The 71,061-nt window shown below is 46.1% G+C and overlaps 3 protein-coding genes across 3 annotated transcripts; 1 reads left to right on the top strand and 2 right to left on the bottom strand.

Moving 5' to 3' along the window:
- Positions 1–913: 913 nt before the first annotated feature.
- CCDC184 (coiled-coil domain containing 184) lies at positions 914–1,477 on the bottom strand. Its single transcript, XM_056117757.1, has one exon. The coding sequence runs from the start codon at positions 1,475–1,477 to the stop codon at positions 914–916; it is 564 nt and encodes a 187-aa protein (XP_055973732.1).
- A 30,962-nt stretch (positions 1,478–32,439) lies between these two features.
- On the top strand, positions 32,440–41,803 carry ASB8 (ankyrin repeat and SOCS box containing 8). Its single transcript, XM_056117800.1, has 4 exons — positions 32,440–32,556; positions 35,118–35,280; positions 37,221–37,325; positions 39,987–41,803. Exons 2-4 carry the CDS (start codon positions 35,152–35,154, stop codon positions 40,617–40,619), a joined length of 867 nt encoding a protein of 288 aa, XP_055973775.1. The 5' UTR covers positions 32,440–32,556; positions 35,118–35,151; the 3' UTR covers positions 40,620–41,803.
- A 1,914-nt stretch (positions 41,804–43,717) lies between these two features.
- Positions 43,718–70,042, bottom strand: LOC130027166 (ATP-dependent 6-phosphofructokinase, muscle type). Its single transcript, XM_056117803.1, has 22 exons — positions 69,916–70,042; positions 62,534–62,607; positions 61,632–61,709; positions 59,777–59,966; positions 58,322–58,487; positions 56,153–56,197; positions 55,658–55,766; positions 55,441–55,536; positions 55,092–55,184; positions 54,379–54,504; positions 52,876–52,940; positions 52,329–52,392; positions 51,241–51,390; positions 50,556–50,626; positions 50,098–50,185; positions 49,863–50,015; positions 49,109–49,273; positions 47,283–47,344; positions 46,760–46,871; positions 44,670–44,769; positions 44,482–44,587; positions 43,718–44,247 (listed from the first exon to the last, which is right to left on the bottom strand). Exons 1-22 carry the CDS (start codon positions 69,998–70,000, stop codon positions 44,103–44,105), a joined length of 2,343 nt encoding a protein of 780 aa, XP_055973778.1. The 5' UTR covers positions 70,001–70,042; the 3' UTR covers positions 43,718–44,102.
- Between the last annotated feature and the right edge of the window lie 1,019 nt (positions 70,043–71,061).

The raw sequence follows: 71,061 nt of genomic DNA, 5'->3' as shown, positions 1-71,061 counted from the left end.
ACACCAGAGCCATAAGCCCTGCCCCTCAGGGCTCACACGCTACTGCACAAGTTGACACACGTAACAAGACATTATGGAGGCAACATGGAGAAGCAGCCGGGCAGAGACTATTAACAGGAAAAGGAACTGAAGTTAAACAGGTTAAGCCAGAAGAGAGGTGTGGGGGCTGTAGTCCCCCAGGAGTCCCTAAAATGGGGCTGATGCTGAGTATCCCCAAGTCTCTGCCTGTGAACTGGGCTCTTTGTTCTCTAAGCCCCAGTGAGTGGATAAAGCAATCCCAGATGAAGTCAGCGGCAAGGCAGGCTTTGCTCTGCATGCAAAAATCCTAGAGGTTGAGCTATTACGTCTTCATGCACATTCATAGCCAGCTCCTCCCAGCCCAGGGGCCCTGGAAACCCCCATTCACCCCGATTCCTAGGGCTGCAGTTCCCTCCTCGGGCTTCCTTTACCAATATCAGCAGCAGAGCTCTGTGAGGGGAGGGTCTTCTGCAGAGCGCCGAGTGGCTCGGGTTTCGGTGGGTTTCCGGTTTCTGTTGCCAGAACAGAATAACCCCGATTGCTGAATGTCTAGGTAAATCGTCAGAGATTATTTGATTATTTGCCACCGTCCTAGAGACGTCCTTTTTTTTTCAGAATACAAAAAGCAGAATTTTATTTACACAATTCAGGGGTTCTCCTGTTGGCGGGGAAGGGGGCACGCGCAGAGGACGGGGGAGGTGGAAGTCCTGGGTGGGCGCTTCCTCTCCCGGAACCTCACCTTTCCGCGGCCGGCTAAGTTCCCTCGCCCGGGCAGAAGGACTTCGGGGCGCCCCGCAGCCCCCGCGGGAGGGGAGGGCGCCTTCCTCTCTGCCCGCCCCCGGCTGCGGTCCGAACCCCCGGCCGGCGCGGGGAGGGCGCGCCCCGCGGGGACCCCTCACGGGGCCGCCTCGCCCCCCAGCTGCAGCAGCGTGACGTCGGGCAGCTCGGGGGGCTCCACAAGTGGCCCGGCCCCCGCGAGGAGGCCGGCGCGGGGGCTCTCGGGGCGCTCCCGGCGCCCGGGGGGTGTGGTGCAGCCGAGCGTCTCCTCCTCGTCCTCGGCGTCCCCGGCGCCCGGGTCGCGCCCGGAGCCCGGCGGCGCGGCCGCGGGCCGGGCGGGGGCGCCCGGGGAGCCCCCCGGGCCGCCGGCCACGCCCAGGCCGCCCTGGCGGGGCGCGGTGGTCATGATCTGGCACATGGAGACGATGGCGCGCTGGTTGGCGCACACGTCGTCCGACAGCACCTGGATGTGCGAGGCCTGCTCGTCCAGCGCCCCGCGCATGGCCCGCACGTCCTCAAAGAGCGCCTGCAGCTGGGCCTTGAGGTGCTCCATGAGCTCCTTCATGCCGCCGTTGTACTCCCCGGAGATCACGTCCCCCACCGCGGGCACGGCGGGCACGTCCAGGGGCGCCGGCAGGTCGCCGCCGTCCTTGGTCATGATCTCCAGCGGCCCGTCCTCCATCGGGCGCGGCGGCGAGCGGCGGGGCGGGAGGCGCCGCGGGCACGGCGCGGCGGGGCGGGTCGCGGGCGACAGGCGCCGCGCTCGGCGGCTCCCGGGGGCCCGGGGGTCTCGCGGCGGCTCGGGCTCGGGGCTGCCCCGGCCGGGAACCGGGCAGGGCCCGCCAGCGCGGTCCGAGCGGCAGGGGCGGGTCTCCCCGGCGCGCCGAGGATGCTCCTCTGTTTCCAAGGCGACGCACGGCACGTCAGTGACGTCGGTCTCCATGGCAACGGGCGGGGAGCCGGTCCTGAGGCTGCGGCGCGGCGCTGGAGGCCAGCCCGGGGCGGGGCGCGCGGGGCGCCGCTGCGGCGGGAGCGGGACCCGCTGCGGGGCGCCCCGTGGGGAGGGGCGCGGCGACCCTCCCGCGCGGGTCTGCGGGTCCGTCCGCGGCCGGCCGCGGGAGCGGAGGGCGGGGAGGCCGACGCGGAGAGCGCGGGCTTCGGGCCGGAGCGCCCGGCGCCCTGGCCGCCGGGGAGGCTCCCACCTGCCCCTCGGCTGCTGCGGGAAGCAGCCCCCACTCGCGGGAGAAGGCGCCGAGCTGACGCGGGTGGGCGTGGGAGGCGGTTCCTCCCGGTTCGCGGCCAGCGCACCTCGTTCCTAGCACCGGGATGTCCCGGGAGGAGGCGGAGCGCTTGGCTTTTGAGGACGGGCCCTCGCCCGAGGCCCCAAGCCCCCCGTCGGAATCCCCGTGCTTAAAATAGTGTCTGACGCGTCGTGAGCGCCGCTCCATCCGTCGGCTGAGTGAGTCCTTGAGCAAGAACCACTTGGTCTCACGCCCGAATCCAGAATCTCTAGCACACGCCTGACGGCTGTTAGGAGACCTGAATTCAGTTTTGTTTCTGCCACTCCTTAATCCAGAGCCCTCGATTACATCCGTTTCCTGATTTGGTATCGGGTCGGACCCCAGTCATCTATAATATCTGAAAGTAGTTCTCCCTCTGCATTGACACTCAGAGAAAGGGACGCGTGAATGGGAGTGCGTGAAGGGAATTTCACCCCCTCACATCCTTAAACCATTGCCCGTGTGCAAGATGACTAACAGCTTCCCAACATTTGCGACAACCCTATTCCCTGTGTGAAGGGTGGAGTGAGGAGGGAAAGGAATGAAAATTGATTTAGCATGCTTACGGATTGAAAAGCCAGCTGCACCGGGGCAGCAGCATACCGATTAATAATGAATGGCATAGGGGCTGGAGCGTTAGCACAGCAGGTAGGGCTTGCACGCGGCTGACCTGGGTTCAATTCCCAGCATCCTGTATGGTCCCCCGAGCACCGCCAGGAGTAATTCCTGAGCAACACCAGGTGTGACCCGAAAAGCAAAAATAAATAAATAAATAATGATGAATGGTATAAATTGAAGCTGCCAAGTGGTCAGAAACCAAAAATGATGTTCACAAGAAGAAATAAATTTAGGAAGCAAAATCAAACGCGATTACTTCAAGAAGGGAAAGAGCTAGTATGGGTATTTTCATTCAAGTGGTTTAATAATAGCAAATGGGAGAGCATGTGGTTTCGCTTAGGTATATCTGATGAAGAGTGGTGCTTGCCCCCAAGAAACTGTGGTAGCACCACAGAACAGTTGGCCACGGTCAGTTGGACTACTATTAAAATGGGGACACATCCCAAATCTCAACCAAATTTTAACATAAGGCTTACAGGAGCCATTAGACATTGATTTCCTTAAACAAATAGACAAATTTGAAACCACAGTATCATTTTCTAAAACAAATTACTTTATTCTACTTTGCTTGCTCATTCCTTCATTCTACACCGCTCTTACCTTGGTTATTTCTATCTCTGCCAAGAGCCCCATAGATTATTCCTACAAAGAACAAATACTTTTCCTTGACTTCCCTAAGCGTGCTAAGTGAGCCTAAAGTACTTATAAGATCATTTTTACAAAACTCTAGGAAAACTAGAAACAGTGCACTCACACTTGCATGCATTCATGCTTGCAAGCAAGCTTACACAGCTTAACTTTCTTTTTTTTCTTTTTGGGTCACACCAGGCGATGCACAGGAGTTAGTCCTGGCTCTGAACTCAGGAATTACTCCTGGAGGTGCTCAGGGGACCATATGGGATGCTGGGAATCGAACCCGGGTCGGCCAAGTGCCAGGCAAATGTCCTGTTCGCTGTACTATCGCTCCAGCCCCACAGCTTAACTTTCTACAACTAAAATATTCCCAGGATTTTGTGATTCGGCCCTACTAATCAACCTGTTGATCCAAATACAGTTCAACTATAACCAGAAAAATTAATATAGTTTTTAGGCTTTTGCATAAGTCTGTTACATCTTTTTTAAATATAATTTTTATTAGTGAAACACCATGAGGTACAGTTGTAGACTTACAAGGTTTTGTGCTTGGGTTTCGACTATACAATGATCAAATACCCATCCCTCCACCAGTGCCCATATCCCACCACCACGGATCCCAGTATCCCTCCCACCCCTATTTCCCCCATCCCACCCTGCCTCTGTGGCAGGGCATTCCCTTTTGTTCTCTCTCTCCTTTTGGGTCCTATGGTTTGCAAGAGAGGCATTGAGTGGCAATCATGTTCGGTCTATAGTCTACTTTCAGCATGCTTCTCCCATCCCGGGAGGATCCTCCCAACACCCTTTATTTGGTGCTCCCTTCTCTATCTGAGCTGCCTTTTCCTTTATTCATTATTTCACATGAAAATTTCATCTTGTCAACTCCCTCACCCTTGCGATGGGGCCCTACTTCCTACCAGTTAGAAGGGACTCTATCTCCAGTATATAGAGCCTACTGTCTGAATTTAATCTTACATTAACAAAACTGCTTTCCAGTAGGAGCTGATTTAAGCCATTGTGCAAAGCCCTTTACCACTGTTATTGAGGACACCACCCATGTTAAAGCTTCATCATGCTGCCCAGAGACACTGGCCATGAAGCCTGCTGAAAGTTCACAGATATTAGCACCATGTGGTGGGGGGATGGACTTGGAGAAACTTAAACAGACATAGGAGAAACATTTACAGAGATCAAGAGATGTGACTGATCCAGGCGAGTACATAACTGTCATTTGAGAGCCAACGGTTGGGAGGAACTAGGGAAGTGGACCAGTAGCAGGATTTGAATATAATGAAACAATTCTTGCATTCAACAGGTCACTCATTTCAGGAAGTTTGTGCGAAATAAGACAAGAAAAAATAGGAAGTAGGTCTAGTCTTAGAATAAAAAAAGGAAAAGCAGGTGTAAAACAGCAAAGTAGAGGCTTAAGTCAGCTGGCTAATTTACAGGACTGGGCCCAGTGGATATCTAGAGGGTTCCAAGGTTTATGGAGTGGGTACATTGCCAAGAAAATGGGAATGAGCTCTACACAAGGGGCTGGAGCAGGTAGGGCATTTGCCTTGCGCATGGCCGACCTGGGTTCAATCCCCGGCATCCCATATGGTCCCTGAATATTCCCCGAACACCACCAGGAGTAATCTCTGAATGCAAATCCAGGAGTAACCCCTGAGCATCACCAGGTGTGACATATATAGATATAGGTGTATAGATATGTGTGTATTATATATATATATATATATATATATATATATACATATATATAAATCATAGACTTGGCCATGAGTGAGACCCGCTCACCCTTCAAATAAGGTCTAAATGGACTTCCAGTTACTACTCTGTGCCATCAAATTATTTAGACGTCTTAAAGACCATTCTTATCAAATTTCTTTCTCATCTGCTCTAACTTTACTCAGCGCAAACATTCCAAGAAACCTTCCAACTTCTCATCAAGTCTGGGTTTTCACTGAAAACATTCTAAGTAAACGTGTTTTGCTGGTATTCACTGTGCTTCCCTTTTCTTCATTACCCTTTTTTCTTGTACAATAGGTGCGGAAGCGTTTCCTCTTTTTCTGTGCACATTCAGTTATTCACCCTGTGCCATTGTGATATGAGCCATACTTTTCCTAGTGTAGCTGGGTAATTAACCACAGACACAAAGAATTTATGTGAAGTCTGAAGTCAGTTGTAACCCTCATATGGGCCCTCATGCAGTCTCCACCCTTCAAATTTATTTTCTGCCCCCTGAAAGTTGTAAATAGGTCAAGGCTAAATTTGTACAACCACTTAGAAGTTACACTTTAATTCTATTCCACACACAATTGGGGATTGTATTTGTGATAGGGTTATGAACAAGGTCTCTAAATATAATCCACATCTTCAAAGTATTGCAATAGTGCTGGGCCTTAGGGAGAAGTAAGGAGAAGGTCCCTTTCTCCAACTTTTTTACCCAGACCCTGAAGCCCTGGTTTATGGGAGTCCTGCACATAAAAAACTTTGTCTTCTAAGGTCCACCACGTGTTTCCATTTATAGGCATGTGTCTTCTTTGTTTGTTTTTTTAATGAATCACAGTGAGATAGTTACAGACTTACAAATTTTCATAATTATGTTTCAGTCATACAGTCACACAGTCCAGTACCCATCCCTCCGCTTGTGCCCATTCTCTACTACTGATGTTCCCAGTATTCTTCCTGCCACCCCCCATCCCTTCCCACCCCCTGCTTCTGTGACAGGCACATTCCCTCTTACTCTATCTCTCCTTTTGGGTATATGCTGCTTTGTTTGTTTAAAGCACAAGATCCCCTTCAATCAAGAATACATGAACCTTGGGGCTGCAGCGATAGCACAGCGGGGAGGGTGTTTGCCTTGCACGCAGCCAACCTGGGTTCGATTCCCAGCATCCCATATGGTCCCCCGAGCACCGCCAGGAGTGATTCCTAAGTGCATGACCAGTAGTAACCCCTTTGTATCACCGAGTGTGACCCAAAAAAAAAAGAATACATGAGTCTTCACAGAAGTTATCAACATTTTTTTATTTTTTTCATTCTTTATTATCTTCAACTTCCAGCTACAGTATAATATCCATTAGTTCAGGGGTTCTGTTCACTCCCGTATCTCTAGCACCTAGTATAAGAGTGTCTGGCACATAAATATATATGTATAGAATAGCACTAAATATATTAAGATGCTAAATAAATATTTATTGAATAGATGAGAGAATTAACTCTGATTCTCTGATTTCATACCTAGAAAAAGAAGCTTCATCCTTAAGGATCTGTAAGCTACAGAGTTCCAGCTCTGCCTTTTCTTGGAGTATAGCTTCTGTTGTTTCAACCAAGTACTTTAAAGACCTAAGGCTGATGCTTACACAATTAAATGGCCCTTTAGGTGACTTTTCTTGAACATAGGAATTCTTTAAAACAGCGGGTAGGAAAGTAAAGGGTGTTGGGAGGACCCTCCCAGGATGAGAGATGCATGCTGAAAATAGACTATAGACCGAACATGATAGCCACTCAAGGCCTCTTTTGCAAACCACAGCACCCAAAAGGAGAGAGGGAACAAAAGGGAATGCCCTGCCACAGGGGTGGGGTGGAATGAGGGAGTGGGAGGAATGCTGGGAGCATTAGAGGTGCGGAATGGGCACTGTGGAGGGATGGGTACTCAATCATTGTATAACTGAAACCCAAGCACAAAAATTTGTAAGTCTACAACTGTACCTCATGGTGTTTCACTAATAAAATTTTTTTAAAAATCCTGCACACTCCAAAATACAAGATGCATTTCAAAATAAAATAATAATAAAACAGCAGGTAGGGCGTTTGACCTGCATGCAGCCGACCTGGTCGACCCAAGTTCAATTCCTCTGCCCCTCTTGGAGAGCCCGGTAAGCTACCGAGAGGATCTAGCCCCAACAGCAAAGCCTGGCAAGCTACCTGTGACATATTTGATATACCAAACACAGTAACAACAAGTTTCGCAATGTTACCTGGGCCCACTCCAGCAAACTGATGAACAACAGGAGGACAGTGACAGTGACATAGAAATCTACACACACACACACACACACACACACACACACACACACACACACTTTTTTTACCTGCCAACACATTGGAACCCTCAGCAACAAAGTCCCATTTTTCCTACCCAAGTCTCAGTGATGTAAGGACCACAGTTGGAAGTCAAGGCCAGGAAACTTCATGCTCTCCCTCCCCCTCATTATTACTTGTCAGTGGGATGATCCCAAGCCTGTATCCTCATGTTTGTCTCAAAGGGAACTCCTGAGTTATAGTCTTATTCTGATGGAGACAGCCTTAAAAAAAGTACCTTGTACTAGTTGCAAAGTTGTTAGTTAATAGAAAAGAGACATTATGAATTGAAAGGTTATTGTGCTTTAAAACCAGCACTGGGGCCAGAGCGATAGCACAGCATGTAGGGTGTTTGCCTTGCACGCGGCCGACTACGGTTCGATTCCCAGCATCCCATATGGTCCCCCAAGCACCGCCAGGAGTAATTCCTGAGTGAAGAGCCAGGAGTAACCCCTGTGCATCGCCTGGTGTGACCCAAAAAGCCTAAATAAATAAATAAATAAATAAAACCAACACTTATTTTTCCTCTGAATGAGTAGACTAGTGATTTGGGACATTGTTATCACAGGGCACTTTTTTTGGCTTTTGGATCACACCTGGCAGTACTCAGGACTCACACCTGATTCTGAGTCAGCGACCACTCTTGGTGGGGTTCAGGAACTATATGTGTGCTGGATATCAAACTCAGGTCTGGTGCGTACAAGGCAAGTGCCTGATCCCTGTGCTATCTATGACGTTTTTCTGTCATAAAATTGAAGTCTGTTTTATCCCTTGCTTGTACCTTCCCTCCTTCTATTCTTAAAACAAACCAAACCAAAAACGCCACAGTGCTCAGTATATAACAAAGGAATATCTAAAGATTAATATTTTCCAAGATATTAAAGCCAAATATCAAACAAGAATGAGAAAAAAAACAGCATTACAGAAATTGTGATTTAGAGCGCCTAAGTAGGTAGGACACTTTCAATAAGGCTTTGCTGATCTCAACAGTATTTTTCTAGGTCTCTTAGAAACAGGGCAAATTTATGCAAGCACTAGTCACTGCCCTAGTTGAATGTATCATATTAAGTTGGGACTTGGTTCCTCTCAGAGGCTGATCTTAGTCATATATCCAGTCTCCTACTCACCCAAGCTTCTCTATTACCATCCCACATACTGGCTTCCAGTTGCTTCTTGTCTTATTAAAAATCAATTCCTTCTTTCCAATGGTATGAGTGACTTTTGTCATTCAACAGAATGAGTGATATCCCAGATGCCTCCAGGTTTGAGAGACAATATAGTGACCACAACTTCACATTATTAGACCATTGAAACAGCTTATGAAAATTATAACAAGGTCTGTTGGACATACAACCTTTCTATTTCATATCTATGACCTTTATTAGTATATCAGGGAGCAGTCTCTACATTGAAAAGTAATGATAGAGAAAGATTCTGAGATGGAGCATTGGAAATGATGCCAGGGCTGTAATTTGAGTAAGGGTTGTAATGAAAGAAAGTTAAAGATGTGAAAGAGGAGGAAAAGCTAGAAGGAATTTCTCGATTTATTTTGAACAAATTAGCACAGAAAACAAAGAGCAGTGCATTCTCTGATTGCACTGCGTGGACCTGAGAAAGGATGAGGCACTTAAGGTTTCTTAAAAGACCTCTTGAGAAATATAATATATGAGAGAAAAAGTCCGAATTCCCTGTACAAGAGGCCTTGGAAAACAGGAGAGTTTTGCTTCTCAGAGTTTTACTTGGAAAGCAACTCTGATATTTTTGCCCCCAACTGTTCACACTTGAACCACAAAACCAAAGGTAAAAAGAATGCTGACGTGATTTTTCACGTTCACGATCACGATCATCCTGTTGTTCGTCGATTGCCTCGAGCAGGCCCCAGTAACGTCTCCTTTGTCCTAGCCCTGAGATTTTAAAAAGTGCCACATTCAAGGCTCTTTCAGGGTTAGGAGAATGAGACCCATCATTGCTACTGGTATTTGGCATATTGGGTATGCCACAGGGAGTTTGCCAGACTCTGCCGTGTGGGCAGGTTACATTCAGTAGCCTGCCAGCTTGTCCCAAGTAAGAATGAGATAATGAGATGTTGCACGGCCACAAATGCGGCCACGCACTTCTGGGAGCTGGGTTTTATAGTCTCTGGGCCTTGGCCATTGATGGGATTACAAGGCACCAGGAGGCCAGTTGGTGGATGTGACCCCTGCCTACTGGAAGGTGGAGGATCTGGGTGGAGGATGCTCAGCCCCAATCCGAGCAGGCTTGGAGATCTCAGCCCCAGGACCCACATGCCTTTGTTCCTCTGCCGGTACGTTCTGCATGTGGAAAGTGATCTCAGCATGGTTGTGGCTGGTTCTGGAGGTCTTCGGCTGTCGGAGCTCTGCTCAGGCAGGGAGGGAAACTCAACCCGCCTCCCTCCCAAGGGGCCCCGGGGAGGACAGCCCGGCGCGGGGGCAGGAGATGTGATTTTTAGCTTTTCAAAATAGTAAATTTCCCATAATCTCCAATGGAAACAGATTTTGAATCCGTTTCCTCCTTCTGATTTCTGAGGAACTCCACACTTCAGGCCCTTGTTATATGAGAAGGATTATTCCGGCCTTTTGGCATCATTTTCTTTTCCCCTTCTCATTTCTCTCCTGTTGCATCATTTCCTCACATCAGATAGAAGAATCCACCTAAAATTCAGGATTTTTAGTTTAAAAGGTTCCAGAGGTTTCCTGTAGCCTCCAGCCTCATCTTTTTCACACTTACCGCCTTAGTATTTAACTTCTGTATAATACAAATCTATCAGCGCTTCTTTCTCAACCAACAAGCTGATACTTTCCTTTCTATTTTATTCATGTGCTTCTTTTTTAAAATACCTAATAGACTAGAGATATAGTACAAGTTAGTAAGGCGCTTTCCTTGCACACAGTCAACCCAGATTTGATCCCTGGCACTGCATATGCCAAGCACCACCAGGAGCACAAAACCAGGTATAGCACCAAAACATCATCATCATCTTCTTTATCATCATCATCATCATCATCGTCATCATCATCATCCCTCTTGCCTTTATCTTTTGAAATAAAACACTAATATACCCAAGTAAATAAACATATATATGTACAATTTAATAAATATAGAAAATTCTCTTATACTTACCATCAGGGTTAAGAAACAGTTTTGTAATCATTTCACCATTCCTCCCAAGCACTCCCACTTGGGAATCAAAACCTTCTCCTTCTAGTTACCCTAACTACTATCTTGGTTTGCTTTTCCCTGTAGTTTAGCACATACTTTTAAAAAAAACTTTAAAAATAAAGCGTGATTTCTGCCTGTTTTTAGACATTTATGTATGGCATAACAATAAACTCATTCCCTTAAACTTTCAATGAATGGAATCACTATTATTTATTGTCTTGCTTATTTCTTGCAGCATTGTCACTGTCACTGTCCTCCCATTGTTCATCGATTTGCTCCAGCAGTCCCAGTAACGTCTCCATTGTGAGACTTGTTGTTACTGTGTTTGGCATATGAATACGTCACGGGGAGCTTGCCAGGCTTTGCCTTGCAGGTGAGATACTCTCAGTAGCTTGCCGGGCTCTCCGAGAGGGGCAGGAGAATCGAACCTGGGTCGGCCACGTGCAAGGCAAATGCCCTAGTGCTTGTAAAAGTTATGTTTGCTACACCTGAGCCTCATTCACTTTTACTGTTTTCCATACATAAATATAATGTGACATGTTTGCGTGTACTGTACTGTTGGTGGACATTTTAGTTCTTTTGAAATTTAGCACAGTGGGTAGGACGTTTGCCTTGCACGCCGCCGACCCGGGTTCGATTCCTCCACCCTTCTTGGAGAACCCGGCAAGCTATGGAGAGTATCTCGCCCTCTTGGCAAAGCCTGGCAAGCTCTTCGTGGCATATTTGATATGTCAAAAACAGTAACCAGTCTCACGATTTGCTGTGAGACGTTACTGGTACCCGCTCGAGCAAATCGATGAACAACAGGAAGACAGTGCTCCAGTGCTACTAGCAAAGCTGCTCTGGGAGCTCTTCTACATGCTTGTCTAATAGTGTAAATAGCAGTTTTTTTCTAATTTTTTTTTTAACAACCAAAGGGACTTATTGAATTGGGTCTAAACCACATTCTCTTTCAACCATGGTGTTATCAAACTTTAAATTATTATTTTGCTCTCTGATATGATCCCAAGATATGCCATGTATTAAATATGTATTAAATAGATATGTATGTATTAAATAGATATGTATTAAATAGATATTTGCAATTCACTGCACTGTAGCACTGTTCTCCCATTGTTCATCGATTTGCTCGAGCGGGCACCAGTAATGTCTCACAACAAATTGTGAGGCTTGTTGCTACTGTTTTTGGTATATTAAATATGTCAGGGGTAGCATGCCAGGCTTTGCCATGTGGGCGAGACACTCTTGGTAGTTTGCCAGGCTCTCTGAGAGGGGCGGAGGAATCGAACCCGGGTCGGACATGTGTAAGGCAAACACTCTACCCACTGTGCTATTGCTCCAGTTCATTTGCATGCACTAGGGTGAATAAATATTTCTGTATTTCCAAAGATGGAAATTTTCTAGTTATCTTTTGTTCTTGGTTAGTTGTTAAAATTCAGAATTGAAAACATTTCCTGTGTGACTTCAATCTTTTGAAATTTATTAAAAATCGACTAATAGACAAGATTTTGTTTGCATATGCCTGGCGGAAGAATGTTTTTGGAGAAACAGATAACACAGGAAGACACTTGCATTGAACACAGGTGTGGCTACAACCTCCGGGTTTGGCCTCAAAAACAAAAGAACAAAAAGAAAGCTTTGGTGTGCTTTTCCCCCCCTGATTTTATTTTAGGCACCTTGGCTTAAAATACTGTTAATAATAGGGTTTTATTGCGTAGTACAATCCCACATCACACAGTCCCCCAGACTGCCCACTTCCCTTCACCTTTGTCACCAGGGCCCCCTTCCTGCTATCCCCCCAATGCCACACTTGAGATAAACTTCTGTTTCTGTTGCCTTTGGGTGTTTGTTATACCCTACACAGTCTTTTTTGTGTCCCACACGAGGAAAGTCATTCTGTGTCCATGCCTCGTGTTCTAACTTCACTCAATATAATACTCTGCAGATCCATCATGGAATAGCAAATTGCATTACTTCATCTTTTCTTATAGATGAATGGTATTCCAGTATATCTGTGCCATAGTGTTTTTTTTTTAAATCTAATCATCTTTACTTGGACATTTGGGTTGTTTCCAACTTTTGGCTATTGTGAACAGAATTGCAATGAGCGCAATTGTAAAACAAAAGTGTCTTATTTGTTTGGTGCAAGGCTTAGATATAACCACTGTCCACTGTCCTCCTGTTGTTCATCGATTTGCTCAAGCGGGCCCAGTAATGTCTCCATCATAAGACTTGTTGTTACTGTGTTTGGCATATCGAATACATCACAGGTAGCTTGCTAGGCTTTGCCGTGCGGCGAGATACTCTTGGTAGCTTGCCATGCTCTCTGAGAGGGTCAGAGGAGTCGAACCCGGCTCTGCCCGGCTGGCTGCACGCAAGGCAAATGCCCTACTGCTGTGCTATTGCTCCAGCCCTTGACATAACCATTAGTACAAGTTTATAAATTAGAGCTATTTTCTACATTCTAAGTGATTTTTTTCTATACCTGTATTATAAATTACTAGGAATTTTATAGACTCCACTGAGATTGTGAATTTATCCTGTGACACAGATACAGTTTGCTTTTAGCAAGTGCATTTAAATTTAGCTGGTGCTACAGAGTAACTTGAATTGTCATATTTTCCTGATGAATTAAACTTTTTAAAAAACTAAATGTTTTCTTATTCACCAGTAATGCCTTTTGCCTTATGCCCATTTGATTGGTATTAATTTAGTCTCTCAGCTTCTTCTGGATGGTGCGAGATTTATCCTTTGCGGATTCTCTACTTTCAACTAACCTCTGTTTCTTTACATTTTACGTATATTTCTAATAGCATATAGTCAGATTTCATTTTCTCATTTATTTAGGTTTCTTTTGTGTTTTTCTAAAACACTTAGCCCATTGATAGTCAATGTTTAAAATGACACTTGAATTTAAACTAGATTTGTTCATTTATTTTTCATTTCTATTAAGTTGTGCTTTCTATGTTTTGAAGTTTTATTATATTTTGGACAATTGGCAATTGTTGTGGTCTTTTGTTGAGTTGACTATCATTATACCCAGACTTCAGTAAATGATAATTAAGCACGTAAATAGTTACATTTTTCTAAAGTCAAACTGCATAAAAAGACTTATTGAATAGCCCTTTTATTCCTTTCTTCATCCCAGTTTCCCCTCTGGACCTGGTAAATCACCCTTTCTATTTTTTTCCTGAGTTATATCCTTTTAGTGTTTTATTTTAGTGTTCCTTTTTGTGTAAAATAAAACATCAAAATGAAAACTACCCATCGTTCTGCACCTTGGCTCACATAATATGTTATGATCATTCTCCAGCAAACATAGGAAAATATTTCCCATTATTTATAGTCTCAGAGTACTCTATGATCAACCATAGTTTATCTATTCAATTCCTCCCTCTTGGCGATAATAGGGTACTTCTAATATTTTACTATTAAAAATAATGCTGCAAATGAATAAAGTTGTGAATATATCATTTAAAATTTGCACGTACACATATTACCGGTGTCCGAGTAAAATGGCGAATGAGGAAGGAACACTCGAGAAAAGAGTGCTCCCACCTCTTTGTTCAACTCATCTCAGCCACAAGTGCTCGGAAAAATGCCTGGTCTAGCTCAGGTCAATCCCAGCCTCAGCATAGGCATTTTGGTTCCATCATCTTTCCCTCACAAAAAATGAATTTCAGGAGGCAAAATAGTGAGGCAAGAAAGCCTTCTGTGAAGCTTATTTAGACAGATGTGAGAGGAGAGGATCTCACATGGGGAAAATCCATGTTCAAGAGAGAACACAGGCTTCTCCAGAGTGGAAACAGGCAAGCAAAGAAACAGAGACATGCAAGGGAGATATACATGTGTTCAAAGAGCCTGACTTTAAAGAGCAAGCAAGCCCTGAATGATTTTTCAAACAGTTCTTCCAAATGGGCTTTTCTGGAGTTTTGCATGCCTTAAAGTTAATAAATTAATCTGGGCGTTCTCACAGGAAAGCCTTGCACTGCTGAAGGTTTTCTCGTGCCCCATGAATTCCTCAGCAGCTTCTTTTCTGAGGGGCCCACACTTCTGTGGGTGGGTGCTTAGATTTCTGCATCTGGGTGGTGCCTCATTTCCTCCTATTCAAAGAGCTCAGGATTTGCATGTTAAGAGTTAAGAGCTATGGTCTTCAGGACTGGAGCAATAGCACAGCTGGTAGGGGGTTTGCCTTGCATGCTGCCGACCCGAGTTCGATTCCCAGCATCCCAAATGATCCCCTGAGCACTGCCAGGATTAATTCCTGAGTGCATGAGCCAGGAGTAACCCCTATGCATCGCTGGGAGTCACCCAAAAGCAAAAAATAGTAATAATAATTTAAAATTAAAAAGGGATATGGTCTTCAGTAGAAACAAGGGACAGAAGGATTGGTCCATGGTTGAAGCCTGCCTCAAGTGTTGGGGAGAAGGCAATTGGGATAGAGAAGGGACGACTATGACAACGCTAGTTGGAAATGATCTCTCTGAATAGGAATTCCGGGCTGAAAATAGGTAAATGAATAAATATGATAGGATCTTGGTACCTGTATTGCAAACCATAATGCCCAAAAGGAAAGAGAAAGAGAAAGAACAGTGCCTGCTGTAGAGGCAGGCTGGTTGGGGGGTGGGGAGGACCATGATGGAGGGGAAATGGGGACATTGATGATGGGAAATAAACACTGGTGGAGGGATGGGTGCTGGAACTTTGTATGATTAAAACCAAGCCATAAACAGCTTTCTAATGTGTATTTTACAGTGATTCAAAATTAAAAACATTAAAAATTTAAAAAAGAGAGAGATGTGGCGTTCGTGCCTTCAGGCTACTTGATGCCTTTGGGCTAGGGAATCTCTGCTTAAGTTTTCATTATTATATTTCCCAAAAGTATATTACTGCCCCCCCCCAGCTGCCCAAAACAAATATTTTTGTTTTGGAGGCCACACCTCGTGGTGCTCAGGGCTTACTCTTGGCTCGATGCTCAAGGATCACTCCTGCAGGGTTCAGGGAAGCCTATGTAGTGTTGGGGATTGAACCCAAGTCAGTGTCATGAGAAGTAAGCATCTTACCTGCTATACTATTGCTCTAGCTTCAAGTGCAGCTACATTTTAATATAAATTTAGAGAAAATATGATTTCTAGGTCAATATTGAATGACTCTTTAAGTTTAGTAGATAATAGCAAATTCCCTTCTTTAAAGGCTGTAAAGGCTGTATCATTCTAAGCGTATCATTCTAAGCGTTTACTAACTGCTTCTCAGTGTGTCTTTACTCCAGAACTTTGACAAGTGTTTTCAAACTTTTGAATTTTTGCCCAAATCAGTAGGAAATGCCCTTCGTGTAATGCAACTTGCTCTTCTTGAGTGAATGAACTGATTAATTTTAACTCTTAGCCACTTGCCTGGATATTTTTGTCTTGTGCTTGTATTTAGTTGCTGTTTTCTTTGTGTGTGTCTCTGTGCATGTTTCTGTGTGTTAGTTTTTAGGCCACACCCAACCATCCTCAGGGTTTACTCCTGGCTCTGTGTTCAGGATGGCTCCTGGCACAGCTTGGGAGACCATAAGAGGTGCCAGGAATCGAACCCTGCAAGGAAAGTGTCTTATTTCCTGTTTTATCTCTTCAGACCCTTGTGCCCATTTTTCTACGTTGTCTTTTTATTTCTAAGAATACTTTATATATTGAGAAGACCTATTTTTTCTATGATAATAGTTGAAAACTTTTTTCCAGGAGGCCATTTTTCTCTGGGCCCTGAAATTTTTAAAAATTACACGAGAGAATTTATGTCTGTTGTTGGTTCTAGATTTTTAATCATAGACATGCTTTACCCATTATTTCTATGAATATATACAGCAGTCGACCCATACTTTCGTCTCTAGCTTTTAGGGCCTCCATTTTTGCTATATTTAGTTAACTAAACTGAGTCACCATCCCTCAGTGACGGGGTCCCCTAGTGCGTTTGGAGCCAATGACCATCCCCCGGTCAATGGACAAAGGAATGGGTCCACAGGCTGGTAACCAGTGACACTATTCAAATCAATCAGGACTATTATAGAGAAATCGTGAAGGGCTGAGATGAGCAATTACACGTGGGTGTGGTTGAACATTAATATAAACAATGAACAGAGGTGAAGTTCCTCCTTCGGGGGAAATTCTTCTAGGAGATTCACCCAAGGATGGTATTCCAGCTAGGGTCTCCAGCACGCTAGTTTCCTTCTAAGAGATCCACACAGGTGCAGAATTCCATCTAGGTGCATATTGCTTTCTCCTTTTCTTTACTGGTAACCCTTTTAAATAATCATATTAAATTTACTTCTTAATAATATTTCTAAACAAGCTTCTGCACCTCCAAAGAAACAGTGACCAAAATACAAAGACAGTCTACAGAATGGGAAAGGATATTCGCCGAATACACATCTGACAAGGGGTTGATATCCAGGATATACGAAATACTGGTTAAACTACACGAGAAGAAAACATCCAACCCCATCCAAAAATGGGGCAATGAAATGAACAGAAACTTTCTCAAAGAAGAAATCCGAATGCCAAAAAAGCACATGAGAAAATGCTCTACATCATTAATTATCAGGGAGATGCAGATCAAAACCACAATGAGATACCATCTCACACCTCAGAGACTGGCCCACATCCAAAAGAACAAAAGCAACAGATGCTGGTGCAGATGTTGCAAGAAAGGGACCCTCCTTCACTGTTGGTGGGAATGCCGACTGGTTCGGCCCTTTGGAAAACAGTATGGACCATTCTCAAGAAATTAGAAATTGACCTCCCATTTGACCCAGCAATACCACTCTTGGGAATGAATCCCAGAGAGGCAAAGATGTATGGTCAAAGTGACATCTGCACTTGTTTGTTCATTGCAGCACTCTTTACAATAGCCAGAACCTGGAAGAAACCTGAATGCCCAAGAACAGATGACCGTTTAAAGAAACTTTGGTACATCTACACAATGGAGTACTATGTAGCTGTTAGAAAAGATGAAGTCGTGAAATTTACATACAAGTGGTACAATATGGAAAGTATCATGCTAAGCGAAATGAGTCAGAAAGAGAGGGATAGACAAAAAGATCGCATTATCTGGGGGACATAAAGTAACAAAATAGGAGATTAATACCCAAATAAAACAAAATAGGAGATTAATACCAAATATCGCTGGAGCGATAGCACAGCGGGTAGGGTGTTCGCCTTACAAGCGGCCAACATGGCCGACCCGAGTTCGATTCCTCCGCCCCTCTCGGAGAGCCCGGCAAGCTACCGAGAGTATTCGATATGCCAGACACAGTAACAACAAAGTCTCCAATGGAGACGTTACTGGGCCCGCTCGAGCAAAATCGACGATCAACGGGAGGGCCTCGAGAAAAATACCCAAAAATAGCCACGATCAGTACCAGGAGGATTACTCCATGGCTTAGAAGCCAGCTGGGCACTCTAGGGGAAAGGGCATCTCAGATAGAGAAGGGAGCTCCAAATAAAGGGTGTTTGGAGGATCCTCCCAGGAGGGGAGATACATGTTGAAAGTAGACTATGGACTGAACATGATTGCCACTCAATGCTTCTTTTGCAGACCACAACACCCAAAAGGAGAGAGAGAACAAAAGGGAATGCCCTGCCACAGAGGCAGGGTGGGATGGGGGGATGGGTGTGGGAGGGATACTGGGATTCATGGTGGTGGAAAATGGGCACTGGTGGAGGGATGGGTACTTGATCATTGTATAATCGAAACCCAAACTCAAAAATTTGTAAATCTACAAGTGTACCTCATGGTGTTCCACTAACAAAAATAAAAAAAATAATATTTCTAATCATCTTGCACAAATACAGTAAGAGATATAGGCTTTTATCTATGCCCTAGATTAAGCAAAAAATGGTTTCTCTGGATTCATGGTAAAGAGTGTCTTTTCCTGGGACATTTTGTTGTATTTCCCAGACTACAGTCCTCAGGTCTGGTTAGTATTTCCTCACCCCAAAAGGGTTCTTACTCAATTGCTTCTGTTTTTGGATCATGTCAGAGTTTGTTTCATGACTGTGCTCTTATTATAGGCTCCCCCACGTTGAAGCCAGGGTAGCTTCTGGCTTGCCCCAGGTCCATCAAAGTCCCTTGGCGGGACCCACCTTTTGGGATGTCAATCTAAGGGTAACTGAGATTTAGGGCTAGTATGATGGATGCCCAGGATTATAAAGCCCATAGTATTTTAATAAAACCTATAGTAATTTATTTATTTGTATATTTACCTCTCGGCCACACACAGCTATAATCAAGGATTACTCCTCACTCTGCACTCAAAAATCAGTCCTGATTCAGGGAACCCCATGGGGATGCTAGGGATCAAACCAAGATCAGCAAGGCAAACACCCCACCTGTTGTACATCACTCTAGTCCCATATGGCTTATAGTATTTTAAATGTGTGGTAAAATCAGATCCTCTTCTTGCTTTTTTAATTTTTAAATTATTTTTCTTTTAAAAAATCTTTATTGATGTAATGTCATTTACATGACTTCATTCAAACATCATTCTAGTATCATTCACCCACTGCCAGATACCCACCTCCCTCCACCAAGATCCCATAGTTCCGTGCCATTCAAACCCTCTTCCCTGCTTCCTAACTCAGCTCTGTGGACCAACTCTCCATTTCTGTAGCTTTGGCCATCTGTTGTTCCCTACTGTGTATCTTTTTTTTAAAATAATTTATTTATTTATTGAATCACTGTGGGAAAAGTTACAAAGCTTTCAGGTTTAGGTCTCAATCATGCAAATATCAAATGCATTTCCCTTTACCAATACTTATTTTTTACCCCGAAGAACCGCAATAAAACCCCACCCCCCACCCCTCCCAATGCCTTCGAGGCAGATGAATTCTAGTTAACACTCTATCTGCTTTGATTAGATTCATTGTTTCAATAAAAGATGCACCACTATTATTTAGAGTTTACCTCCCCCCCAAAATCAGACATGCTGAAAAAGCATTGTGAAATGATTTGCTTTCTACAGCTGGGTTCGAGAATTAAATGTTGGTTTTAGATTTCCACTATTTTACTTATTGACCCTGGAAGTATTTCTACTGAAAGTCAGATAGTTAAGAAATTGGTTTCTGTGCTCTGGAGTTGTGGCCGTGCCAGAGAGCCGCTCATGGGGGGCAACTGGTGGCCTCGGTAGGGTGTGAAGGGCGGACCGAAACGCCCCCCTTCCCATGAGGTTTTAGTCGCCCCCACAGCCCTGGCTCATACCTGCTGTCCACAAGGCTCCCATGCGGCCGCCATCTTTCTTTCCAGGGAGGAAAGGGCGAATGGGGCAACACCCTTTCCCCTCTGGACAGACATGATGGCCTGGATTAACGCATAGTCCGTTCACTTTTCTGCTCCAAGCTTAACTCTAATTTTCAGGGAGAAACGTTGGGTGATTTAGTTCCTATTGATCACTTTGTATATACGGAGATGTCACACAGCCGCGTGGTTTGGAGGAAAAGTCCTAGTTCCCGCATACTCGAGCTGTGCTTGTAGAGGCTTCTGGTCACCGGGGTTCCATCTGGGGGAGGCAGGATGCGGCACCTACCCCATCTGGGACTTCCCGGTGATCTTGGCTCTTTTTGGAACCTGGTGTCTTCTCCGGGAGCTGTGGAGCCAGCCCTCCATGTGGCCCTTCTTCTCTGCGGCCAATTTTTAAATTTTTTTCCATATAAACTTAAGAACCAATTTGTCTAACTTAAATAAATGACATATTGGGGTTTTTATTGGAATTATATTAAATTTGTATGTTCACTTAGGGTTCATTTTTTATTTCCTCAGTTTTCATTCGCTCACTTCTTTTTTTTTTCTTTTTGGGTCACACCGGGGTGCTCGGGGGACACCATATGGGATGCTGGGAATCAAACCCGGGTTGGCTGCGTGCAAGGCAAACCCCCTACCCACTGTGCTATCACTCCAGCCCCTCATTTGCTCACTTCTGTCTTTGGGAGGGATATTTATGAATTAAAAATTTTTTTTATCCCTAGGAACTTTGTAACTATAGTTCTTATTTGAAATTAGATATTAATCCGAGCTAGAGTAATAGTACAGCAAATAGGTTGTTTTCCTTGCACATAGCCAACCTGGGCTTAATCCCCAGCACCACATATGGACTCCCTGAGCAACACCAGGAGTGATACCTGAGTGCAGAGCCAGGGAGACCCCTGAGCACTGCCAGATGAGGCCCCAAAACAAAATGAAAGGAAAAAAATGGATCTTGATGTTCTATTTTGTGTTAACATCTGTCTCCTTATATTTATGAAGTTTTGTGTTTATCAGTTGCTTTCGTATATTGCTACCTTAACTAATTATCTTTTCAGTTTACAATTTATTTTCACTCATTTGTTTCCATTTTATAAACTTTTGTTTCATTTTATTTTCTAGACATTCTAGATATGCTTTTTTCATTACTAGTATTATGAAACCTACAATTTTCATATATCCAATTGATTTTTCTATAGTAATGCTGTTGAGAGAGAGATAGAAGACAGAGACAGACAGACAGAGGGAGAGAGAAGAAAATACCTGCCATAGAGGAAATCTAGGGGCCGGGGAGGTTGGAGGCAGGGAAACTGGGGACATCGGTGGTGGGAAATGTACACTAGTGAAGGGGTGGGAGTTGGAACATTTTATGACTGAAACCCAGTCATATGTGTTTCTGGGTTCAGGGATGTAGCTCAGCAGTTGCGTACTTGTCCTAATTAGATAAGGCTCTGGGGTCAATCCCCAGAACCACAAAAGTAAACAAATATATTTGAAATCAACTTGAAAACTTTGGACATTTTTAAAAAATATTCCAAGCCAGGAGCCAGAGAAATAGCTGCATGTGCAGGACAGCACATGCTTTGCTGGGTTCTATTGGATTCTATTGGTTCTATTCCTAGAACTATCCAGTCCCCTGAAGCATGACCAAGAACAACACCAAGTCCCTGAGCACCACCAGTTTGACTCAGTACAGGGGTTAAGGCACTTGCCTTGAGCACATGTTCTCAGTTTGATCCCTGACATTACGTATGATCCCTGAAGTGAATTCAGAGCCAGGAGTAAGCCCTGAGCACATCAAATGTGACCCCCCCAAACTTCTCTTTAAAAATTCAGATGTATATCCAAAACATTTAAGAAACTGGTAAAATTTTACAAGAAAAGCAAAAATATGCAAACCCATCAAAAAATGGGGAGAAGAGCTGAACAGAAGTTTCCTCGAAGAAATACAAATGGCCAAAAGGCACATGAAAAAGTGCTCTACATCACTAATTATTAGGGAGATGCAAATCAAAACAACAATTAGATATGATCTTATACCACAGAGACTGGCACACACCAAAAAGAACTGCCACTTACTGGCATGGATGCAGAGAAAAGGGACTTTCATTCACTGCTGGTGGGAATGACAATTGGTCCAATTTTTTTTTTTTGGAAAACCTTATGGTCGTTCCTCAAAAAACTAGAAATTGAACTTCATACAACCCAGCAATACTGCTTCTGGGATTGTATTCTAGTGGGTCAAAATCACAATGCAGAAAAGCCATCTGCACTCCTATATTCATTGCAGCACTGTTCACAATAGCCACAATCTGGGAACAACCTGAGTGCCCAGTAGCAGAGGAATGGATAAAGAAACTACGGGACATCTACATAATAAAACACTATGCAGCTGTGAGGAAAAAGGAAGTCACGAAATTTCTGACAAGTGAATGGACATGGAGAATATCTGCTGAGCGAAATGAGTCAGAGGAAGAGGGACAGACATAGAATGATGGCAATTGTGGGCTACAAAACAAACAAACAAACAAAGCATCTTATGTGAATAATACAGAAGGACAGTAGAAACAAGAGCCAGGGGGTCTGGTCCATAGCGCGAGGTGGGCAGGCGAAGGAGTGCAGTTAGGAGAAGGGACCACGGTGACAATGATAGTTGGAAATGATCACTCTGGACAAGAACTGAGTGCTAGGAAGAGGTAAAGTGATATGCATTATGCCTTTTAAGTAACTATTGCAAACCACAATGCCTAAAAGGGAAAGAGAGAGAGAGAGAGACAGAGACGACAGAGAGACAGAGACAGAGAGACAGAGACAGAGACAGAGAGACAGAGAGCGGGGAGAGAGAAGTGTCTGCCATAAAGGCAGACTGTGGGGGTAAGGCCAGCTGGAGAGAAACTGGGAACTTTGGTGGTGGGGAATGTGCGCTGGTAAATGGATGGGTGTTAGGACATTGCGTGACTGGAACTCAGTCACAAACAACTTTGCAATGGTGTATCTCATGATGATTCAATTAAGTTTTTTAATTAAAATAATAAAAGAACATATGAATTTCTCATGTCCAGGTGTTTTTAACAAAAGTTTTTTTTTCATTTCCCAGACCGAATTATTATACTCTCAACACTTCCTTTCTAGACCTTATCACTACTGTAGTTCAATGTTTGGTTCAAAGTTTACTTCTGACGCTAAGTTATTATTTCCCTGAAAGGAGAAGATTGTATTTCTTCCCCACCTTAGCTGTTAGCATCTATCATAACAATAAGTACAATAATAGGATTTTTAAAGTCTTGAAAGAATAAATGAAAAAAATCAAACGACTATTAAATTCTTGGCAAGAAGCAAATACTATATTTTCCCTCCAGGTGGAGACATAGTCTTATAAAGAGAGCTAGGATATCAAGAAAGCAGAAAATTCTGAGATCTACCATAATTTGTTTCTCAATACCCTGAAATTTATTCAAAGAATCCAATCATTTCTTTGCAAGTAGAACTCTCTACATCTGTTTAGACAACCTACTGGTACCACCAAATGGGCTTTACCACTGTTGGTTTTCTTCCAATGGGCAGCCTTAAAATCCCTGGTAAAGTTAGTCCAGGTCAATCTTGGTTTACTAGGTAATTGAGTTGTTATTGCCAGCGTGCTTGGAAAAACAGTCTCATGAATATGTAACAAATAGTATTGCCTTACTTGTGTTTTTACTGTAACTTTTTCAAAATTCTTCAAGTAACCTTTATGAAGTCTCAGAATCTTCTAAAAATATTCTAATAGTGTAGCATGATAGCCTGTGAGCCCCAAAGCAAACTATTAATGAAAAGCTAATTTAAAAAATAAAGTGATTTATACATTTCCCTGAGTCGCATGAAAAATAAAAAGAAAAAAAAAGAGTGAAGCTTAAGCATGGAAGGCACGTCAGTCCCTGAGCAGTTTCTGAAAGAAGCCCTTGTTCAACCCTAGGGACACATCTTGGGAGACGCCTGCTGCAAGTTAAAACTGTTCTTCTCTCCACTGACTTACTTTCTCCAGGACAAGGTTTAAGTGCATGAAAAGTTTAGAGAGGGAGGCCTACACTATTTCTTTGAAAAGAGGGGAGCCCTTTCTCTTTGCTTGATTCTAAAAGCTCCCTTTACAGTTTTCCTTTTAAATGTGCCTTTGACTTTTCTCTCAGGATCAAGTACATTGAGGCATTCTACTATTCCTGTATTTGAGAGGTCAGTTCATTTTAGTTCCATTCAGCCTATATTTATCCAAACCTACAGTGTTTTTTGGGATGATGCTAGGGAAGGATGAGTTATGTATAAAAACCCAAAGTCTCTGCCTTGAAGGTGTTTACAATGTAACTGGGAAGGTTAGACATTTGTTAGCATCCTTAAATATAAAATAATACAAACATCACATAGGTAAGAACATTTAACTACCTTACAAAACCACTTTCCACAAATGTGATTTAAAATTTGTGAAATTATCCCTTGGGACAATTGGTGTCACTCTCATTCCTTGTACAGGTTAGTAAAATAGGATTTAGATAAAGATCCTTGCTTAGACAAGTAGAGTAACTTGGGCTAGCATCCAAAAATGGAAATTGGGTTCCTATGGTATTTTCATGAAATTACAGCCTATCTAAAACAAGAAATGTACTATTAAGCAAGAATCTTAAAAAGAAGAACTTTGGGGCCAGAAAGACAATGAGTGGTTAAAGCACTTGCCTTGCATGTACAAGTTGACAATGGTTTGAATCCTGGCATCACAAAGTGTACCCTGCATGCCACCTAGTATGGCTTCTAAGCACAGAGCCAGGTGAAGGCACCCAGGAATACCACAAAGTGTGGCCCTCACCTCAAGTGAAAAACTTCAAAGAGAAAACACACTATTACATGAACACAGGAAAGTCGTTTTTACAATAATCTAATATTTGTTACAATTTTTCCCGCCTACTTAGCTGATTTTGTCAATTGCTCTCTTTTGCTCATAAGTGATCTTATACTTCTTTTTTATTTTCTTTTTCTTTAGTGATGGTAGCAGCACTGTAGCACTGTTCTCCTGTGTCTGGAACGGGTGCTGTGCGCTTCTTTACCAACGAAATGGCATGTCGGATTTCAGAAGGGAGAACGTTGGGAACGACATATTCATCCTGCGGAATTTGGTATGTGGGCAGGTGGACGTGGCTATCAAAGAGATCCGAATAGAAGTCATGGATAATCTTCTCCATGGTGCTTCTGGAAGATGTGACAGATCCATAAGGATGTCGGAGGGCAGTCATCTTGGCCTTGTAGTTGGTGAAAGACAGGGGAGCGTTGCAAAAACTTTTCTCAGTTTCTGCCGCATCAGCCAACACTGCTGCTCTTCTCTCTTTCCTTTACCGCTTCTCTGCAGAACTTTGTGAGCCTGGATGTTAACTTGTGATTGCCAGAGGCTTGCGCCAAACCACGTTGGTGAATGAGCTTGAGAGTTTCTAAAGACAGGCATCTGTTTGTGGCTTTCCCACTCTCAGCCTTCCACTGTATTCCTCGTCAATGTTGTCAACAATGGCATCTTCCCACATTGCCGCAATAGTGCCAAAGAGCTCCCAGTTGGTGGTCATTCTGGGAGTTCTCTTCTTAAACTTTGCAGCCTTTTCTCCCTACTCCATGAAGTAGAATTTTGCATGAAGGAGACGGTGGTCTGATCCCATTTGGAATTTGGGGACAACAGCGATATCGGTCAGGCAAAACTGTTAATTGAATTTGATGTGGTCAATTTTGTTGTGGAACTGTCCATCGGGAGACTCCCATGTCCAACGTTTGATTCGACCTTCTGGAACTATGAGCTATCATGGATGGTCTTGGTCGACATGATGAACTCAGACAGTCTCTCACCCTGTTCGTTCCATTCTAGGCCATCGGCCCCAATGTGGAATTCTTCGGGCAACCTTCTCGGTCCTATTTTGGCATTAAAATAATTGAAAATGATCTTGAAGAAGGTATGGTCTTCTTTACAGAACTTCTCCAGCTCCATGTAGAACTTCTCAACTTCATTATAGTTGGATATTGGTGTGTAGAAGATGAAGATAGAAACTGCCGGCAGTGAGCCACATCTATTCAAGCATAATCATCTGATTTGGGTTGTTAGGCATTCAAATGGATCAATGCTCATGGCCAAGTTCGTGTTGACAAGGACACCAACACTACAGATGCCTCTACTGTTGCACGTTCCAAGGAACAGTTCTTCTCCAGTGCTGAAAATGGCATGATGTAATTGATGCCTTCTCATCTCGGTCAGACCAATGATGTTGTACTTGATCTTCTGTGCTAGCACCATCAGGTCCTTGATGCATGCTTCTGATGCCAGTGTACCTGCGTTGAGAGTACAGACAGTTATTTTAGTCCTTCTTCGTTTTGGCAGCCTCAGTTCGGCCCTGAGATTTCATCAGCCTCTCCTTGCTCATTCTTTTTTTTTTTTTTTTTTTTTTTTTTTTGCTTTTTGAGTCACACCCGGCAATGCACAGGGGTAACTCCTGGACTCCTGGCTCTGCACTCAGGAATCACCCCTGGCGGTGCTCAGGGGACCATATGGGATGCTGGGAATCGAACCCGGGTTGGCCGCGTGCAAGGCAGACGCCCTACCCACTGTGCTATTGCTCCAGCCCCGCTCATTCTTCTTAATGCTGCTGTATTAGGGGTTCTTTCAGGGTCAGGGGAATGAGGCCCATTGTTTTTACTATTTTTGGTGTATCAAATATGCCACAGGTTTTTTTCCAGGCTCTGCCACGTGGGCAGGATATCCTTGGTAGCTTGCCAGTCTCTCCGAGAGGGATGGAGGCTTTTAGGATGGCCTCTAATCGCCCTTACAGGTGTTCCCATGGTCCACACCATATTTGAACCCCATCAAATATGGTGTGGTAATTTTGGAAGATGGGTATTAAGTGTCTTATGATGTGTCGTGTGGCCGCAAAGCAGCCTAGAGCATGGTGGTGACTGGGTAGTGGAGGTAGTGGAGTTCGGCCAATGAGGTATTTATCTGGCACCGGTGGGGTGGGGCTTCTGGGTGCAATCCCTGGGTCACCAGAGACTGGTGGAATCAGGCAGAGGATCTCTGTTTCTGGGTCCCGTTGAGGCTGGAATCCAAGGTCACAAAGTTCTGCTTACCTGGTTCTGTGGGGCTTCACTCATGCGTGAGGCTTGGCTTGAGCATCCAGAAAGTGGCCAGGAGGGTGGCGGCATCTGGGTAGTATATTAGTATATTATTATCATTATATAATATTATTCTTAAACTTCTAGTTGCCTTTGTTTGAGGTAAGGTATTGATCCACATTTGACATTGTTTAGGTTCTACTTCTGGCTCTATGCTTGTGTTACTTTCTCAGCAATGTTTGGGGACCATATGGTGCTGGGTATTGAACCAGGGTCTACCAGATGCAAGACAGTGCCTTAATCTATGTACTCTTTTCATTTTTTAGGGCCACACCCAGCAGTAGTCAGGAATTACTCCTGGCTCTGTGTTTAGGGATCACTAAACACATATATGCATATGGGGTGCTAAAGATTGAATCCAGGTTCACTATATGCAGGGCAAGCTCTTTATCCCCTGTGTTTTCTCTCTCTCTCTCTCTCTCTCTCTCTCTCTCACACACACACACACACACACACACACACATTCTCTCTCCCTCCCTCCCTTCCTCCCTCCCACTCTTTCCCCCCCCAATCCCTCTGCCCTCTCTTTGTCTCTCTCACACATTCTCTCTCTTTCTCTCTCTCCCTATCTCTCTCTCCAACCCATGTACTCTTAATCCATCTCTCTGGCCCACACTTGTCTTTTTCTTTAAAATAAAAAGATCTTGACATTCAGGGAGATCGCTCAAGGCATAGAGAAAACGCATAATGTGTACAGAACAGTGAGTTTGATTCCCAGTGCCACATGGTACCCAATAGCACCAGGTATAACACTAGTAGCACCCAAACACTGTCAGTCTCAGCCAGAAGTTGTCCATTTAAAAAAAAGAATGGTTTTGAAAAATGAAAAGACAGCACAGGAAAAATGTTTCTACAAGGAAGAAATAGATAAATATGAGATAGTTCAGGTGTTTCACTGATGGTAGTGTTGTTGATTTTTTTAAGGTAGGGCATGCCAAGTCAAACCTTCTCAGAAAAAAAAAAATCCCCCCAAATCTGCAGGAAATAAGATATCATTTCAATAATTTATTTCAAAACTTCAGATCTAAACAAATCAGCAAAACCTACGAAATTGAGATTAAAATATTTGATAAAATGTTAACATGTTAAATACATTTCGTGAATAAAAAAAGTTCATTATACTATTTTTTCTAACTTTCTTGAACATTTTATAATAACAGTAACAAAAATTGAAATTGAAAACAACAGACTTTAGTCTGTTTTAAAAGGAAAGCAACAGAAGAAGCAACAGTGGAACAGAAGCTGTTAATATCCTCCCATCATAAAACTAAGCCTTCACAGTTCTATATACATAGTAGTAGTAGTACTAGTATAATAACCAGAAAACTGTTCTTTTTTGCATTGAGCAAAGATTTTTGGAAAGAAATTTGCTTAGAAATTAGGAACAGTCATAATTCACCTAAATAAAATATTTAGAGATCATTTCAATTAATCTCTCACTTTACAGATGAGAAAACTGAAGACTGAAAAATGGAATAAAATAGCTATCGATCTGAGACCCAGGGCAAAAACCTAGGTTTTATGTACTCAGGTCTGTCTACTACCCTTGGTTGGCATATAACACTGAACAACACTGCCAAGTCCTGGAACCTCATATTCTATTATTTCTACTGTGCCCAAATTAGGACATTCTTTTCCACAGTGGATTCAGAGAGGGTGTGGTGGACCCTCTAGAACTAGACTTATTAAGATGAAGGTCAAAGAGGTTACAGTCAACCACCTTCAATAGTTCAGCTGTAGAAGCACCGTAAAGCACCTCTCTGGTGGAGCCAAGCAAAGGATCTCCCTCCTTTCTAGAGGATCTAGAGGGAGCAAGAAAGATGGTCGGGCCCGTGATTTTATGAAATGGAATTTATTAGAGCTCTGCCTCTCCCTTTATAATTCCCAAACTACACTGAGCCCAAGAGGGCTCAGAAGAGATTACACCACTTTGCCATCAATGTGAGTCACACATTACCAGATACAGAAATGGGCGAATGAGAAGAACTGAAATTAGACTCAGACTAAACAAGAATGGAGATGACTGATTTTCCTATAATCTTCCCTTCTGTGTAAACAGGAAGGATTACGGTTCACAGAACCAACTCCCCAGTTTGGAACCAACACCAACATGGGTATCTATTGCCTCCTCTGTGTGAGGAGAATAAATATTATTTATAGTCCTAATATCAGTTCGTTGTTTAAAAGCAGTGCATACAAACGGTGTTCCACTGAGTGGGTGGAGCGTTTGCCTTGCATGCAGCCAATCTGGGTTCGATTCCTTTGCCCCTCTCAGAGAGCCTGGCAAGTTACTGAGAGTATTTTGCCCAGTTCCGAAAAGGATTCAGCACCATCGACCATATCCACACGATAACCAAGCTCATTGAGGTTTCTCAGGAGTTCAAGATGCCGCTCTGTCTAATGTTCATTGATTTTAAAGAAGGTCTTTGATTCTGTTGAGATGGAAGCGGTCATCGAAGCCCTAGCCAATCAGGGCATTCAAACTCAATACATCAGGATCCTCCATGAGCTGTATTAGGGATTCACTACCAGGATCTCACCATTCTACAAAGAAGTGATCGTTGATGTCAAGAGAGGGGTGCGGCAGGGTGATACCATTTCACTGAAACTCTTCAGTGCCACCCTCGAGCACATCGTGCAACGACTGGAATGGGAAGAAATGGGAGTGAAGATAGATGGTCGGCAACTACACCACCTCCGTTTTGCTGATGACATTGTTCTAATAACACCAAACATTAGCCAAGCGGCACAAATGCTGGCCGACTTTGACCGTGAGTATGGAAAGGTAGGACTACAGCTGAATCTTATGAAGACAATGTTTATGAGAAACAGCCTCGTTCCTGACACCCCATTCGCTCTCAATGGAACGACCATCTCCAAATAGAACAGTTATGTGTACCTAGGTCGAGAAGTCAACATGATGAATGACCTGGCACCTGAGTTGCGCAGGAGGAAGAGAGCGGCTTGGAATGCCTTCAAGAGCATTGAAGATATAATTACGAGGATGAAGAACCTCCAGCTCCGGGCACATCTCTTTGATTCCACTGTTCTTCCTGCATTAACATACGCCTCAGAGACCTGGGCCCTAAGAAAACAGGATGAGAACGCTAGCTATTTGGGTCTCCCAAAGAGGAATCAACAGAGCTATGCTTAGAGTATCACGCTTCACTCAAGTGAGAGAAAGAATCTGGAGCTCCGACCTCCATCGACGATCAAGAATCAGGGACGCTGTCTCGTTTGCCAAGGCGTCAAAAATCAGATGGGCTGGACACGTAATGAGATTTGGAGACGACCGCTGGACTAGAGCCATTACTGACTAGATTCCATGGGACTTCAAAAGACCGCGGGGCCGCCCACCTACCAGATAGTCAGACTTCTTCATCAAGATCCTGAACAATCGGTTTGAGGCTCTTCATGTTCCTAGAATGAACACACACCATTGGGCAACACTAGCACGCTACAGGGACAAATGGAGACGTTACTGGCGCCCACTGGAGCAAATCGATGATTAACGGGAAGTCAAGTGATCAAGTGATTTTGCCTGCATGGCAAAGCCTGGCAAGCTCCCTGTGAGGTATTCAATATGCCAAAAAAAACAGTAACAAGTCTCACAATTTGTTGTGAGATGTTACTGGAGCCTGCTCGAGCAAATCGATGAATAATGGGAGGACAGTGAAAGTGACAGTGATCCATGCCCTCAGAATGAGCCCAGGAGTGAAAGTAGTGAATTTAATTTTACATAATACTCAGGTTCCTAAGTAAATCTATTAATTATTATGTGGTGACCTGACCGATAATACAGTAGGCAGGGCCTTAGCAATGCACGCAGGCAACGGGAGTTCGATCCTTGGCATCCCCTGGGATCCCCTGAGCACAGAGCCAGAGGTTAGACCTGAGCACCACGGGGTGTGCTCCCTCTCCAAAAAGCCTCGCAAATGTCTTCATTACATAAGGACAGTTTCAGGTGCACCCTGCAGACTCCCCTCCACTGAACCCCTATTCCACGGAGCCACCTACCAGTAACCAGAGCATGCGTTAACCCAAAATCGGAGATGGATGCCTCACAGATCTATGTATGGCTTGCTTTTTTTTTTTTAATTTTCTACAATGGTAAATATTCTTTCAATAAATGGTGATAAATATTTGGGCATCAGTAACTAAAAAATGAAACCTTATACCTTATGCAAAAGTTACATTAAAATGTATCAAAGATATAGAAGTAGCATTGCTTTTTAAATTAGGAGAGGACACAGAAAAATATTTATACCTTACATTAGTTGAATTCTTTAAACTTGACAGTAAAAGCATTATCCATGGAATTGAAAAATTGTCAAACTGGACTTTGTATATATGAACATTTGGATCTTTTTCGCCTTTTGTCTACATTTATCTATCAGGGCTGGAAAGATTGTACAGTACCTTTATACACACATAGATATATCCAGGTTAGAGAGAATACAGTGGGGACAGCGCATGCCTTGCATGTGGTCAACCTGGGTTTAATCCCTTTTACCACATAGTCAAATAATGCCACACACGGTCTTTTGCGATAGACTTCTTTTGCTTAGGATAAGACTTTTAAGGCTCATCAACTCTTTAGCACACAGGACCATTTTCTTTCTTTCGATTGATAACCAATTGTGTGGCTGTCCTACCTTCAGACAGTGTCGTATGGCTTGCTTTTTTTTTTAAAAAGATCCTTCGGAAACCCTTGCCAACACCTGGGCTCATTCGCTCAAAACGTGGTCATGAGCGGGGACACAGCGGGGACGGCATTTGACCCGGGTTCGGTTCCCAGCATCCCACGGGGTCCCCCAGCACTGCCAGGGGGTGATTCCTGAGTGCGGAGCCAGGAGCAACCCTCGTGCACGGTTTGGCTGTCTGGGCGGCTCCGCCCACTCACGAGGGGGGCACGGGCGTGGGGGGCGCCGCGGGCTGCATCCCAGGGGCGCGGCCTTCCGGGCTCTCCGCCTGGCTTCTTCACTCGGGCCAGACCCTGCGGCTGGGCGAGTCCGGGGTGGGCGCTAGGCCCTTTGCGGGCCGGGGCGCTCGCGGGCCGCCGTGCACGGACCCCGCGGGCGCAGCGTCGGGCTCCCGCGCCCCTCGGGGCGCTCATCTCCAGCCCCCGGAGAGCACCCGGGGAGGAGGGGCCCGAGCGCGGCTGCACTTCAGGGTCACGAGCCACGCGACGGCCCCGCGGCCCGTGCGCGTCCCGGGGGCGGCCCGCGCAGACGAGCAGCGCGACTCCGGGGGCCCGTGCGGGCGCGGCGGGGCGGGGCGCGGCGGGGCGGGGCGGGGCGGGGCGGGGCGCGGCGCGGCGGGGCGGGGCGGCCCCCAGGGCGCCTGCGCGGAGCCTCGGCCGCGCCGACGCCCGAGCCCGCTAGGCGGCGGGGCGGGCGCCGAGGACGCCGGCGCGCATGCGCCGTCCACGTCGCGGCCCGTAAACAGCGGGCCCCGCGGGGGGCGACTTCTGCTTCCGGGTCGCGCTTGACAGCGGCGCCGCAGCCCCCGCCGAGCGCCGCGCCGGGTGAGTGCGGCCCCCGCGCCGGTAACGCCCGCCCGGGCCCGCGCCTGGGCCGCGCGCGCCCCCGAGGCCCCGGCGCCGTCCCCGGCCGGGGCGAGGCCGGGGCGGGGGTCGCGGGGGGCGGGCACGGTCGCCGGCCCGGGCGGGCGGGCCCCGCGGCTCCCCCCACGCCGCCTCCTGCTCCGGGGGCGGCGGGGCGGGGCGGGGCGGGGGCGTCGGACCCCCGCCCGGGCCGGATTGTGACCGCTCGGGGCATCGCCGCGGGAGAGCCCGGGCCCCGCGAGCCGGGGAGGCCGGCTCGAGCCACCGGCGCGCAGGAACCCATCTGCCTGAGCCTGCGTCCTCTCAGTTGGCAGAGGCGGGTGGTCGGCAGAGCAGAAGCCGTTGTTTATCGTGCAACGCAGAGCGCGGACGGGGCGCCACGCCACGGAGCAGAAGCAAAATGCTGTAGCGCTTGGGGCTGGAGAGAGCGCGCGGGGCGGGCGCTTGCCGTGCACGCAGCCGACCTGGGTTCGATTCGGCACCCCAGAGGGTCCCCGGGCACCGCCAGCAGTGACCCGGTGTATCGCCGGGTGTGACCGAAAAAGAAAAAAAGACGTGGTGCTCTAGTGGCACTGTCCTCCTGCTGCTCACCCATGTTCCCAAGCGGGCACCAGTGCCATCCCCATTGTGAGACTTGTTCTTGCTGCGTTTGGCAAATCTGACAGGCCAGGGCAGCTGGCCGGGCCCTCCGGGAGGGGCGGGGGAACCGGGCCTGGGTCGGCCAGGGCAGCGCTGCGAGGCAAACGCCTCCCCGCTGTGCTGTCGCTCCAGCCCCAGTTCCGAGCTACATCGCTTCAGTTACCATAAAAGCAAAACACTCCCCCGTTGCTCACCGATCCGCTCGAGCGGCCCAGTAACGTCGTGAGACTTGTCGAGACTGTGTCTGGCACACCGAACACGAACACGTCGCGGGAGCCCGCCAGGCTCTGCCCTAGGGGAGGGAGGAGGAATGAACTCGGGCGGCGCCGCATGCAAGGCAAACGCCTGCCGCTGTGCTATGCCAGAATAAATAGCATTGTTCCCTTAGTGATCATTGCCTAGATCGTGTTTAAGTGCCACAGTCTTGATACTTTTAGGCGTCCACGCAATTAGCTTTGACGTTGGTGTAACAGTATTCGAGAATCTTCCCTGTCCCGAGCGCTATCGAAAGTGACGCTGTGTTTACTCCCCAGGAGCTGTAGATGAATGGAACCATAGATTCCTGAGTAGCCACGTTGGTAGAGCATACTGTATTTTCAGATTCTGATATTTTTAACAGAGATGCTACATCTTGTTTTCTGTAACCTTAATCATCTAGCATGTCGTTCCTAATCAGCCAAAAACATTAGGATCGTTCATTATAATCTTCATCCTAAACTCTGCCATTTTGTCGTTTCAGCATGTAGTTGCCTAAAACTGTTTTTCAGTTATCACGATGAACAGCCAGTTTTTTGCTTTCATTTTATCCTCGTAGCTCTGCTTGTTTACTTGCAACTTAAATGTGACTGATGTGATCCTTGAAATTTTTTCGAATTTTAGTAGGCGACTACAGTATAATTATACTTTTACAATCCCTCCTTGTTGTAGACTGTTACCTTGAATTGGTCCTTTTTTCCTCTTACAGAAACATCTTAGACTGTTTCACAGACACTTTGCTTTCACTAACATTTGCTAGTTTCATAGCCTTTTCCCTCTCCTTAGAGGCAGGATTGGCCTCCGTACCCGTTAGTCAGATAACCAATATTTATTAAATATCCACTTTTGTGAAACTGGCTGTTGCGCTGTTACTTGTGTAAAACAAATACAAGTCATGGACCTTGATTAAAATTTAGATGAAGAGCTAATGTGCACAAAAACATACTGCACAGTCAAATGTAACATATCACCTAAAGGCAGTGTTGATAATAAAGATCACAAAATTCAGAGGAGGAGAAGAATGTTTTGGCATCCTCAGCTTTTAAAAACCCTTTCTGAAGGCTAAGGAGAGAGTCGAGTGCCTAATATGTGCAAGGCCCCAACGTCAGTCCCCAGCTCCGAATGTTGGATCCTCCCTCAGCACTCAGAGCACCTGATGTGGCTCCTTTAAAAAGTGGTTTTAAACGCCCTTATTTTAACCAGTCTTGTCTGTAGACGAAACAGACCTTTTTAGGAATCTGTTTGTTCTGGTTGTGTTTGTTTTGGGGCTACACCTGGTGGTGTACTCCTGGCATTGCTCTCAAGAATTCCTCTCGGTGGTGCTTGGGAGACCACAGGGGACACCTGTGATCAAACGTGGTTCTGCCTCACGCGAGGCGAGTTGCCCTCCCACTGGCGATCGGTCCCTTCTCCGGAGTCTTGGGGAAGTCTGCCAAACAAGGCCAGAGAGGGTCAAAGCTTTGGCATCGCGCTTTCCCCAAACTACTACAACTCATTTTCTTATGACTAAGACTATATATGATTTCCGTGAAATCTTTTGTTAGTGTTAGGAAGTCCACAAAGTACTTCTCCCTGTGGGGCAGGAATGATCAGTGACACTATGTTTGCCTAAACCTTCCTTATTCCAGGCTTTTGGAGCATGTGAACATACTCTGAGCCTTGATGAGTTCCAGTATGTGGTATATTATGCAGAGTATTCAGAGCAAATACTCTCTCTCAGAACGCTTGATCCGAACAATCGCTGCCATCCGTTCCTTCCCACATGATAATGTGGAGGACCTCATCAGAGGGGTGAGTATGCGTCCAGTGGTGTGCATTCTTTTGGGAGGGGAATCTCAGTAAGAGTACAGATGTGCAACTCGGCTCAGCACAGAAATGCACTTACCAGACCATTGAGATCTATTTTGGCCGGTGTTTTACTCCTCTCTTTCCCTTTGTGTATCTGATATTTTTCTTCAGGAAATACAGTCTAGATAATTCACTGCTTATTTTTTTTAAAAAAACCGACTTAGAATATATGGGATCCAGGAAACTCAGAAGTATTCTACGTGTGTTTACTAAGGGAGGAAGAGAGTGAACAAAGCGGAAGTGGTTTCAAAATGCTGGTGGCTTGTTATAGTCAATTAGTTCCCTTCTGTCTTAGTAGCTACTACTTTTATTCCTTTATTTTGCTTTTTGTGTCACACCCGGCAATGCACAGGGGTTACTCCTGGCTCATGCACTCAGGAATTACTCCTGGCGGTGCTCAGGGGACCATATGGGATGCTGGGAATCGAACCCGGGTTGGCTGCATAAAAGGCAAACGCCCTACCCGCTGTGCTACCTCTCCAGCCTCCAAGACTGACTACTTCTTGTTCTGAAGAGAAAGTTAACTCCTAAACAAATTTTAGTTTTTGACAGAAGGGTGGGCTGGAGCGATAGCACAGTGGTAGGGCGTTTGCCTTGCACGCAGCCAACATGGCCGACCCGAGTTCGATTCCTCCGCCCCTCTCGGAGAGCCCGGCAAGCTCCCCGTGACGTATTCGATATGCCAGACACAGTAACAACAAAGTCTCCAATGGAGACGTTACTGGGCCCGCTAAGCAAATCGATGAACAACGGGAGGACAGTGACGGACAGAAGGATATACATACCTTTCCTCTTTTTTTTTTTCTCCTTTCTTGCACCACATCCCGCAGTGCTCAGATGTTATTCCTGACTCTGCACTCAGGAATCACTCCTGGTGTTGCATGGGGACCACATGGGATGCTGGGGATCGAACTTGAGAGGGCCACAAGCAAGGCAAGCCCCCTACCCACTGTACTGTCACTCTGCCCCGTTAAGAAAAATTTGTTAACTGACTTGACACTTGCCATTGCAATTCAGTAATTCTATGTAAGAATAATATCTTATAAGTTCTTTGAGTCTCTGTATGTTATTTTTTGTATGTTTTTGTATATTCTGTATATTATTGCTATTGAAGTTACTAGGTAATTTTTTTGTCACTACAAATACATCCAGATGTTATTTCTTTACATTCTTTATAGCAACTTTGGAATTCTCATTAACACTCTCTATGTCTGAGCTACTTTAGTGCACTATGGTAAGCTGTGAGAAGTCTTATGGTATCAGAAGGCTCATCAGTAGAAACTTTGTCACGTTCTAATTCTAGCTCTGCTGCTGAGTCATTCAGTGACTTTGGTCCTGACTGGTAACTGTCTCCGTTATCAGATTTGAAATAGAAGCACTAACAGGGGCCAAGTGGCAGCAAATGCTGAAGCCGTGAGGCTACTTGAGGATGTTTACAAACCGACTGATGTTAGGATGCGCTTCCTGTTCACAATGCTCATCTCTTCGATGGCAAAAAGAATACACCGGTCCTCCTGTTTCCGCCTGAGAGGCTTGTTTTCCTTGCTTGGTGACCACTTTCCATCTTTCCTGCTTGGGCATCAGGGTCCTGTTGCTTTTTCACACAAGCTTATGTCCTCATCTGTATCCACATGGCCATCTGGCAGGTTGCCTGGTAGGAGGTTAAGAACTTGTTCGAAGTCATTGATTATTCCTCTCATTCATCTTCAGTGTATTCTCGTGGTGGATATAATCGCATGATATATTTAGAAAGAGACATTGGGGCCAGGATGGTGTTTAGAGTGCCGTCAGTCAGAACCCTCCTCTCTCAGACTCACCCTTCTGACTCTCATCCTTCATGAGCCAGGGCTGCGCACACTGATCGCATTTCCTTGTGCCCCCAGGGAGCCGACGTCAACTGCACCCACGGCACTCTGAAGCCCCTGCATTGTGCCTGCATGGTGTCAGACGCGGACTGTGTGGAGCTACTCCTGGAGAAAGGAGCGGAGGTGATGTTGGGGTCCTTTTTCACATTTTTCACATGATAGCCTAAAACGTGCTTCACGCTTTCTTAATTTATTGTCTCTTTTCTTATCTCTTCACACATGATACAACACTGGCATAGCCCATTCTAAAGCAAAATATGGTGGTAAATATATAAATGATCCTGAGGATTACATCGTTTGCTTTCTTCCAAGCTGTTCATGGTTCCAGAAGAGGGAAATCTATTCCATCCTTTCTCTTCAGCCTTTCTCCTGGAACTGCTTACTTTTTTCTAGTCAATTCTTACGACCCCGTGTACTGTGATTAAATCTAAACCAGTGCTTTTAGGCTCTGGTCCTCTGACCTGTGCCAGTGCACATAAATCTCTTGCCATTGCATGCAAAAGGCGTTGCTGCTTAACAAGTGATTTTCAACCACTGGTCTGCACACTAGTGCCCATCAGCAGGCATAAGAGGGTTGAAAACCACTGATCTACACCATGTGGGACCTACTGTCAAAGTTCACTAGCAGGTAAATATTATGAAGGAATCTCTTCCTCGGCCAGAATGATAGTATTTGCCTTGCATCCTGACGAACCTGGTAGGATTCCTGCCATCCCAGCCCTGCTAGGACTGATCCCACTAGAGAGCCAGGAGTAAGCCCTGGCTGACCATTGCTGAGTGTGGCCCAAAAACCAAACCAAAACAAAAAAGAATATCTTCCTCAAGATTGGGCTACTTATGCGATTATATCTTTTCTTTTTCTTTTTCTTTTTTCTTTTTTTGCTCTTTGGGTCACACCCGGCAATGCACAGGGGATACTCCTGACTCTGCGCTCAGGAATTACTCCTGGCGGTGCTTGGGGGACCCTCTGGGATGCTGGGGATCGAACTCGGGTCGGCTGCGTGCAAAGCAAATGCCCTCCCCACTGTGCTATTGCTCCAGCCCCGACTTACGCTTTTATATCTTCTACCTGTTTTCTTTTCTTTTTTTCTATATATCCTAAAACAAAAATATAGATCAGGAACCAGAGCAGTACAGCAGGTCGGATGGTTGTCTTGCATACAGCTGATCAGGGTTCAATCTCAGCATCCCGTGTGGTTCCCCAGCACCACCAGAAATAATTCCTGAGTGAAGAACCAGGAGTAAACCCTGAGCATTGCCAAGTGTGGCACCAAAAACCCAAATAGGGAAAGAGGGAAGGAGGCGTGGGGGGATGGAGGGAGGCTCAGTAGGATGTAAAGTAAACTAAATCGCCAAAGAAGCTGGCAGTTTCCACTAGGCGGGAGTAGCCTTAAAAGTGCATACACTGCAGGGGGCTAGAGCAGTAGCTTCGGAGGTAGGGCGTTTGCCTTGCACGCGGCCCAGCCGGGTTCCATTCCCCACATCCCATAGGGTCCCCCAAGCACCGCCAGGAGTGATTCCTGGCGGCAGAGCCAGGAGTAACTTCTGGGCATCGCTGGGTATGACTCAAAAAGAAAAAAAAAGTGCACATACTGAGGTGCTGATTTGAAATAGACATTTGTGTGTCAGTACTCGTCGGTACTGTTGAGGTGTCAGCCAGGATCCTTGTCCGTGCAGCTTTGTTCTGTCCTTGTCATTATTTATCCCATCACTTTTGTGAATGACCCTGAATGAAACGCCACTGACCAGTGTTGTTGATGAAAGTGAAAATAGCTTGGGAAAAAATTTTAACTATATTGGTTTTTCCCGGTGTGGGTCGGGTGAGGGCGCTGGAATAATCCAGGGGACAGGTGGTGGCCTTAGCTGCAGGCAGAGGGTGCTTTGTTGCTTAGAGGAAGTCCGGATTTCCAGAGGAGGGCCGGGGTGGGAGAGAGGGCTACTGGCTGATTTTTTTTTCCTCTGGTAGCAGACCAGATGTTTGGGAACTTCTGAGCTATATACCCTTGAATTCAGTTCAGTATTTCAGGTTTTTTTTTGACTATATTTTGCAGGGGAAGATAATACACTATTTTTAAGTTTAGATTTGGAAGTTTTGTACCTTCAGAGACAGGTGTTAGCAGTTTTAGGCTTTTCCAACACCTTTCTTCCGTATGCTTTTATCCAGGTTATCTTGTGAACCCAGAGGGGTTTTTTTGTTGGGATAATAAAATAATCCAGAGCCTTTACCCTGATGAGTATATTCAGGCTGCTTTCCAGTAAATGCCTTTCAGAGTAGTAACCAACACATACACTTCATCTCCTTTTTGTTTGGTTGGTTTTGGGGTCCTACCCAGTGGTGCTCAGGGCTTACTCCTTGTTCTACACTCAGGGATCACTCCTGGCAGGCTCAGGGGACTATCTGGGGTGCCAGGGATTGAACCCGGATCAGCCACATGCGAGGCCAATTCGGTGATGAAAGTGAAAATATTCCTCCCTGCTGCACTATTACTCCAACCCCCACCTTTTTTACCTCTTTCTCTGTGCTGAGTTGTTTCTGGTGTATAGCATAAACCGAAATATGCCCACCAGCTCATCAGTGCACAAACTAGGATACTGGTTGTTTGGGGAAAATTAGTTTCTTCTTTGCTCCTAAGCACCTGTCATATCGCCATCAGATTCCCTGGAAATTGTTTATCGACCCGCTTCTTTAGAACATCCATGGAAAAGTTCCACAGCGATTAGATACAGGTCAGCTACTTCCGCTCGACAGATGGTCTGCTGTAATGTATTCCTGCCTCTTTGCAGGTGAATGCCCTGGATGGTTACAATCGAACTGCCTTGCACTACGCAGCTGAGAAGGACGAGGCTTGTGTGGAGGTCCTGTTGGAGTATGGTGCAAACCCTAATGCTCTGGATGGCAACCGAGACACCCCGCTCCACTGGGCAGCCTTTAAGAACAATGCTGAATGTGTGCGGGCCCTCCTGGAGAGCGGGGCCGCCGTCAATGCTCTGGATTATAACAATGATACTCCACTCAGCTGGGCTGCCATGAAGGGAAATCTTGAGAGTATCAGTATCCTTCTTGATTATGGTGCAGAGGTCAGAGTCACCAACCTCAAAGGCCAGACGCCCATCTCCCGCCTCGTGGCTCTCCTAGTCAGGGGACTTGGAACAGAAAAAGAGGACTCTTGCTTTGAGCTCCTCCACAGGGCTGTTGGACACTTTGAACTAAGGAAAAATGGCATCATGCCCCGTGAAGTGGCCAGAGACCAGCAGCTGTGTGAAAAACTGACTGTTCTGTGCTCTGTCCCAGGAACTCTAAAAACACTGTCTCGTTGTGCCGTGCGCCGTGGCCTCGGGTTCCAGTATCTACCAGATGCAGTGAAGGGCCTTCCACTGCCACCTTCTCTGCAAGAGTACCTGCTACTAATAGAATAGTCTGGAAGAGATACACCAGCAGGCAGGCAACTCGGGGCGAGGTTTCCCCTCAAGTACTTTGTCCTGGAAAACCGGAAAAGCAGACATTCTTGTTGTGTGGTTTATATTTCCAGGCAACACGTCACAACAGTCACCTCCATAACATCTCACCTCCCCAAACCAAACAACCAAACAGGAAAAATCCCTCACTTTTGTTTTCTGTTTATTGCTTTTTATATTGCACCCTGCAAAAGAAGGGGTTCTTCCCCTCCCCCACTTCCCCTTTAGGGGAAAAAAGTCAACCGTGCAGCCAGATTTCTCTAGGAAGATAAGGAATATTTAAAGAATGTGTGTTTGGTTTTCCTTTGTGGACATGATTTCAGAAGAATCCCACGAGACGTATTCTAACTGATGTGAGAAAGTTAAAGAAAATTCCAGTTGCAGTTGCAGCCAAGTACACTGAAAGGGTGTGCTTTCATCATTGGACTGAACAGCGTCCCTAACTGAGTGTCATGTCTTGGGTAAACAGCAGTCTTTGCTTCTTTCCCGGGGTGTGCCCAGGGGTTTCAACAGTAGCTCAAAATTTCAGACCGATTGTCTTGCTGTTTTCCATAGAGTAGAGGACATAGCAGGTTCTCAGCAGCCCTGAGTACTAAAAGTTAAGAATTTCTGATGTAGTTTATCTTTCTCTGGTGCAATGCATTTCTCTTTTGCATTACAGATGAAAATGTGTGCTGTAGTGGGTTAGATAGATAGTCTGGGCTGCCTTTTCCCAGGGGTCATCTTCATTACCGATTGTAAGCGCACTCTGCCAAGAGTTTGGAGTTATATTTCCTTGAGTTGGTTTGGAAACTTTGCTTTTCCCTGATTCATATGAAGGAGTGGCGGGGATGGAATTGGGGCGAGGGGAAGCATTTTATGAGCTGTTTACCCAAAAAAGATCAGTTTTAATGAATAATACTTATTTAAAAATACTCTTCCTTTTTATGTTCCTAAACTAGATCAAGTTGTTATTGATCTTAGATTATCTATATGCAAATTTGAAAAACCTTTTCAAAAATATTGGTTGGGAACTACCAAAAAAAAAAAAGGAAAGAAAAGAATGAATTCTGCTGACACCGCGAATTTCGAAAAAGTGTTTCCTCTTGCCCTTTTGCTGTTTTTTGCTCACTTAAAAAAATAGAAATAAATAGTTCTAAAAGCAAGTTTGGTCATTTCTGTTGTTCGTACTTTTATCCACGTTATTTGATCACCCTGAGCCCCAGTGAAATCTGCTCTGAAACAGGGCTAACATCAACCCCTCACAGGTTGTTTTGGGGATTAAATAACAGGACTTGCTTGCCGCGTCCGGCGCTGCGGGCCGAGCCAGGGGAAGGCCGTCAGGGTGAAAGCAGCACTCGAGACACACAGGGCTCCGTCACGCAGGAGATGGTGAGGGATCTCTTTGTTGTCTCACAGCGCAGGTATTTATCCCCCTCCAAGTCAGGCAGGAAAGGGGAAGAGGCAAGCAGTGGGGTGGGATGAGTCACGCACTCTCAGTCGGCTGAGAGCCCCCCGGCCCTCGTAACCTTTACTTGTGTCTCAATGTGGTGGCTGCCACATCAGTTTTAGACATAACCACAGAGGACGTGCTAGACCGAGGGTACGCTCTAGATAAACATTTACAAGCTGGGATATTTCCCAAAACGGAGGCCGTGCTGTTGATACCAGGAGGTTGCCCATAATGTGAGTGTGGGGGAGGCAGCAGATCAGGCATCCGTTTTGTGCCAGGAGGCAACACTTGATACTTATGGTTAATATCTTTTCTTAAGGAACTGTACAAAGAGCATTCTAGGCTCTGACCAGCCTTCTCAGTCACTATTTAGGACTATTTTCAGATTATAGTAATAATCATATAGACAGCCAGAAAAAGTGATGTACTAAAGTTAATCCCCACTTTACACCTCTTCTGCTTCATCAAGCAAATCAGTAACTCCAACGAGCTTGAGAGAAACGTGTATGCTTGTGCCAACAGTCAGACCTGGTCATTAGAAGCTAACCTGGCATTCACGAGGCATCCAGTCAGTTTGGGCAGTTCGATAATTAGGAAAAAGCAGCTGTTGTCATGGAACAGAAAACAAACTGAAATAGCGACCACTCTCCAAAGCAGTATTTCAGCCTACTCACCAAACAAGGTTCAGGACTTGGTGCCTCTCTTTCCCAGGCTTTCAAAATGGCTCTGTCTTGGGGCCAGAGAGATGGTGCGGGGTAGAAGGTGCTTGCCTTGCACACAGGTTACCCAGACAGCTTGCCATATGATCCTGAGCACAGCCAGGAGTGAGCCCCGGGCACTACTATGCGCCCCCAAACAAAATGGATCTATCTGTCCACAGAAGGAAATATTCCCTCTTCCACACGGTGGAAGTACAGGGGGACAGCTCTTCTCGGGCTCTTTGTCGGGAGTCGAGATTCGAGACTGAAGGAAAGAAGCGACCGGCTAATGGGTATGTATGATGTGTATGATCGAGAGGTCAAACCCAGAGCTGGGCCGATAGTCCAGTGGGGAGGGTGTTTGCCAGGCACGTGACTGGCCGGAGTCCAATCGCCGCATCCCACATGGTCCCCCAAGCTCATCAGGAGCGATCACTGAGCCAGGAATAAGCCCTGAGCACTGTCTGGTGTGGCCCCCAAACAAAAAGTGCACTTTAGGACTGTCCTCCCACTCATCGATTTGCTCGAGCGGGCCCAGTAACGTCTCCATCGTGAGACTTGTTACCGTGTTGGCATATCGAGTACGTCACGGGGAGCTTGCCAGGCTTTGCCGTGCAGGAACAAAAAGAGATCAAACACCATTTTATGCTTAAGGCATTATCTGTTGGCTGTAGGATGCAAGGAATCTATTGGCAATCGAGGATGCAAGAGGAATTCGTCTAGAGTAAACGTGAAGACCAGGCAGTGTGCTATATTCTAGGATCCTGTGTACTGAACCAAGAGATGCTGAAAAGAATCCAGGATGCAGAGAGAAGTCTGCACGGCGAACGCCTAGGTTCCACCTCCCCGCGTGTTCTGTCTGTGGAGCATCTGCTGGTTGGGGCTGGTCGCATACCTTCTGCTTGTGAAGACAACATGAGGACCCAAAGCACAGTGACCAGTTGGCATTTATTAGTGTAGTTAATATTTGTCACTGGAGTAAAAGTCGTGGGGGAATCGAGACTTTGTTATCACAAAGAAATAAATAAAGCTTACTTTTAGGAAAATTCTAACCGAGGAACTGAAATCTAGCAGTAGCACTAGAGAAGCCCAGTCTTGTGTGACAGATGAAGCCGGGGTGGAAGTCATGACAAACTGAACCTAAAAGGAGCTTTCACTACCTTCTGGCAGAGCTGATTGTGGCTGCAGTTACAGAATTAAAGGAAACCTAGTGGAAAAATGAGCTAAAACACTTGGGAATACATGGGGGCGTGGATCTGTCAGGCAGTGAGCTGATTGTGATGGGACGATCCATTCCCCTCCCTCCAGAGTGGTTTAGACGGGAGCTTCTCCAGACCGCTTCCGATTGATGTGCTCCAGGTGGGCGTGCTCAGAGGTATCCAAGTCGATCTCATACTTGGCCAGGATTTTCAGGATGGGCCTCAGCTTCAGCCACCACTGTTCCTTGGGGATGCGGTGCCTAGAGGGGGGATGATGATGGCGTATTTCGGCACCCCAGTCGACTTCTATCACAGGCTATTAGAAATAGCACAGAAGGGGCTGGTCTGGGGCACAGGCATTAGGCCAAAGGGAGGGAGGACTTAAACCAATCAAGTTTTACTCCTACGAGACAAGGACTGAAGACGGGGAACAAATCAAGAGCACAGTTTAAATCAGTGAGAGAGGGAACACTCCAGAAAGTCAATGTACTCACTCAAAATCTGTCTGATCCTTCAGCTCAGTCACTGGCTGAAAGACCAGGGCCCTTTTACGCATACCGAGAACACAGCCAGAGTCTGGGGTGTTGGCAAAGATCCGCCCTGCAATAAGGAAAGGTCAGTCAGCTTCGAGCTGGAGCAGGAGCCTCTCTGGAGATGAAGGTCACCCCCTCACCCCACCTACCATTACGGTAACTCTCTTTGATTTTCCCAGACATCCAGTTCATAGCCTTGGCGCCCATCTTTGTGGCAAAATTCCTGTCAAAGGGGGTTGGACTGCCACCCTGCAGGAACAATCACAAAAATTACAGAGGGCCCAGAGAGATAGGACAGTTGCCTTGCATGCAGCTGAGACCTGAGTGCCATCCCTAGCACCAGCCCCAAGCCCCAGGAGTGATCCCTGAGCACAAAGCCAGGAGTAAACCCTGAGCACTGTTAGGTGTGGCCCCCAAACGAAAAACTATTACAGAGGGAAGGACATCAGTGCAGTGGCAATGCTATCAGAAAACACGGAGAAAAGGGAATGGTCCCTGGTTACTGCCAGAAGAAGTCTGTGAGAAGAAATGCTGAAATATGTAGGGGACGAGGATGAGCTGACCCAGCATGGTTGGCCACTGGTCACCTAGAAGAGTAACTTGCTTATAGGGAAGAGCGGTCTCACAATGGTCTCTTCTAGTCTGAGAGCGGCCACACCCTGCTGGTTTCCTTTGGTGCTAGTGGCCACTGGGTCAGTTCTCTGCCCCTCCTCAGCCTAGCAGCTTTTGTCGGTCACCATCATCAGTGGTGCAAAAGTGATCGTGGAGACCCAATCTAGAAGTTCTTGATGGTACCTCAGAATAATATAGCACAAGTAGGTGGAAAAGTGGGCAGTCGGGAAGAAAAAGAGGAAATAGTTCATACTCTGTCCAATAGGACTTCATTCCTGCAGGGGCTGATAAACTCACACAGTACTAGGAATCCATGTAGGGCTGTGAAAGGTAAAAGGCCGTCGGCTGGAAATGTCTGGGGTGGAAGAAGCCCGAGGCCACTCCTACCACCTGAGAGCAGCCTACTTGGATGGGGACTGAGTGAGGGTGACCGGTTTCCCTTCTTGAGCCACCTAGTTGGTGGAGACGGAGCTGACCACCAGCACAGCGCCTGCCCTCACTCAACAGGTGCCTAGGATACGCAGCAGTGTGGTGAGGAGCGCAGCGGGGAACGCCAGCATGAACTCAGCCAGCGAGGATGAGCGGTTCTGAGAAGGGTCCTTCTCTCTGGATCTCATTTTCCTCATCTGAATCAGCGGTGCTCTCCTGATGCTGCTTGTCACCAGGGGAAAATGCAGCAATCCCTGAAGCCATTTTTAAAATGTCATCGCTCAGGAGAGAGGTGCTACGGGCATCTAGTGGGTAAAGTCTGGGGGTTATACAACATATAGAACAGTGACCCACAACAAAGAGTTATTCAGCCCCAAATGGCAACCGTGTGCTGACACTGACAAGGGGGGCGGGGGAGGAGAGAGCGAGAGAGAGAGCGAGCGAGAGAGAGAGAGAGCGAGAGAGAGCGAGAGAGAGAGAGAGAGAGAGCGAGAGAGCACTCACTGCGTTGGAGGAGGCCTGGGTTCAATCCCCATCACCACATGGTTCCCCAAACACAGCCAAGAGTGACCCTAATCACCAAGCGAGGAGTAGCTCCTGAACCGCCAGGTGTGGCCCCAAAGCCATAATAATGTATTGAGGGGCTGGAGCAGTAGCACAGCGGGTAGGGCGTTTGCCTTGCACGCGGCCAACCTGGGTTCGATTCCCAGCATCCCATATGGTCCCCTGAGCACCGCCAGGGGTAATTCCTGAGCACAGAGCCAGGAGTAACCCCTGTGCATTGCCGGGTGTCACCCAAAAAAGCAAAAAAAAAAAAAAATAATAATAATATATTGAAAAACAATAAAATAACAAATGCTGCCTTAAATGAGGAGGAGGGACTGCCTAATACCTTAAAGCTATTATCTCTGGTTTTTATTTTTATTTTAGGCACCATGGTTTAATTTTGGTAGGTATTAGTAATGTATTGATAATAATAATAGTAATGTATTAACAGTATAAATAAAGGTAGGGTTTTATGTAAGAAACATTTCAACTGCACACCTTCCACTGGAGTGTCAGTTACCCGTTCCCCTCCTCTTCTGGGTAAAGGTATTTTGATTGTCCTCGATTGCAAGCCCAGCCCCTGTGACGGCACTGAAACTCCATGGAGCTCGGCTGGCCGTGTGTGGCGAGCGGGCCCGGGCGTCTTCCCTACCTGCTGCATGTGGCCAAGCACGTTCTTCCTGCTGTCAAAGATGCCCTTGCCCTCCTCGGAGTACAGGTTGAAAATGAAGTCAGTGGTGTAGTTCTCGTTGCACTTCTCATTCCTGCCAGGGAAAGGCCAACAGCCGGTGACTCTGACTGTCTCTCCCTCCTGCATCCACTTCCTGCCTCCGAAGGCTTTCTTCTCCCCATTTTAAAGCTGATCTATCTTTCTGCTTTCTAGGCCACACCCAGCAATGGTTAGCAGTCACCCCTGGCTCTGCCCTCAGGAATTACTCCTGGAAGTGCCCAGGGGTTCATGCGGGATGCCGGGGATCAACCCTAGATTGGCCACGCGCCAGGCTCTTCCCCACTGTGCGGTTGCTCCAGGCTCTGTTCGCCCCTTTTCTCTCTCCTCCCAGATTCAAATCTGCTCCCTTTGTAGCCACAGATCTGTCAGAGTGCCCTAGTCATGGGCTAGAGCCAAGATGCTCCCCTTTCTTCTCCTCACTGAGGAACAAACCGTTGGCGAGTACCTTAACACCAAGCCCCTTTTCACAGTTGTCTTCATCTTTTGCACCAGATGTTCAACATTCGCCTAAAAATGAAACAGGAAATTCTGAAAAGGTGAACTCCAGAGACAGTTGTGCAACTGCAGAGATTTCTTCCCCACCAGGCCTTTCCAGGAGGGCAGGGCACATGGAAAACTGTCCAGGAAAAGCTGCCTGGAAAAGCTGCAGTCTAGGGCTTGAACTAGGCCTAATTCCTTGAAGAAATTTAGAGTAGGCTGAAAGGTAAAGAGAAGCTGCAAATAAGGCAGAACTGGAGGAGGGACAGTCAGAACAGTCGTGGCAATTATCAATTTCAGGACCTTTCCACTCCCAACCTCTTTCCTGGGTGGCTGACGCCATTTCCCTCTGTCCCAAGTGTCCGTGTGGAAATGGGTTGCTTGTCTGTACAACGGTGACTCACCCGGAACAGTTCCTTCATTTATTTGGGTGCTGAGTTGGGGATGAAGGGGACTCCGGGAGTGGAGGGGGACTTCCCCACCCCCACTGACAAGGCTTGGCTAAATTCTCGGATCAGAGGCTTCCCTTAGCCTGATTGCCCTCCTTTTTGTCGCACCTTTTTCTACCAGCGCACTAGGACCTTGGAAAATAAGTATCATACAGTCCCTCTATGAAACAAGAACCAGAGCTCCATCCCAGAAGTCAAAAAAGTCTCCCCTTCAAAAATGGAACATTAGGGCAGGAGAGCTAACACGCTGCTGACTAGCACGCCACAGCCCCGCAGACCCTGGCACGACACGGTCTCCAGACACTGCTAGAAAGCAGCCCTGCAGGATTCCAAGCACTTTCAGAGGGGCCTAAGGAATCCCTGGACCACAGGGCCCAAGCATTGAAGTGCTGGCCCAGTTGGCAGAAAATTAAACCACCTACTCAATAGTCTCTTACGTAACACAGATAGTATCTCCCCTGCACGCCATGTTAAGAACTGAAATGCAAGGGCCGGAGTGCTTGCCTGGCACTCAGCTGATCTGGGTTTGACCCCGGCATCGCACATGGTGCCCTGAAAACTGCCAGGAGTGATTCCGAAGTACAACACCCAGAGTAAGCCCTGAGCACAAGTGTGGCCCAAGAAAAGAGGTAGGGAAGGGAAGAAGGGAGAGAGGGAAGGAGGAAAGGAGGGAGGGTGGGAGGGAGGGAGGGAGGGAGGGAGGGAGGGAGGAAGGAGGGGAAGAAAGGAGGGTGGGAGGAATGGAGGAAGGAAGGAAGGGAGGGAGGGAGGGAGGGAGGGAGGGAGGGAGGGAGGATGGAAGGAAGGGAGGGAGGGAGAGAGGGAAGGAGGGAGGATGGAAGGGAGGAAGGGAGGGAGGGAGGGAAGGAAGAGGGAAGGAGGGAGGGAGAAAAGGAGGGAAGAAAGAAGGATGGAAGGATGGAAGGAAGGAAGGAAGGAAGGGAGGGAGGGAGGGAGGGAGGAAGGGAGGGAGGGAGGGAAGGAGGGAGGATGGAAGGGAGGAAGGGAGGGAGGGAGGGAAGGAAGAGGGAAGGAGGGAGGGAGAAAAGGAGGGAAGAAAGAAGGATGGAAGGATGGAAGGAAGGAAGGAAGGAAGGGAGGGAGGGAGGGAGGGATGGAGGGAGGGATGGAGGGAGGGAGGGAGGGAGAGGGCTCAGCCATATACTATCTCTCAAGCGCTCAGCGAGCTGCATTCACGAGGGGAGGTCACGCTGGAGAATGCCTGCTGGCCTGCTGGCTGCTCTTCCTAGTCTTCGGGAAGAAGAGTCAACTCTGTTGCCGCTTTGAGCTCTCGGGACACACCGGGGCGGGGACACTCCCTAGCAGGCGCTTTCTGCTCATCTACCTGCAGGTCTCGAATGGTGAAGGGCTCCTCAAAAATGTAAGCAGCATCAGCACCGGCTGCCAACCCTGCCATGGTGGCGAGGTAGCCGCAGTAGCCTCCCATGGTCTCGATGATGAAGACCCGACGCTTGGTGCCTGCCGCTGACTGCTTGATGCGGTCACAGGTCTGCAAGGACAAGGGGGCCAACGTCAAAAGCAGGGTCAAGGATCTGATTCCTGTTACGACCATGAACCCTGGATTGACCCAACTGCCCAGGCCTACAGGGCACCTATATTTCCTTAGACCCTGGCTTTGAGGTACAGTGGGCAATTTGCCGATCACAGCTGCAAAACTTCTCCAGTGAGGTGGAGGGATGGCTACTTGATCATCGTCTAACTGAAACCCAAGCACGAAAGTTTGTAAGTCTACAACTGTACCTCATGGTGTTTCACTAAAAACAAAAAAACAAAAATAAAAAAAAACCTTCTCCAATGAAGGAAAGTGCCCCTGGCCATTCTGTTGAATCAGGGAAATTAGGCTATAAGAGCTCAGAAAGGGAAAAAGTAAACAGTATACAGAATGTAGATGCATTTCTTGGTTAGGGGACTCATGAAGAAGAAAAATAATACTTTTTTTTTTTGGCTACATAAGAGTCTGTAAGTGTCTGGACTGGAAGGAACATTTTCAAACATCATTTAGTTGATAGGGGAAGAAAGTTGATTAGTTTTTAGTCATCCATTTCAAGGTTTATGATGGGAAGTGGCGGGGCTCTCACCGTGCAGATAGTGTTGAGTGCCGTATCAGCCCCGATGCTGAAGTCGGAGCCAGGGACGTTGTTAGACACCGTAGCCGGAATGACCACGAATGGGATACAGAGCTCATCAAACTGCGTCCTGCCCTCCATCAGTTCCAGGCCGCCTGTGTAAGCCTGATAAGAGGTCAGTGGAGACAGGAATGAGACGAGAACAGGAAAGATAAGGGGGAGAGAGGAGAAACGATAGAGCACTCACCTCAAAGCCCCCGATGATGATGAGGCCCTGAATGTTGAACTTGGTGATGTTAGTGCTGATCTGCTCCATGTTCTTCTTGGGCAGAGTCCTAGATGGCAGGAGAGCGTGGGGTGTGCGGGACGGCAATGACGCGATGGGGTGGGAAAGAGCCAAGGGAGGGTGAGAGAAGTTAGTCGGAAGGCTCTTAGGACTCTCATGACGTGCTCCCCTGCCCTGGCCCCGCCGCTCTCTCTAGTCCAGAAAGACACGCTGGGCTCTAAATTGTTAGGACTGCTCCGAGATGTCTGAGTGGGCATGTCTGCCCCCACCCAAGTACGCATAAGTGAGGAAGCGAGGAGCAGAGAAGTCACACAACCAAAGCAGGAAGGGCAGACCCTGATGTAACAAACTGGTGCCCACGGTCCACGGGACAGTCTTATGGACAGATGGGGAGGAGGCGCTGCTGTAAAGCCACTGACCTCTTAGTTCCGAGCTTAGAGCCACCTTGGCCAGTCCAGCCCCCGACATAGCTCCAGCCAGCCTCCTCGATCTGTAGGGAAAGATCCAGCCACACGGGTCAGCCGGCGGCGGAAGCCCCAGAGAGCTAGTGTGGGATGATGCCACTTCTTGCTTCCACCCCAGTCACAACCCTCCATCTGTTTTTACCCACCTCAGTGAGTGTCTTCTACATGGGCCGTTCATCTACCACTACTAAGCACTCCCATCCCAGGAACGATATGAGAGTTTGGGACAGAGAATTAAGTGACTCGTTGCAAAGGGCAAATTGCAGTGGGGTCTGTCTCACTCCACTGCCTTATCTATTTCTTCTAATTAATTAATTAATTAAGGCTGTTTGGGGTCACGCCCGGTGATGCTCGGAAGTTACTCCTGGCTCTTCGCTCAGGAGTTACTCCTGGCGGTGCTCGGGGGACTTGATGGGATGCCAGGGGTTGATGTGAGGCACATGCAAGGCAAGCGCCCGCCCCGCTGTGCTATCGCTCCAGTCCCGGCCTTATCTATGTCTGCTTGGACCCCGAGAGAGATGACAGAGAAGAAAAGGGCTCAGGAAGGAAAGAGAACGAGCAGGTTCCCCTCCTCCACTCATTCTCCCATCACTGCTCCCCTGCCCCAGAGCAACTGCTCGCCTTCCTTTCGGGCCCGTACCTGGCCCTTGGCCAGGCCCTCAAAGCCGTCATGCACGACCAGCACGCGGTTGCCCTGGATGAGGCCAATCCTCACGGCGGAGCGGACGGCAGCATTCATGCCCGCGGCAGGGGCCCCCACGTTCATCACGGCCACCGTGTGGGACGCGACCTGTGAAAGAAGAAAAGACAGAAGCCCAGAGGTGAGGAGCGCAGGCTGAGAAGGAAAGCTACTCGCTGGGTCCCTCGATGGTCCTAGGACCAGGAGAGCACGGTATTTTCCCAAGGAATGCCAGCAGAGTTGTCCCTTCGTAGAATGGAGGCAAAATTCTTGATCACAAGTCAAAACATACACCCGGCCCCAAAAATCACTGTCTAATGAACACGGGAACTGCCAAAGCAGAAGTTCCCAAAGTATGTCCTTAAGCCGTGTGCATCACCATCTCTCTAGAGAGTCTGTTAACTCTATATAGTACTGGCCCCTGGTGACAAACCTGAATCCCGAGAGACACAGAATGTTCATCTTTATTTAATTTTTTGCTTTTGGGGTCACACCCAGCAATTCTCAGGGGTTACTTTGGCTTTGCACTCAGGAATTACTCCCGGCGGTGCTTGGGGGACCCTATGGGATGCTGGGAATCAAACCTGGGTTGACTGTGTGCAAGGCAAACACCCTACCTGCTGTGCTATCGCTCCAGCCCCAGAATATTCATCTTTAATAAGTAACCCAGATACTTCAGACATACACGAAATATGGAAATAACTATTCCCATGGAGAGTGGCTTGAGTACACCGGATTATTCCCTTACTGTCCCAGAGCAACGAACACAGACGCTGCCTCTTGCCCTCTTTCCCATTCCTTGCAAACTGTCTTCTCAGCCCTGCATTAGATCTAGGTCTTAGGTTACAGACAGTTAGAGAATACTAAGAATACTGGACTGGTAGCTGGGGTGGCTCAAAAAAAATTATCTTAGTAGGGTCAGGAACTCAGCACTGAAGATTAGACTGGGTAAAGGACGTTGACAGAGGCTACAGATAGCATCAGCTTTGAGTGTTTCATAAAGACTGGGAGAGGGAAAGGGTCAAGGAAAGGGAGCAACTTGCTAGTACCTTAGACACTGGAGGTCTGACATGAGCCAGGAGCTTGTACACCTCCCAGTTGTTCATGAAGCTCCTGCACAAAGTAAAGAGAGGGGGGATGCCTTAGGCCATTTCCCACGACCAGCAGCCAGAAGGATCCGGTCTGGAGTCTGGTTCCGCCACAGAGGTCCATAGGGCACACCTCTGAGGACATGACTGGGGCACAGCAGGAATGCCCAGGGGACAGCAAACGGTTCCACTGATACACCAAACCCTCTCCAAGCACTCTCCTCTAAGACACAAGTGGTTACCCCTTGCCTCGAGAGAAAAACTTCTCTCACTGGGGTCCTCTCCTGGATGCAACTATCAAGAGCTAACACGAGAAGGCATCCTCGGAGGGAACCAACCCTCCTGGTCACCTCACAGTTAAAGTCTCTTCAGGAAGAAACTACTGCAGAGCTTGTTCTCCAAGAAGAGCAAGAGGCAGAAGCTCAAATTTGGGGTCTGGAAATATGGAGAATTTGGCTTCATTTCAACATCTGAGTTCTAGAGCTCGAGGTTCTAGTCATTTCCTCACCGGCCTCTCAGTTTCATGGCCTCATCAAATTTCTTCTCATCCATGGCCTTGGTTACGTCTTTGGTCTGAGGGAGGAACAGAGCAATAATCATGACTCTAGCGTTCTGAAGGCATTGACATACATCCTCTAGTAATTCTGTTCAGATTCAGGCTTCTGACTAGATCCTGTCTGCCCTCGACCCCCACATTTTGTATGCCCCCAAAACTACCACAGAAGGAGAAGTTTTGCTGTTTTTACTCAGGTCCCTGAATAAAGTGCAGGAAAAGAAAAGGGCTGATTCAATGTTTTCTTAACTAGAATAAGTGTAGAATGGAGTAATGCACAGTCAAAATAGCATCTTCCTCCGTTCCACACTCAGGATCAGCCCCAAAGAAGCCTCCACACAAATGAGTAGAAGAGGACAGTCCGGCAGGTAACCCAGGTAACTGTCACACTGTCCTCCCGTTGTTCATCAATTTGCTCGAGTGTGCCCAGTAACGTCTCCATTTTGAGACTTGTTCCTGTGTTTGGCATGTCGAATACGTCACGGGGAGCTTGCCAGGCTTTGCCGTGCGGGCAAGATACTCTTAGTAGCTTGCCAGGCTCTCCAAGACGGGTGGAAGAATTGAACCTAGCTCGGCTGGGCTGGCTGCGTGCAAGGCAAATGCCCTACCGCTGTGCTATTGCTCCAGGTAAGAAGAAAGACTATTCATGGCATGTGCTTCCTAGGTGAATTCTGCTATGAGCCAGTGCTTTAGCCGAATAGTTACTGTATCTCTAAAAGCCATACGGTTCCAAGCAAGACTGGAGTTTATTTGAGTTGTAAGTTAGTGTGACTTCCAAGTCTCAGAGAGAAACAGGCCAGGACATGAGTAGCAAGCTGTGAAAATTCAGACCCAACCCCCAGCTCCTCGTGTTCACTCAGTGATATCAAGGATTAGAGGCACTGTTTCCTGAGCACTCCACATATCCAGGGACTGCATCGGACCCTTTGCCTATCCTCTCTTCAATCCTTAGAATAATACTCAAGGTGGGTATTATTAACCTCACGTTCAGAGAAACACGTTCAAGGAAGAAACTGAGAGGTATGTGCTGTCCATCAGACCTTAAAATAGTATTCCCCTGCTTTAAAGTAATTTTAATAAAATGATCGCATTTCTCTTCCAATAAAGATACGATGAAAGCATTTACACAGATATTATGAGAAATTAGGTCTTAATCCTATGTAGGGTAGAGCCTCCCGTTTCCGTTAGAGATATTTTATAGAGCAGTACACTGAGACTTAGTTAAAAAGGGTACAGCTAAAAAATAATAATAATAATATAAAAAATAAAATAAAGAGGGTACAGCTATGCAAAGCACTTCCCACCCCCCCACTCCCCGTGTCTATTCCATGTTGCCTTTCCATCTGCTCTTCTCACGGCACACATGGAAATCGGTCTTGTGCCTTTACACTTCCGCTCCAATAAGCAGGTTCTCAGGGCCCCAGGCTGATAGGAAGGGAGGCTGGGGTCAGTACTTACCACCTGGACACATTCCATAAGCGGGAGGCGGACAGCCTGGTTGCCAGAGAGGCTCACCACGCAGGCTGGAGTGTCTGGGGTTCCTTCCAAAAGCGCCATCACTGCTTCCACACCCATCCTGCTACCCTGCAGAAGTCCAGGGAACAAAGAGTCTGATTCAGACCTCCCAGGACACTGAGGGCCCTTTCCAAGTCACAGGGTTGAGTTCTACATTTGACTGCAGCCAAGAACTTAGTTTTTGTTCCCTACCCAACTTTTATCCAAAGCTTGATTTTTTTTTTTTTGTCTTTTTGCCATCATTACCTTAAGGATTCTAGAGAAACATGTCCTCTATAGTGATCAAGGAAACATGTTCGTCATACTCTTTCCTTCTTACTGATAAAATAAGAAGAATCCTGCCTCTCCCTTCCAACGAAAGTAGGACAAAAAGACACAAACTCTAGTGCCTAAGGTTGAATTTCAATCATTTCACTACTCAAAACTCTAAGATATTAAGCCCACCATTTGGAAAGTACACACTTTGCCAACATTCTTAGCACGAGAGAACTCAAGAGGATAAAATCGGACCAAGGGTCATTGTAGCCCAGAGGCTCAAGGCTGGGTGGCAGGCTCCAGCAATGGTTACGTCCCTGTCCTGTTGGAATGCCGTCCTCCCAGAAGAACAGCAAGCTGAAGGCTCAAAGAAGCTATGGGCACAGAGCCCTGGGACTTACCAAGATTCGGTCGAAAGCTGATGGTGTCCCGCCCCTCTGCACGTGTCCCAGGACAGTGACCCGTGTGTCATACCCAAGACGCTTTACCACCAGCTGAAAGGATCAAGAGAAGGACACAGAAGGACACACACACACACACACACACACACACACACACACACACACACACAGAGTTAATAATTAGATACTTAGATAAACCATGTATATCATGGTCTCTTGTAATGATTCTTCAATTGGCGAAAAACAAAGGGTACCAATACAGAGAACTAAAGGGAAACCCAAATCACTAGCCATGGGGGTTATGACTGAGTGGAGTATTACAGGGCTCTTCAGCTTCATTCATACTAACGTTCTTGATGTCTTCTGAGGTGATTGGTTTCCCATTTTTGTCAATGGCACCTTCAGCCACGATGATGATATTCAGACGAGAACCACGGGTCCTTGTCTGATCAAAAGGAAGAGAAAAACGGTCAGTGGAATGAAACTGGTCTGTGAAGGCTTATTTTCAAGGATAAAGTAAATTAATTAAATTTTAAATTAAATTTAAAAGGATAAAGTACCAGTACCTCACTGAGCCGACGACAAAGATGTTCCTCCCAGTCGTCATCTGGTGGACATTCAGGAATAAAAACCCAGTCAGCTCCACAGGAGAGAGAGGTAACAAGAGCCAGGTAGCTGAGATGAGAATCAGAAGCATCACCCAAGATGCTAACCAACACAGTCTCACCCACATCCAACCAGTTCCTTTGGTCTCCCTAGAAGGGCCCGAGAGCCCTCTGTTTTATTCTTGAAGAATAAGAGCATGCTAAGGTGGCTTCTCAATGTCTCTCTGTCAAGAGCACCTATTAATGCCCATCTGTACCTATGCATGGACACACATTTATACACATGACTGCAGTGTCCATGGGAGGAGGAATGGTGACTGAGAAAGGGAGCCGCACCAAGAGGAGCACGTTCTCCCCGAGACCTAGCACCTGATACAGGGGACCCTCCGGACTCTCTAGGGAAGAGAAAGAGCTACTGCAGGTCCAGAGAATGAGGAGTCTACATGGGGATCTTACCCACAGTGCCGGCCCATAACTTCCAACACAAAAGTCCTCTGGTGGCTGTAAGAAACACACAGGATTCACAGTCAAGAGTCCGAGTGGCTAGGTGCAAGCCTCCGCCCATGTCTGTGACCTCTCTGGGGGATGTATTTTCGCTGTGAGGCCTTCCAAGAGCAGGGAGACCTAAGGAGACACTTTGCGCTAAGGGTGACCTTTCTTCACTGACTAAACCATGGTGGGAAGCTTGCCACAAACGGGGAGAAGGAGTGCAGGTAGGACAGAGAAGGGACAGTGACAATGGTAGGTGGAAATGGTCACTCGGGACAAAAACTGAGTCCTAAAAGGTGATGAGTGAAATGCATGATACCCTTTCAAAAGGTACCAATATTGCAAACCACAGCACCTAAAAGAAAAAGAGGAGAGAAAGAGAGAAGAAATGTACCTCCCATAGAGGCAGGCTGGGGAAAAGGGGTTAAGGGAAACTGAGGACATTGGTATGACTGAAACCACTTTGCATCAACAACATTGTAACTGTGTATCACATAGTAATTCAATTAAAAAAAATTAAAGGTGCACATGCTGCTGCTGGGCTGGAGCGACAGCACAGTGGGTAGGGCGTTTGCCCTGCACGCGGCCCACACAGCCGACCCGAGTTCAATTCCTCTGCCCCTCTCGGAGAGGCCGGCAAGCTACCGAGAGTATCTCTCACACACAGCAAAGCCTGCCACACTACTCGTGACGTACTCTATATGCCAAACACAGTAACAAGTCTCAAAATGGAGACATTACCGGGCCTGCTCGAGGAAATTGATGAACAACGGGAGGACAGTGTCTGACAGTATTTGTTTGATGCCGCTGCCCAAGCCCATGTGCTGCCTGTGCCATGTGTCGCTCCCGAGCACATGTGGTGGCCAAGCACATGTCATCCGCATCTCCCCACGTGAGATGTGGACTTTCATACTTTCATTATCTAATGCTGGGATATGTGCTGGGCCCCTTCTCCACTCTGGACAAGTCGATGTTCTTTCCTGAGTATCTTATTCTCTTTCTCTCTCTCCTTCCCTCTCTTCCTCTCTCTCTCTCTCCAGTCTCTCTCTCTTCCTCCCTCTCTCTCCCCCCCACCTCCCACTTCTTCAAAAAGTTCCAAATACTTTTATGTAAAAATAAAACAAAACAAACAAAAAAACAGAGAGGCAGTTCAACGGATTGAGCCCATACTATGCTTCCAGGAGGCCAAGTTTCTATCTGAGCACTGCTAGGAACCACCCCAAGCACTAAGCCCAAGAAACAGCCCCTGAATACCACAGGGTGTGGCACAAAATTAAAAATAATAATGATAATAATTTAAAAAACAACAGTAAAAGGAAAACAAAATAAAAAAGAGAGGACCTGACTTGCCTAGAATCTTTTTGGAGTGCCCTGGCATAGACTATTACCCTTCTTCTTGACCTCCTACAGAGCCTCCCCAAGGTCCCCTCCTCTCTAAGCAGTTGTGTTAAAATCCTCCATAGTCACTATGATATGGGTGGAAAGCACAGCCGAGGTTTGTGGCTCCTTGGATTTGTCTTGGACTGGGCACTAATCAGTATGAAAAGGCAATAACAGGACATGACAGGTGTTAAAGTCCTCAGGGACACGTGTCTGAACAGCGGGTCCAACAGTGGCAAGAGGCGAATCTTGATGTTTTTAGAAAGCAGCACACTTTTAGGGCTAAGAGGCTCCCAGGAGACTGGTGATTATATAGTTAAACAGTTCACTGGATCACTGGATCACTGTCATACCATTGATCTTGAGCGGGCACCAGTAACATCTCTAATCCTCCCAGCCCTGAGATTTTAGCAGCCTCTTCTTACTCGTCTTTTCCCAATGACTGGAGGCTCTTTAAGGGTCATGGGAATGAGACCTGTTGTCATTACTGTATTTGGCATATCGAATATGCCACGGGGAGCTTGCCAGGCTCTGCCCGTGTGGGTGGGATACTCTCGGTAGCATGCCGGGCTCTCCGAGAGGCATAAATAGGTAGGAAGCGTCTATAATGTGTCAGAAAGCAGCCTGGAGTGTGGCAGTTAATAGTTAAATAGCTAATACGGATAAACTATTCAAACATTTAACCTTCTTGGTTCCTACTTTTGAGCCTGTCCCAGATGCCGTCCCCCGACGCTGCCTCCCCCGAAGTCTCCTTACCTCTGAGCAGTAGTAGTAATAGCATCAACAATCTCAATGATCCGGTGCAGGGCTGAGTCAGTGCCAATGGTCATATCAGTGCCACAAAAGTCATTGTCAATCGAGCCAACCAGGCCCACGATGTTCAGGTAGCTGGACTTCTTGGCCTCCTCAGCTGTGATCTTACCTGATAACAGGAAACAAACCAAAAGCCACTGGGTAAGGTATTGGCACACTAGAGAGAAAATTACTGTGACAGCAAGAACTGTTGCCAGTGGTGATTAAAAGCAACGACAAGAAAAGGAGGTGAAAGGTCACCTACTTGGTTGGGGGCAGTCCTGCCCACCATTTCAGTCAGCCACCAAGTCCACTCACTCACTGCCCTGCTCCGCCAAATCGCGACTAAATCTCCCGGGAGAAGCACGTCAAGCAGCTAAACCTGGTGGGAATGCTGAACACCCCAGAGTACCCACGGGAGGCAGGTGAGTCAGACCATCAAACGGAGGGTCCAGCATTGGCACCCACTCCCCACCAGTACAGCTACGCCAAGGGCTCAACGGCACCACTCCATAAACAGTCTCTGCAGAGACACCAATCTCTGAATAACTGCAGCTACCGACACCCGGAATGAGGTCTCTGGGGTTTTTTGGAATCGAAATGGGTCGCCTCGCCCCAACGCCCCATATTTCCAGAAGCCCGGGCAATCCCGCCCACCACTCCCATCTGCTGCCTTGTAGACTCTTTGGCCCAGACCAGAGATCTGGAAATGTCTGGACCGTGTGGCCACATATGCGGTGGCATGACACCTCCTGAAGCAACAAAAAGCTTAATAAATTCTGGGGCTGGAGCAATGGCACAATGGGTAGGGCATTTGCCAGGTTCAATTCCCAGCATCCCATATGGTCCCCTAAGCACGCCAGGAGTAACTCCTGAGTGCAGAGCCAGGAGGAACCCCTGTGCATCACCAGGTGTGACCCAAAAAGGAAAAAAAAAAGCTTAATAAATTCTTAGACAAGGTCTGACCAGCCCTGCAATCTGACAATGTTCACATAAACTTAATTTCTAGATCTACTGATACTGACATTGCAACTTTGTTAACTCATCAGTTGTTTTTATTTTCCTTTTTGGGTCATACCCGGTGATGTACAGGGGTTATTACACCTGGATCTGCACTCAGGAATTACTCCTGGCGGTGCTGGGGGGACCATATGGGATGCTGGGAATCGAACCTAGGTTAGCTGTGTGCAAGGCAAATGCCCTACCCGCTGTGCTATCGCTCCAGCCCCAACTCATCAATTTTACTCCTAGAATTGTATCAACAGTTTTTTGCTGCATTTTTCCTACATTAAATACAAAAAGTTTTTAAAAGTCACCTATTTGGGATCGAGGTAACAATTTTCTCCGATGGAAGATAGGGGAGTGCGGGTGGGGTGTATTTTGTTACACAAATGAATAGAGATGAGAATAAGATCTTACCCGATTTCTGGAGGTCGCCCAATAAGCCACTCCACTCAGAACGGAAGGTGTCAGCCCCAGTGAGGCTGCCATCGCCCCCAATGACACACAGGTTGGTGATCCCACGCTTCACCAAATTGTGGGCAGCACGGAGTCTTCCTTCTCGCTCCCGAAAGTCCTTGCACCGGGCGCTTCCAATTACTGTGCCTCCCTTTTGGGAAGACGCAGAAGTCAGCTTTTCAAATGGCACAGACAATTTGGGTTCAACTTGCTAAGAATGTTGCTCTGTTCAATACTACGAGGCTGAGATAACCACAAAGTTTCTTGAGAATTTCTTAGTATCTTAAGAGTTATTACCCATTGGTGGAAAATGGGCACTGGTGGAGGGATGGGTATTTGATCATTGTATAACTGAAATCCAAGCACACAAATTTGTAAGTCTACAACTGTACCTCATGGTGTTTCACTAATAAAAATTTTTAAAAAAGAGTTATTGCCCTTTCTGAAGAAAAAAGGAATGATGCTGGCTGAGATATCAAAGGGTCATTCTTATTTGGCTGTATCTACACCTTAGGGTGCTAAAATCAAGTCATTTTATTGAAGGCTGTGTCATTAAAGTGATTGTCCTTGAAGATAAGAAGGAAATGCAGAAATATCTACAGAGTTTTGAAATGATTTCTGACTTTTGAAATGATCTCCATCTTTTACAAGCGTAAGAAGAAGCAATCAGTCTTTAAAAGAATCTTTCTAGTGGCCCTAATCGTACTGGATTACATGCAGATTATTACTAGGAGTGCACCCCACTGTGCCTGGGAGTAATTTTCCTCCCTATGCTGTGATTTTTCATTGCAACCGGGTACTGCCAATCATTTCTCCTTTGCTTCTTAGGATCAATGATGTCAGTGGAAGGAGCCACAGTAAACAAATATTCATTAAAAAAAAATGCTCTGAGTAAAAAATATATATATATATATATATGTATATATATATTCTCGGGGGCTTATAAACCTGAAAGGTTTTTCACAAATCAAAGAAGCTCCCGGCATCCATAATTCTGAGAGTAAAGACAAAAATTTTAGTTCATTCTCAGATCTCTTTATGACAGGTATCATCATCTGCACAGAAAATTAGTTAGCACTACATATTAAACTTCTTTCCACAGATTTTTAGGGCACTGATATGAAGAATGGAGACACAGCTGTTAATTTGTAGACTTTTCAGTAAACCAGAAATGGGTATAAAATGATTTAAGAGAACGTAGTAAAAAAGACTGTGAATGTAATCAAGATAACTCAGAAAAGCTCTTGGTTCTTCCCTTTCTAAATGGTCTAGTTTCAGGGCATAGCATCACCATCACGAGAACTGGCAGATTTCAGCTGTGCTTTTGGCTCTAGTTCCGGTCGTCTGGTAAGGTTATTTTCAGGGCAGACCTTCCCTGTGACCCCAGAACAGGACATGTTATATGCCAGTTTCCCAAATCCTGTCTATGACCTTTCTATAGAACAAACAGTCCTGTGATCACATTCTCACCATCCGCCCCCCAACCCCCCTGCGTCCCACTTCAGGAAACCATGATGATGTTTGCTTTCAAAGGACAGACATAGCCCCTCTCTTGTCACTGAGTCATTTTTCATCCTAAAACACCACAGAGAGTTTGAGAAACCATGAGCCCTAACTCCACACAGCAGAGCCTGGCAAGCTCCCCGTGGCGTATTCGATATGCCAAACACAGTAACAACAAGTCTCAAAATGGATACGTTACTGGGCCCGCTCGAGCCAATCGATGAGTGGGAGGACAGTGACAGTGACAGTGAGCAGCCTAACTAGGATAGGGGTAGGCAGAACCAAAAAGGGGCCGGAGTCTTTTGAAACATACCAGCTGAAGCATCATGGAAACGCTCTCCCATGTGGCTTCCCTGATGTTATCTCCACCATCCACCAGGCCTTGATAACCCTGGAAGACACAATAGACTGTTCAGTTTCTGCTAGGTTTCCCCCTAAACTAGGATCAAGGAGGATTCCCTGGGAATAGGGCTCTGAGAATCAGCTCCTGTTATCACTGATTTCTGGATGCATGTGAGACTGTGATACTTGGTATAGTATAAGAAAGGAGAATGCAATTTTTTTCAATACCCTTTCACAGACGATCCAAATGCTGTCCTTCCTAAATTTAATCTTAACTCCTCTTATTTTTGGTTCATTCTATTTCCTCAATCCATTTCCCAAGGGAACTAGATAACAGATTTGATAAGAATCGAAGTAAATGAAATGGGATGTTGAAGGGAAGAAGGGACAGAAATGCGACTTGGAAATACAAAGAGACTAAACATTGAGGAGAAAGGCAGACAGACCAGATAGTACAAACAGACAAAGTAAGAACAAACTGGGAGATGGGAACGAAAACGCCTCACAAAATTGGGTGACCCAGAGAAATAAAGGGAGAGTCTCCCCGTCTTCAGGCTCTACCTCTGGATATACTGAATCCCCTATGAAATGACAAATTTCAGGGGTCTTTTATTTCCGTTTGGGGGGCTCATGGCTATTTCTTCTTTAAACACGAAGTATGAGGACCCGTTGTGCATATTCCTGGTGCCACCGTCATTACTGGAGTCAGAGTGACATGGGAGGAGTGATCCGTGGAAACAGTGGTTCAAGACAAACCAGACAGAGATTTATTAGAGGAGGCAAGGGCTGGGATGGGGACTGGGGGAGGGTCTGGGGCATGGAACAGGATCAGAGAAAACTGAGACTGACAGAAACAAAGCAGAGAAAACCAACCTCATGCACAAAGTAGACTCGGGCGCCAGTAAAGATACCAACTCGAACCACAGCCCTGACAGCAGCATTCATACCTGCAAGAGGGGAAGAGGTCAGGGAGAGGATACTCCTAGGAAAAGCAAGATATGAGACATTCTCCCCTAGGCTTTCTTTCTTAATCTAGACGACCACTTTCATCTAAATCTGCTGGCCTCCCCAGTGACACTGAATTACTATACTCAATGCTGAAGCTCCAAATAATCCCTTTTATCTCCCCTAGACACACACACACACACACACACACACACACACACACACACGCACACACGCACGCACGTACGCACGCATGCACACACAAATTCTGCCTTTCCTAATCTTTTTTAGTCAGAATCCCATAGAGAACCATAATTTGAAATGCTTAATAAGCTAAGAGACGGTCACATATCTAATCATTGAATTCTCGTCACAACCCAGGAATTACCCTCAGTTTACAGTTGGAAACTTACGTTTATAGAGAACATAGTTGGGGCCAGAGAGCTAGTTCAGTGGGTAGGGCACCTACCCTGAATGAGTCTGACCTGGGTTCGATCTCCGGCATCCCATATGTACTCCAGCACCACCAGGAGTAATTCCTGAGTGCAGGGCCAGGAGTAACCCCTGAGCATTGCTGGGCATAGCCCAACACCCTCCCCCAACCCATGAGACATGGAGGGAGGGAGGAGGAGGAGGATGAGAGAAAGAGAAAGAGAGAGAGAGAGAGAGAGAGAGAGAGAGAGATCAGAAAAGGAACAGATAATGGAATTATCTCTCTCATATGTGGGATACAGTAAGGGACTAACAAATGATCCAAGGCAACAAAGCCTAAGAACTGGTCTATGGAACTGAGTTTACCAAGAGTAGGGGTGGGGTGGGGCTAGGTGAACGAAAGGGGACCCTGAGACAACGATGGAGGGAAGCAGACACTCTGGGGGAAGATGCGGTGCTGGGACACTGTATGCATCAGATCCTCTCAACAGTTCTATAAATCATGGAGCTTCAAAACAAAGGTAAAGGTAAAGGTAAAGGCCCTCCCGTTGTTCATCGATTTGCTCGAGCGGGCCCAGTAACGTCTCCATTGGAGACTTCGTTGTTACTGTGTTTGGCATATCGAATACATCACGGGTGGCTTGCCAGGCTCTGCCGTGTGGGCGAGACACTCTTGGTAGCTTGCCGGGCTCTCCGTGAGGGATGGAGGAATCGAACTCGGGTCGGCCATGTTGGCTGCGTGCAAGGCAGACACCCTACCGCTGTGCTATATAAGACTCTCAGAAAACTCAGATTTTAATCCAGGCCCTAACATGCCTAAACCAACACAACTGACCTTTATGCCGTACCCTCTTGATTTCAATAGCATTCCAGATTTTTCTCAAGTTTGGCACTAAATCTAGACATACTAGCTTTGGTAGTCTTTTCAAAACAACACAACTCTCTCAGGCTCAGTGATCCAATAAGTCACAGTGCCTTAAGGATTGTGCCCAGGTCTGGTCATGGACTCTCACAGCCTTCGCATATGGAAATTTTTTAGTGTCATTCAGCTCGTGTCACTAAAATGAGCACTGCCACACTGCCCAGAGAGGCTGTGAACATGTGCAAGCAGCATCAATGGGGGCACAGGCTCTCACTGCCTTCTGATTTCTACCTTCATCCTATACATAAAACAATCACTTCAAATTTACGCCACAAATTATTGTTTCCATGGGGAGAAAAATGAAAACTTAAAACAGGGAGGGAAAGTGATTCTCCCTTTAAACTCAGTTCTATAGATCAGTTCTTTGGTTTTGTTGCTTTTTTTTTTTCATTTGTTAGTCCCTTACTGTGTTTCTTTCTATGCCCCATATGAGACCGATAATTCCATCACTCCTCTCTGAGTAGCTTCTTGATAACGAGAACTGTCTCTCCCAAGAGTAATATAGAGAAGAATCCTGTCACAACATACCACACATGGTGAGTGCTGCAAATATCTCTATTTTAAAAATAATCCCATGACTACTGTGCTAAGCACAATTTTGTTGACGACATATTGGAGATATTCCTGGTAACCCTAATCATATTTTGTCGCATGAAACAGGGCTGATGGTGATACTCAAGAATCCCTTACAATCAAGAAGGGATAATTACAACTGAATCATTTTAGCTACTCTTTTGAAGGATATGCTGTTGTTACAATCTAATGTTTATTCACAGAGTCCTTAACCATGACTGAAGAAATATTGTACCAGTAAGCAGGAAAGAAGCCAGTGATTGAAAAACTTACAGTATCAGACTAAAATCTAAAATATATTATGGCCATGGGCTAGAGTGATAGCACAGCAGGTAGGGCGTTTGCCTTGCATGCAGCCGACCCGGGTTCGATTCCCAGCATCCCATAGGGTCCCCCAAGCACCGCCAGGAGTCATTCCTGAGTGCAGAGCCAGGAGTAACCCCTGTGCATTCCCGAGTGTGACCCAGAAAGCAAAAATAAATAAATAAATAAAATATATTAGGACCAAGGAGCTTGTATAAGAGGTAAGGTGTTAGCCATGCAGGAGACTTAGGTTTGACTACATATGATCCTGCAAGCAAGCTTCACCAGGAGAAATCCTGGAGCAAAGAGCCTAGGAGTAAGCCCTGGGCAGAAACTGTGTAAGAAAAAAGACAGGAAAAGATATTATTGCGTAATCCAAAGTTATCTGGAATGAAATAGACTCGAACCAAAAAGACCAGACTGTCTGGTTGTTTTATATTTTATTTGTTGCTGTTGTTGCTTTACAGGCAGTCAAAGTTTGGTTTACACAGTTAAAAGCTCCAAATTAAACGGAAGATTCATTCACTCAAAGAAGAAATACTTTTTGTTCAAGAAAACAAATACTATCATGTTCCTGGCCCTGTCTGAGGCACTGGAAATGCAGCAGAGAATGGGAGAGACTCCAGGATACAAAGATAAAGGAATGGGAACGGTCTTCAACATTTATAAAGAATTCTAACAGGGTTACAAAATGAATAAAGAGAAAGTGCTATGTGAACAGGGAGACAAAGCATCCAAGCTTGCAGGAGGAAGTCAGGGAAAGTGATTCAGAAAAGAAAACCATGACCTTAAGACATAAAGGAGAATTTGCTTTTGTTTATTTATATTTAAAATGCTAAGGACTGAAACCAGAGCTCACAATTTACTTTTAAATCTTTTTTGGGGGGTCCAGAAAGATAGTGCAGCGGGTGGGGCATTTGCGTTGCACGCAGCTGACCTGGGTTCGATCTCCAGCAGCCCATGTGTTCTCCCAAGCACCACCAGGACTAATTCCTAAGTGCAGCACCAAGGAATCCCTGAGCATCGCTCGGTGTGACCCAAAAAGGAAAAAACATCTTTCTGTAAAAAATCTCTTTTGGATAATTTAGGGAGAGTGTTCCAGGTGAGGGAAACGCACAAGTAAAGGTCAGTGTTCTAAAATAATCTTAGTGATCAACAGACCTGTGGAAAAGTATTCACCACCACTGATAATTAGGGAAATGCAAATTATAATCACAATGAGATAGGACCTCACACCAGTATTGAAGGGTCCCAAACTTACTTGGCTTATTACTCCCTTTTCAGAAAAAAACATTTTTTTGTTTGTTTTTTTAACTCAGTGCCTGCCGAAATCTATCTTTTTTAAGCGAATACACAGAAGCATTCCCTAATTGTACCCAAAGTCTCTACTACCCCTGATCATTTCAATGCACCCACTGAGAGGTAGTATCATCACTTTAGAAAAAGCTGGCCTTTGTCAAAAAGCCCAGAAACAGACCAGAGAGTTATAGTACAGAAGGTAAGGCACTTGCCTTGCCCATGATCACCCCCAGTTTAATCCTTGGCACTGCATATATCCCCCAAACTCAGGAGTGATTCCTGAGTACAGAGCCAGGAGTAAGCCCTGAACACCACCAAATGTTGGGGGTGTGGGAGGAGTGGGGGAAGGGAGGATTGGGAGGGAAATATATATATATATATGTATAAATTTCAAGTTTGAAGACCCACTTTACACCCCTATTTAACTGTGTCACAAACCACTACTTCCCCAGAAAACACAGAACGGGATACAAAGAATAGTTATATTGGGAGTCCCATAAATTCTTTTGGCTCTCCTAAATAACTCACTGCCCATTCTGGCTCCAAACTCTCACTGGCTGCTCCATGTTCCCTAAATAGTCCTCTACAGCAGCTGACTTATTAGAAGCAACATGAAGGGTAAGATTACAGGCACCACCAAGGGCATATTCTGGGTATAGGCAAGAGGGGCTCTGGCCAACATCATAACCACGTGCTTCAGAGTCTCCAATTACAGCCTGTGGGGAAGAGGTTTTGGGAAGAGCTAATGGGTGATGGGTCTCTAAGAGGCAGAAAAAAACCTGACTCGCTCACTGCTTTTGTGAAAGCTGGGGCTAATAAAGTTCTTATATATCTTAATTGAACTGTGAATAAGATTTTTTAAATTATTAACGTCTAACATGAGGTATACATATTTGACGAATATGTCATTAAAAACTAGAAATCCTAGTTTAGCAATCCAGAGGATAAACAGGATGCTTATTCATGTAAGCCTTTAAAAGCAGGATAAACGTGCATTTGGAATTTGGAATGGACTGCCTGTCTAAAGCCAGCAGATTGAGCATATGACTGAGGTTCTTTCCAGCAGAATGCACTGATTTCCTAAGGCCAAATGTGTCATGGCTTAGCAGAGCGGGGGCCATTCCTGGGCTGGAAAGGGCATTAGGATTCGGCACCTAATCCGCCCCACATCTTGGCGTTTTGGTTTCAGGGTCTAGCATGTTTGATTCCTGGCCACACTCTTATTTTAAAAGATTATTCATTTTGCTAAACTCAGGAAATAACATAGCTGTGACTGCTGTGGGTTCTATAGGATCTAACTTTACTTTCCATGTGGCCCAGAATCCCTAAGGAAAAAAACCTTTCTCTCTCTCCTGAGAAAGCGAGGCACCATTCAAGTTGGCTCAGCAGGCTGCTTCAGTTAGGATCTCTTGACTCTACTTTTCAGTTTTCTCACCGCATTCTTGCCTGCCTAGAATTTCATCCTCCACCATTCTACGTGAACTGGAAAACTTCATTCTTCACCACTCTCAATCCCTACATGTACCTACATTGATGTTAAGTTGCTAACAATGCTTGTCACCGAATCCCACAAATCTTAGTCAAGCTGGACCTTTCAAAAGGAACTTTATCAATGGCTTTCTATGAAAAATGGTTCTTCCTTTGAAACAAGTAATGATTTTCCTAATGATCTCACAGCACATGATCAGAAACTAGGCCTCTGCTGCTCTTGGAATTTAGTTACATCCTAGATCTCTTTCCTTGTATATTCATTTTTTAAAAGCTCTTTCAATTTCTAGAGACCAGTTCTCTTTCATAATTTCATAATTCTGTCTCACTTTGATTTTTTAATAGGCTCTTAATTCCCCTAATCTAATAATCCAATTCCACAGGCCATCCTACTACGATTTTAGAAGCTATACAGTTTAAGAACTGAATGGCCTGGGGTTCTTTCCAAGGGAGAAGTGATAGTTCAGCAGTCTCTATTGCCTCCTCTAGGCTCTGCATTGTAATCTGGTCACTATTCTCACATTTTAGGCCTCTGTGCCCTTCTTCTTCAGTTTCTCATTTTAGCCTTCTCCAAATCATAAAATATCTTAACAATTATGATTAAGATAAGCTGAGAATATATTTAAAATCTGGATCTACCAATACATAAGGAGGTTCCTAAGAGCAGAGTACAAGTATGATTTGTTTTAGCACTGAATCTTTAACACCTGCCATCCTGCCTGGCACACAGTAGGTGTTCAAAAATTTAGTATTCATTAGCAATGCATTTGTTGAGAATTTACGATGCACCAGGCCTTGTTCCAAGCATTTTATTTGAATGAGTTCAATTTCTTGAACTCTGTCCTTTGCATTAAGTTTTCCTTGATTGGAGCTGGAGTGATAGCACAGCAAGTAGGGTGCTTGCCTTGCACGTGGCCAACCCAGGTTCGATTCCCAGCATCCCATATGGTACCCTGAGCACCGCCAGGAGTAATTCCTGAGTGCATGAGCCAGGAGTAAGCCCTGTGCATCGCTGGGTGTGACCCAAAAAGCCAAAAAAAATTTTTTTTTCCTTGATTAATCCAACAAAGGGCTATGATTTCACAAATGGATTCTACTTGGATAATACACACTTGATTTTTTTTTATTCATTTGTCTTACATAAGAATTTCAGTGATAGTAATGTATGATATCCTTCTTCATTCTATGATAAATTCACAAAGGAAATTAACTTATTTATACAACATAATGCAGGACTCTGTGTAGCAGGTGCTTAGCACAGATCTTAGAAAAGCCTACGCATAGGGCTGAAGAAAAACAAACAGAATAGCTGAAGTATTTTCCTCTCCTTTCTTTCATCATAATTTCTGTATATTTGGACCCCTTTCAAAGATATTCTGCCTCTCTTCAACACATCATAATACACAAGATCATCAGAGGAGAAAAAGATCTTTTTAAAAAAATTAAAAAAAATTTTTTTTTTAAATTACACACTGTGAGCCAAAGAAATAGAGCAGGCGGGGCACTTGCCTTCCACGCAGCCAAGCTGTGCTTGATCCTCGGCATCCCACCCCACCCCGCCTCAAATCCCTGAGCAGAGCTGGGAGTAAGTCCTGGGCACTTCTGGGTGTGACACCTCCCTCTTCCTCACAGATACAACTTCCTTATCTCCCATTTCATTTTTCCATGTATTTGACTTATCCAGTTTCCAAATTTCTCAACCCAGAGATGGATTCCCTCATCCCTTCTTTCCCTCACTCCTCCCAGCGGATCCTTACTGATTAATACTTCTGTGTGCTCTGGATTAAAGGGATTGGGGGAGGGGAGGTCACAGAAAAGAGTGAAGCCTGGTAGAAAAAAAATGTGCTGTCACATGTGAGGTGCCTTACCCTGGTCAAGGCAGGAACTCTACACATAATCAGAAGCAATGCCTAAAGCTGAAGACCACCGAAGACCAATTCTGGTTCTCCTCGTTCTATCATTTCTAATGAATTTTAAGTAAATCTACCAATTGCCTTTGCAATGACTTCATCACGGGTCTCCCTTTCACTCTTGCTTGAAAAATCACTAATCTTTTAGGTACTAGAGGATCCAAATATGCAGATGAACTTGGAAAGACGTTTTGTAACGATCTGAATAAATAACAGAACAGCAAGCAAGATCTAAAAGCACTTGGGGACTTAGACCTGACAGATTTTAAAACCCCAGGATTCTAGCATAAATTTGCAGCAGAATTATAAGGAGGATAATTCTGTTTTACATGGTAAGGAAGTCAAGAAACTCAAGGAGGTCTATGTAGAAGCATCCTCCTTACCTTGGGCATCTCCACCGGAGGTTAACACGGCGATGGCCTTGCCAATCCCCAGTGTTTTGGCTGCATGGTGCTCTTCATGGGTCATGATATTCTCTAAAATTCAAGATAATGGTTAGTTAAGACACAGCAGGATCAAGGTACCGCTAAACCAGGAAATGCCTGTTAGACTGACTACAGCCACTCAAGTCAAGCTCTCCAGCTCTGCTAAATCTGGACCAAGAGCTTTGGACTTCATCCAGAAGAGAATCACACCCCATGGAGTGACAAGCTGAAATGTCACAGTAACGAAGCCCAATGCCACAAAAGTCTGGGCTAATCCCTCCCTGATCCTTCCCCCTAATTGAAGCCTATTTAGAGAAAACTAAGGTCAAGGAGAAGGGCAGCTGACTAAAAAGAAATTCAGAAGAAAAGTTTGCTCAGCTTTCTTTTAACGAAGGGTTGGACTGCTGCACAAGGTAGGAATCAGATCAAGTTTGGGGCACTGGCTAACAAGCCAGAAAAGCAATGGTAACAGTTAAGATTAGGGCTTGGGGGTAAGGCTGGAGAGATAATATAGCAGGTAGAGCACTTGCCTTGAATGCAGCTAACCTGGGTTCGATTCTTGGTACCCCATATGTACCACCCCCAACTTGGCCCTGCCCTGAGCACTGCTGGGTGTGGCACCCTGCCCTCACCTCCCCCAAAAAAGATTAGGATTGGGTATTAGAGAATAGGGATAAGTTTGAACTGGAGCTTAGGGTTATAAAGACTTGGACAAGTTAATGGTGCCAGACTCAAACATAGTGAAAAACTTTCTATGGCCTTTCCTATCCCTCTTTGGCTGTCTGCCTGTCGAGTATCTCTTAATCCTCTATTTTTAGGCCTCTCACACCGCATACTGACATGTGGGAAGAGTAACAAAATCACTGCCACATACACACAGGACTGTAAACACCTTCATTTTGAGTTCTCAAAAGGAATACACAAGGAGCTGGAGCGATAGCACAGCGGGGAGGGCATTTGCCTTGCACGCGGCCAACCAGGGTTCGATTCCCAGCATCCCATATGGTCCCCTGAGCATCACCAGGAGTAATTCCTGAGTACATGAGCCAGGAGTAACCCCTGTGCATCGCTGGGTGTGACCCAAAAAGAAAAAAAAAGGAATAC

The sequence above is a fragment of the Sorex fumeus genome, unplaced genomic scaffold, assembly GCF_029834395.1.
Source record: "Sorex fumeus unplaced genomic scaffold, SorFum_2.1 ptg000036l, whole genome shotgun sequence".
NCBI classification, from domain to species: domain Eukaryota; kingdom Metazoa; phylum Chordata; class Mammalia; order Eulipotyphla; family Soricidae; genus Sorex; species Sorex fumeus.
Note: the sequence above shows the minus strand (reverse complement) of the source record. Positions and strands in the feature narration are given on the sequence as shown.

What these genes read in the sequence shown, in the direction of transcription:
- LOC130027166 (XM_056117803.1), bottom strand. Translation starts at nt 70,000, where the DNA reads ATGACCCATGAAGAGCACCATGCAGCCAAAACACTGGGGATTGGCAAG. An exon ending in TTTCCATGATGCTTCAGCTG is followed by an intron (nt 59,967 to 61,631) that starts GTATGTTTCAAA and finishes TCTTCCCAAAAG; the next exon opens with GGAGGCACAGTAATTGGAAG. An exon ending in TGCTTGGCCACATGCAGCAG is followed by an intron (nt 44,770 to 46,759) that starts GTAGGGAAGACG and finishes TTGTTCCTGCAG; the next exon opens with GGTGGCAGTCCAACCCCCTT.
- CCDC184 (XM_056117757.1), bottom strand. Translation starts at nt 1,477, where the DNA reads ATGGAGGACGGGCCGCTGGAGATCATGACCAAGGACGGCGGCGACCTG.
- ASB8 (XM_056117800.1), top strand. Translation starts at nt 35,152, where the DNA reads ATGAGTTCCAGTATGTGGTATATTATGCAGAGTATTCAGAGCAAATAC. An exon ending in TGGAGGACCTCATCAGAGGG is followed by an intron (nt 35,281 to 37,220) that starts GTGAGTATGCGT and finishes TTGTGCCCCCAG; the next exon opens with GGAGCCGACGTCAACTGCAC. An exon ending in TCCTGGAGAAAGGAGCGGAG is followed by an intron (nt 37,326 to 39,986) that starts GTGATGTTGGGG and finishes GCCTCTTTGCAG; the next exon opens with GTGAATGCCCTGGATGGTTA.